The 67,382-nt window shown below is 53.6% G+C and overlaps 5 protein-coding genes across 5 annotated transcripts; 4 read left to right on the top strand and 1 right to left on the bottom strand.

Moving 5' to 3' along the window:
* The first annotated feature begins 17,241 nt into the window (after positions 1-17,241).
* SP6 (Sp6 transcription factor) lies at positions 17,242-20,897 on the top strand. The gene is made up of 2 exons (XM_016202235.2): positions 17,242-17,330; positions 19,709-20,897. The coding sequence occupies exon 2, from the start codon at positions 19,767-19,769 to the stop codon at positions 20,895-20,897; it is 1,131 nt and encodes a 376-aa protein (XP_016057721.1). The 5' UTR covers positions 17,242-17,330; positions 19,709-19,766.
* Positions 20,898-27,418: 6,521 nt separating this feature from the next.
* On the top strand, positions 27,419-30,962 carry SCRN2 (secernin 2). Its single transcript, XM_016202234.2, has 8 exons — positions 27,419-27,491; positions 27,854-28,027; positions 28,321-28,502; positions 29,081-29,280; positions 29,747-29,962; positions 30,103-30,268; positions 30,368-30,548; positions 30,804-30,962. Exons 1-8 carry the CDS (start codon positions 27,441-27,443, stop codon positions 30,960-30,962), a joined length of 1,329 nt encoding a protein of 442 aa, XP_016057720.2. The 5' UTR covers positions 27,419-27,440.
* A 332-nt stretch (positions 30,963-31,294) lies between these two features.
* Positions 31,295-35,203, bottom strand: LRRC46 (leucine rich repeat containing 46). Its single transcript, XM_016202233.2, has 8 exons — positions 35,037-35,203; positions 34,829-34,934; positions 33,936-34,044; positions 33,076-33,122; positions 32,669-32,778; positions 32,411-32,480; positions 31,958-32,097; positions 31,295-31,665 (listed from the first exon to the last, which is right to left on the bottom strand). The coding sequence occupies exons 1-8, from the start codon at positions 35,044-35,046 to the stop codon at positions 31,295-31,297; spliced, it is 963 nt and encodes a 320-aa protein (XP_016057719.1). The 5' UTR covers positions 35,047-35,203.
* A 268-nt stretch (positions 35,204-35,471) lies between these two features.
* Positions 35,472-40,755, top strand: MRPL10 (mitochondrial ribosomal protein L10). Its single transcript, XM_016202232.2, has 5 exons — positions 35,472-35,555; positions 37,296-37,465; positions 38,995-39,159; positions 39,412-39,556; positions 40,342-40,755. Exons 1-5 carry the CDS (start codon positions 35,504-35,506, stop codon positions 40,596-40,598), a joined length of 789 nt encoding a protein of 262 aa, XP_016057718.1. The 5' UTR covers positions 35,472-35,503; the 3' UTR covers positions 40,599-40,755.
* A 2,091-nt stretch (positions 40,756-42,846) lies between these two features.
* Positions 42,847-56,547, top strand: OSBPL7 (oxysterol binding protein like 7). Its single transcript, XM_016202312.2, has 23 exons — positions 42,847-42,985; positions 44,330-44,487; positions 44,581-44,706; positions 44,908-44,961; positions 45,550-45,663; positions 46,013-46,123; positions 46,237-46,354; positions 46,892-46,995; positions 47,354-47,446; positions 47,531-47,663; positions 47,739-47,833; positions 48,010-48,105; positions 48,803-48,940; positions 49,503-49,596; positions 50,214-50,461; positions 50,653-50,790; positions 53,277-53,340; positions 53,456-53,534; positions 54,472-54,616; positions 54,714-54,858; positions 54,942-55,068; positions 55,279-55,401; positions 55,555-56,547. Exons 2-23 carry the CDS (start codon positions 44,413-44,415, stop codon positions 55,661-55,663), a joined length of 2,529 nt encoding a protein of 842 aa, XP_016057798.1. The 5' UTR covers positions 42,847-42,985; positions 44,330-44,412; the 3' UTR covers positions 55,664-56,547.
* The last annotated feature ends 10,835 nt before the right edge of the window (positions 56,548-67,382 follow it).

Here is a 67,382-nt window from a genome sequence, read left to right as displayed (position 1 = left end):
TGAAAGGGACAGAGCTGACCCTGGGGGAGGGGGGAGAGCAGGTGGGACCTGACTGAGAAGGATTTCAGGTGCAGATAGAGGGGGTGGGGCAGAGGACAGCAGGGATTCTGGCCATCTCATTGGTTCCCTTGGCATCAAAGCATCCATTGGCTTCAGCAAAGTAGAACCGATTAGTGTGTTTGTGTTGAGTATTGTGGTGGTGGTGGTGGTGCTGGTGGTAAGGAACCTGGTGCAGGATCCTACACTAACCTGTTGACTCTGCACAGCTTCATGGTCCCCCTTCCTACCCACACACAAAGATAGTTAAGAAATTCTCCAGGATCTGACCTCACCAGATCTTCATTCTGGGGTGACCCCTGTGATCTTCCAGCTGAAGAAAGAGACAAATGTGAGAGCCCCTTAAAGGAATCATAAAGCAAAGTTTGGGCCTGACCTGTAAAAATATTTTAATGTCAATGTTTATTAACTATGACATGCATATAGAAAAGTGTATAAGCGTATGACATAAAAGTAAATATATGTAAAATATGGAATGTGTTTTCACCAAGTGAACACTCCTGAGTACCCAGTGGGCCGCTCAAGGAACAGAACATAACCCTACCCCAAAGCCCTCGTTGTGCCCCCTTCTGGTTACTAACACCCCCAAGGGTAACGGCATCCCTGTTCTGACTTCAAAGAGCATAGATGTTTTTTCACCTGTTTCATCTTCCATATAAATAGAGTCATATCCTGTGTATTATTGTATCTGGCCTCTTTCACCCCACATGTTTGTGACATTCATCCTTTGCTTGAGTTTCAACCCAGCTGTGAGAGTGGGATGGGATGTCAGAGGTTATCCCCTTTGGGTCTCAAACTCAGCTCCCCTTTCCGAGATTGGTGTCAGCACCCCCACTTTGCTGGTCCTCTAGACTCCCAGGTTCCAAGCAGGATGAACACTCTGCAAGAACCTTGTCCTCTCGGGGCTCCTATCCAAGTTGGGATCTGGGAACTACTGGTCCCAAACCACACCCCTCCAAAGGGACTCTAGAGGAAGTCCCCAGCCTGGGTGGGGTAAATTAGATGGCGCTTTGAGATCTCAGGATGAAAGGACTGCCTAGGGCCATTGTCCTTGGCCTCCTGTCCAGCTTGGCGGGGGAGGGGAGGGAGCACCCTGTCCCCTCAGGCTCTAGGGATGGGCATCAGCTTATTGGGATTGGCATTGCCAGGCTCTGGAGGGTTTTTGTTCTGAGAAGCTCCTGTCCAAAGAGGCAGAGAGCCCAGGCCTGAGATATTGGGGAATGGGGAGTCAAGGGCCCAGGCCCCTGGGTCTGCCCCCCACCTCCCGGGCAGCGCCCAGACAGCCCGGCTCTGGTGCCGTGTGTGGTTTCAGGATAAGCTGCCGATGCCACCCAGAGCGCCCTGCTGACAGACAAGGATCTCGCCCGCTTTCAAAGACGCCCTTTCATCTGCCAGGGCTAATTACACCTGCAGAGCCGAGGAGAGGGCACTGGAGCCAGCCCCCTCCCTCTTCTCCTGTCCCAGCTCCCAAGCCCCCTGCCTTGGGAACCCATCTCCTCCCTCCCTTCTGCCTGTTTTAAAGCTCTGGCGGCAGCCTTAGCACCTGACAATTATGGCTCCTCTAGTGACAAGTGGCCCTGTCTCCTGGGAGGGAGGGCATGCGAGACCAGAGGGCTGGAAGGTGGGCCTGTTTGTGTACATGAGGGTCAGAGGTTGGAGGGGCTGGGTAGCATTAGGAGGGTTGCTGAGAGGCACTAGGGAGTAGGTGAGGGCCTCACGGGGGTGAAAGTTCAAGTCTATGATGGAGGCAGTTTAATGGAGGCCAGGAGTACTTGGGCTATGATTCAGGCAGCTGTGTTGGAATCCATGTTTCATTATTTTATTAGCTGCATGACTTTGCTTCTCACTTATTTGAGCCTCAGTTTTCTCTCCTGTAAAATGGGGATACTAGTACCTACCTCACAGAATGATTGCGAAGAACACATGAGACAATGCACATAAAGCGCGTAGCCTTTAGCAGGGGCTTATTTGGGCCAGGGAGAGATGCCACTTTATGTGGGAAGTTTCTCTGGACCCCCCAGACTTGTTTAGTTTCCACAGTACACGATGTTTCCTCCTCTTCCAGCTTTGAATGCTCTGCTTTCCAACAATGTTTATTAGGCCAAGTCTCCTACCACCTTGCAAGCAAATTCCTTGAGGTGCAGTATTGTATCTGTCTTCAGCCCAGCGCCCAGAGGCCCAGAGCGTAGCAGGCGCTCCCACACCATATGCTGTTGGGGCAGAATGTGTGACGGGGGCACATGAATGAAGGGCTCCTCTGGAGTGTGTGTGTGACCGTTGTGTGCCACAGTGACACTTTGAGAGGGAGTATATGTGTGTGGGTGTACACGAGTGGTTACTGTGGGCGTATGAGGAGCCGGGTGACTCCACAGCGTCTGTCTGAGTCTGTCTGAGTTCAGGTCTGAATGAGCCTCTCAGTGAGTGATGACTATGAGGGCGTGTGGATGAGTGAAAGGGTGTGTGTGTGTGTGTGTGTGTGTGTGTGTGTGTGTGTGATGGCAGAGGATCTACATGTGTGATTGCATGTGAGACTCTGAGCAGGAGGAGCTGTATCCATCTGTCAGGGGTGATGGTGAAGGGCAGTGGGGGGGATATGCAAGCATGGCTGTGCCTCAGGGTGTTTCAGGCTTCCAGTGGTAGTGAGCTCTTTAGAAGAGCAGATAAGGTCCCCAACCAGGGGGCTTCTTCCTTCCACTGTCCCTGACCTGGGAGAGAAAAAGGGTGAGGGCCCGCTCCTTCCTCAAGATGGGCTAAGCTGGAGGTAGCTACCACCCTAATATCACTGTCCTCCACCCCCTCCTGGTTCAAGGGAACAGGTGAGGTGCTGGCAATGGGTTTCCTTGGGACTCGCAGGAAGCTCGGTGGGTCCAGGGGGCTGGGGATGGGAGGGTCAGAGCCCCTGACTTGCTGTGTAGGCAAGTGGCGATTTGCTCTTGAATGGAAGGCATGAGTCCACACTTCAGGGCTTCTGCATTCAGCACCTTCATGGTCCCACTACACCAAAGCAAGAAAGTTCTGCTTGGTGTCCAACCTAAATCTTCCATATTTCAGGCTAACGCAGGCTCTGCCCTCCCATTGTCACAATCCTTACATAGACATGGACCATTGATCATGGAAACCCTGGATCCTCAAGTCAGGAGGCGCTGACGTCATGGTTTCTCTGCTTTCCTTCTAAGCATTTCTCTTCATCTTCCCACGTCCCATCCTCTGACCATGTCCATCTCAGGAAAGATAATTGCCCAAGCTCACCCTGACAGCAGGACCTTCTAGAGTCTACCGACTTCCCTCACATTCTCAGGCCCTGCTCAGGGACTGGGTGCTGGGGGACCCCACTGGAGCGTTGCCGTGAGATGGGGTCTGACAGCCTGGCTGAGGTCAGCGGCCGCTGAAGTACGTCAGTGGTGGGGGGGTGTGTCCCAGTCGCCGCACAACCTCTCTTTCATTCTTTGTTCCTGCCAGCCCGGCCCATTCCCACTGTGAATTCTCTGATTCCCAGCGTGGCGTATCCGATGAGCCAGAGTCTTCGCCCGGACACGATCTTCTCCCGGCCCTGCCCTCTGCTCACCTCCTCCCTGCCTCTCTCCCAGCCACAGGGAAACCACTTTCAGGGGGGAGGCAGTTGCTTTCAGTCTTCCTCCTGCCCCCTCCTTGCCAAGCCACCACCTGCCACCAAGGAAACTGTGGTTGGACACAATGAAGAACTTTTAGGGCTGTTATCAAGTGGGGAATTTGGGCAGGTGGTAGGCCCCACTTTCTGTGCGAGCAAAACAGTGCTGGTCAGTGGGTTGGGAAGGAAAGGAACAAATGTGCCTGGGGGCAGAGAGGTGGGAAGGGTGACTTCTCCAGTCTCCCTCTCGCCCTTGGATGCTATCTCCAACCCTTTGTTCCCCACAGATGTCTTGCTGCTCCAGTTTGGCAGCCAATCCCCAAACAATTCTCCACTCACCCTGGCTTAGAACTGGGTTTCCATATCACTGGAAACGACTGCTCACCTTGGACCCTCCCAGCTGCCCGCGTGACCCCGTGTCTGGGCTCCCAACCCCTTCCCAGCCATCATAGTACCTGCCCATCTTAGGCTGATCTTCCTCCTTAGCTCCAAGAATTCTGTGGCTTGGATTTTCTACTCCAAACACCTCCTCACAACTTCCTTCCCCTCCTCCTCCAGAAAGCCCTCACCTGGCCTTGCTTTTGCCTTCCTGCCCCACCCTGTCTCCCCAGTCCTGATGTCCCCCCCCCATTCTTTCAGCCAGAGTCTGCCAGGGTCTCTCCTGGTGTGTGGGTTGGGAGTTGTCTGAGATGGGGCCTAGATCTCCCCTTACCCCAATTAGAAACACCCCAGAGACAGGAGCCTTGATATTCTCCCAGTTCTCAGGAAAGTCCTTGAGAGCAGAGCTTGAAAAAGGGAGGGAGGGGATGAGGGCAATTATCAGAGGAGGTGATGAGAAAGAACTGGCAAGAGTTGAAGAATAAATGAAACCTGTGTCTCTCCTGAGCTCTGGCCCAGGGAGCAGGGCAGAGAAGAGAAAGAAAGGATTGTGAATGTTAGGTGGGGAGGGGTGGGGCAGGAAGAGAAAAAGGTTTGATGGCTCCTCTGGTGGGTCTGCCCAGAGGATCCCCAGAAGGGTTTACCAAAGCAAAGGCTGGGAGAGGTGGCAGTCTTTCCTATACCAGCAGGCATGGCGGAGGCCCGCTTAGGTGGCCAGTTGCTGAGGACAGAGGGAACCTGTTCCATCCGTCTCCTGTTTCTCGAGCCCCACATGCCTAGCAGTAGTATTTGGATGCCCTGGGCTCACTGCAGCAATCCAGAGTCATAAACAGTGTTAACAAAAGCCCCCAGGCATCTCCAGTCTTGGCCTGGAAGAGAAGCCATTGGGTTCTAATTCTGGATCTGCCATTAATTAATTTGCTGAGTGATCTCTGGCAAGTTCCTCAACTTCTCTGGGCCTCCTTTTCCTGTTCCCACCCTCCACCCCATGAACAGGTGCCCAAGGGAGGAGGTGGAGACTCTTCCAGGCTGTCTCTGAGGCAAGAGGATGGATGAGAGATGAGCGCCAGTGGTTAGGTCCTGGACCCTTTCTCTGGGCAGTGGAGGAGGCCGATGAGGGGATATGGTGCTGTTTCACTCCTGAGGGGAACATCAATCTTCCACACCTTCTTCCCCGCCCCTCCTTAAGATGCCTCCCCACCCCACCTTCCTGCCCACCTGGGGCCCAGCACGGGAGCAGGAGCAAACCCTCCAGAGAGAGCCTAGCCCTGAGCCCAGCACTCCTGATGAGCAATAATTTGTTTTATGACAGAAAAGGAAATTGTCTTCAGTTTCACAAGAGTGAAACGAATTCGTTTGAAGTAGTTTGCCCTGCGGCAGGCAGGAGAAGGTTTCTCTCCTGAGCTTGCCTTCCCTCTCCTTCTCTCCCCCTCTCTCTCTCTTCCCTTCTAATTACTGCAGCTTCCAAGCTGTTGGCATGAGTTGATGCCAAGCTGTCAGATGCCAACTGCCCCAGGATCTCACCTCTTGGGTGTGGATGTGGGGATGGAGCCACAGGAACAAGGTGGGGTGGCTCTCGGTTCAACCTCTGCCATGCCCTAAGCCTTACCTGGCACCATCAGGGAGGGAGGAGGAGGGCTGGGGCAGAGGGCAGCTCCACAGGGCCCCGGAGAGCAGTCAGCTCTGGGGCCTTGGGAGGCACTGGCACTTTGAAGCCCAGGGAGAGACCTGTCATGACCTCTTGGGCTTTCCACATGGACTGCCCATGTTTCCTGATCAGCCCTTTTTCCTTATTCTCTCTTATCACATCCTAGAAGCTGACCTCTGTGGAAGTATCTGGGCAAGAAAATGAACCATTGGCCACCTATTGGTGTGAAGACTAAGATTCATTTGGGGTGGACAGGATGGGAGGACAGAACCGGTGGATCATCAGTGCTCTCATTAAGAAGTCCAGTGGACTGAAAAATCATGGGACCCTCCTATGCCCATTCTAAGGGCCCCCCTCCTTTTTCTTCCCACCCCCTATCCATCATTCCACTCATTCATTTCACAACCTTATAAAGCCTTTATAGAGTGTCAGGCACCATTCCAAGCACGGGGAGTTGAGCAATGCACAAACCTCCCTGGCTCCATGGAGCTTACGTTCTAGTGAGTGGTGTGTTAGCTACAGGGGAAAGTGGCTGTGCCTAGCACATGCCTGGAACACAGAAGGCACTTAAAAATATTTTCTGAATGACGACTCAATGCCCAGTCTGAATCAAAGATGACACTACAAAAGTTCAGCTGCTAAAGAAAAACAATCTCTGTTTAACCCCTTTTCTGCCATGCTCCACCTTCTCTCCCCTCCTCCCCCCGGGAGCCCTCCTGCCATGGTCCTAAGTGAGGTTGTGAAGGGGCAGCTGGCTGCATGGAGAGCAGGCAGCCTCCAGGCTCCAGGGCTGCCAACCTGGCACCGCTGCTTGGCGCTGGGTGCCCTCTAAAACAACAAACTTTATGTCTCTAATTGGGCACTTCCTGTTTGTCTTGATATTATCTCCAGTCCTTGAAGCCCACAGGCCCAATCAGGGCCAGGGCAAAGGGCAGGAGCTGTGGGGATTGAGTGGCCTTCCCTGTAGGTTCCTAGGCTGTGCTCAAGGGTGCTGGGCAGAGAGAGGTCTGAGGTCTAAAGCTCCAGGGCACTGAGTGAGGAGCCCAAGCCCCCTGTCCCATGCTACAGGCAGTTCTTAGATTCTGGATTCTAGTCATCTCAGGTTCTTGGATTCTTGGATCAATGACATGCCTTTCCCTTAATGACTTGGTTTTCTAACGCTGCAGGACAGGGGGAACTCAGGGTGGGAATCACCAGGCTTCATTGCTCTCTCCCTTTCTGATTCCTAACTTGGCTGGGAAGTCCTCCTTGATGTCTAACTTCAATACCTTTTACTAGCCTTTGGGGAATGGCTCCAGCTTTGGCACTTTAGCACCCAAGTCTTACCTGTCTTAGGTTCCTGAATCAGTATTGTAGGTGCTTTACACATGAAGCTCCTTCTAGATTTTGAAGTCCCCCTGGGACCAGCTCTCTCCCATAAAAGCAGCCCCCCACCTTGTATGTCCACCATGCTAGGCATCAAGATGGCTGCCCCTGTGGGTGGTAGAATCAGGGCAAATTCCAGACAGGCCCCCACCCCGGCCAGAGGGGCAGCCTCTGCCACCCCCAGAGATCCAGGTAATAACCTAGGGGCCACGCCAGGCTCGCCAGCACCTGAGCCACCGGCAGCAGATAATGACGGGGGAGCTGGGCAGGCAGAGCCAACCCCTCAATCAGGAAGCAAATTAAAAAGGGGAGGAATCTCCCAGACAGACCACAACAATGAGACCGGCCCCCTTTCCAGGGCACTGCCCGCCTTCCCCCCTACCCGCCCAATTTTGCCTGCCAGGTCCTGGTACCCAGCCCTCCCCTCTAATTCCCTTCTTGTAGGATCCAGCTGGAGGTTTCCTGGGTGACCCTGGCTGCGGGTTGGTGGCAGTGCCCAGCTGGCAGGACACAGGATGCTGGGCCTCTCATGGAGCCTCATCTGCCAGCCTGATCCTGGAGTCAGGCACTGGGCACAGTGGGGGGTGAAAGAGGAAGGCGAGGGCATGCTCCTAGTGCAGCATCTTGAGCCCATGAGCTGAACTCCGGATGGCTGTGACAAAGGGATTTATAGAGAACCAGCCTCTAGCCTGGCAGCCCCTTCTCCTCTGCAAAGGGTGCAATTCAATCCAGTGCAATATATATTTATTGCACACTCAGCCCTAGTGACCTTATGAGATGCTGGGGGGATACAGTGATGAACAGAGAAAATGCCAATCTTTTAAGGAGCTCATGATCTGAAACACACAACTAATCATATTACCCATCAGACAGTGTTAAGCCCTTTGTATTTTAGGACTATGGGAACACAGAAGAGGGTACCTTGGAGAACTGGAGAAGCTTAATAGAGGAGGGAGACATATGGGTTGGGCTTCAAAGGATCAATAGGAGCTCACAGGCAGAGAAATGGGAAGAGCATTTCAGACCAGGAACAGTATGGGGCATGACAATGTATGAGCAATAAGGATCGAGTAGAATCCCCCGTGGCTGGAAGCTGGGCAGTTTGAGGGACAAGGCTGGAAAGGTAGGCTGAGACCATGGGGATATGGGCCTTCAATTCCAGGCCAAGGAATATGGATTTTCTCCTGTAGGTAATGGGGAGTTATTGAATGCTTTTGAGCTGAGGCATATCATGATCAGGATGCTGCAACCCTGGTAAGAAGAATTTTAACTGCCCACAGAGGGATAGAGAGAATTCTGCCTTTTCTGCTTCTGCTTTTCTCCATGGCTGCTGTCTAGCCGGCCCTTCTCCCCGCCCCCACTCATTGCCTTTGCTCCTTTCGTCCCAGCCCTCCAACTCATTATGCCAAGCAGGCTAACAGGGCAGCTCTCACCCTCCTCAGCTCTCCCCCCCCACCCTGCATGTCCCTCTCCGTCCATCGCACAACCAGGGCCAGTGTGTGTGGGAGGGTGGATAAGGGATGGCAGGGAAGCTGGGCTCATTTCCTCCATGGGTCTTTGGATCCCAAGGTCTCTGTTGTGTCTTCCCACCTGACCCACGCTTCTGCCTTCACTGCTACCCGACTCAGCTGAGAGAGTCTGGAAGCTTTGATTTCACGGAAACATTTTTCTAATTTACTCAGCTGTAGCTTATCCACTCCCTTCTCAAAGAAAGGCACTGAGCTGAGGACTGTGTGGAATGAAAAAGACATGATCTCTGCCCTAGCCGGTTTGGCTCTGTGGTTAGAGCATCGGCCCTCAGGCTGAAGGGTTTGGGGTTCGATTCTGGCCAGGGGCACGAACCTACCTTGGCTGCAGGCTCATGCCCTGGTAGGGGAGGGTATGGGAGGCAACCATCAATATGTCTCTCTCACATCGATGTTTCTCTCTCCCTCCCTACCCCTTATACTAGCTCTGAAAAAGCAAGAGGGGGAGGGGAGGGAACTACCCTCGAGAGGGGATTTAAAAAAAAAGACAGATCCCTTCCCTGCCCTCCAGGAGCCTACCGACCCACTGGTAGGGAAATACGAAGACAATTCCATGGAAATTGTACTGGCAATTCCAGTGGCAATAGTACTAAGGAAGTTCAGAGGAGTAAGCTGCTGGGAGGACTTCACAGAGAAGCTTTGAGCTGGGAGTTTGAAGGATGAAAAGCCTTCCTGAGGCAGAGATGGGGCGGCAGGGTGGAAGCAGCTGGAGCAAAATGGGAAGGCTGGACATATTCGGTGGACACTGAGTCCAGTGGGCTGGCCTGGGCTGGAGGGTTTGAACAAGGACCAGGGAAATAAAGATTGCAAAGGCGACAGAGGCCAAGCAGGAGGGCCTTGAATGTCATGGTTAACACTGGGGGGGCCAATGGATGTGTTTGAGATGGAGGTTCCAAGATGGAGTGGCATTTCAGGGTGATTAATGTTTTTGGTCTGTAGGACAGCTTAGGTGTCTGGGCATAGAAGTAGCAGAAAGCTTATAGAAGATCTAAAAATAATCCAAATGAGAAGTAATTCCTGTTACCAAGTTGGCACTTCTCTAGGATTTTCATAGGCCGGTTGCCATTCCCAATTCATTCATTCACTCATTCAACAAATGTTTATTAAGCACTTGCTAAGTACCGGGAACCATTTTAGGCTCTTTTTCATCTCCCCCACCCCCTGCCTCTCTCTCCCTGACTTTTGGATTTGAAGACACAGGTAAATTCTCACCCACATGTACCCAGGGACCTTAGCCCAGTCACGCCCAACCCCTGCCCCATCCCAAACTAATCCAGTAGCTTCTGCCTTTGGAGCAGGTATATGGGGAAAAAAGTCTAAATTAGAGAACACATGCAGTAAGAATTTGAGGGGTAGCATGAAATAGGGACATTTGAGGGTGGGAGGGTGAGCTTGGGCTGCAGAGAGCTGTTGGTGGGAGGGAAAAAGAAAGCTGACAGCTGAGGGTAGGGGGAACCTGGGGTCTCTGGGGGAGGGAGGCTGGGAAAGAGGAGAGAGATGGAGAACAGAGTAGGAGACATCTGGTGAAGATGGGGGCTGGGTGGGAGGGACAAATTAGAGAGCTAGAGAAGGAAGTAGAGTCTTAGCAGCTAGAGGAGGTGGGGGACAGGGAGGCGAGGGCAGAGGAAATGGGCCCAGGCACTGGAGACAAAAGTCTGGGAGTCTGAGCCCCTGAGGAGCCACCTGGAAGGTGCAGGCAGCGGCAACTTCAAACCTGGGATCCCAGGGGGTTGGCTCTGGCGTGAACTGGAGCTGGGGGGGTGGCGGTGGATCCAGGGGGAGCTGAGAGCAAGAGAGAGGGGCTTGAATCTACCATTAACCCTGCTGGGTCTTCAGCCTCACCCAGCTCCAGAGTCCCACCCTCCGTGTGTAGCTCTAGGCCCCGTTGCACCGACCCCCCGCTTTCCTACCTCATCACTGGTGGTGGGAAAGCACGCGCTGTTCTGAGGTGCAAATGGAGGAGGGAAGGGGGTCTCCTGCCAAATGGGGTCCAGGTTGTGTTAATAGCTCCCCTCCCCGCAAACCAGTGAGGGTCTCTACATACCCTTTACTGACCTAAAGCTGGGGAAAGGGGTGTGGGCCGGCAGGGCCAGCCCCAGAGCTGTCTTTTTCCTACCCCCAACTCCCCTCACCCCAAGGTTCTCCCATCTTTTGGACTGGACCTGCTACCTAAGCATATGGAACCGATTGAAAGAATTTGTATGCTCACCTTATAATTTATGCAAATCAACTCTGTAATTAACTATAATTTGGAGGCATCCTTTGGTATTTGAGACATTTATCCATGAGGAAATGCCCTAGTGATAATGCTCCCGTATTAACATTATTTACTCCACCTGTGTGGTCTCCTCAGCTTGTTTCCCCCCTCACTCTGACTTTCTGGGCTGGAAGGTAGGGAGGAGCAGGGAAGCCCCTCCCTGGAGCCTGCCTCAGTCATGACGCCTGGGTGCCCCCAGGGAGTTGTGCTGGCCCTGTCCTCTTAATTGTGCTGAGGATTGAAGGAAGGGGTGCAGCTCTCTCTCCTAAGCCCCCCCACCACTCTACTCTCTTCTGCCCAATGGGTGGCTTTCTTGCTGGGCTTTTTAGCTCTCTTAAGGGCCTCAATGTTCTCATCTCTGAAATGGGTAGAGGAAGGACCTGTCGAGGCCTTTACGGGATAATTACTGAAAAGCTAATGAAGGGACTGGGAATCCCCAGTCTAGAGGTTCCTGAGGGTGGAGGGGGAGGAGCAGGACAAAGTTCAGGGCAAAGACGCCCTGACTCATCCTGTGGGGGCTTTGGGGGAGGTGGCAGGCAACCCTTGGGTTACTGGGTTCTGGGTGTGTGTAGGGGGGCTGCACAGCAGCTTCTCTCCTCAGTGTCAAGGGCATGGAGCTATGGCCGAGAAAGGGACATGAATACCTGAAAAGTCCCCAGGCCACTCTCCTATGTGGGTCAGAATTCCTAGCTTCAGAGAGCTTTGGGGAACTGGTCTGATTCTGTTTCCTCTCCTTTCTCCTTCCTGGTCTTTTGTCCCTCTCTGTTCCAGGACATGCTCCTGTTAGTCAACATGCCTGAACTTACAGCCACCCTAAAATTAAGTTCATGTAAATAGTTGGGGCTGTGGGGGCTCTACCTAAATTCACCTCCAGGCCCCTTCTCCCTTCCCAGGCCTTGTCCCCAGCCTCTTCACTCTCCTGGAGTCCCAGGATTCCTGAACTGTCTATAAATGTTCTTGGCTGGGCTCTGCCTCTAGTCTTAGGTAACCTCTTGCTTGTCCCAAGCTGCCTCACCCTGCCCTAGGTCAGGGATAGGGTCTTCCCTCCCCATTTGACAAGGAGAGATCCCAGATCCAAAAGGTGACTTACACTGGATCGTCCTGGGGATCTAAGTTGGGCTGGGGACAAAGAAAAGGGAGGAGGAATGAGGCCCCGGCAGAAGTAGGAGAGACCTGCTGGAGTAGCCAATGTTACTGACCTGGAGCTCTGCGGGGAGGGACCGACTCTGTGTGTGTGTGTGTGTGTGTGTGTGTGTCCCCTAGGTCATGATAGTGGTACTTCTTTTTCCCCCACCCAGTCCATGCAGGAAGCCTCCAAAGGAGGGGGTGGAATTTGGAGAGTTCCAGCCACCCCAGCTCTCTCCCTGGCGATGCTCTCATTCCCTCCATCCTGCAAGAACCACTTTGCCCCTCTCCCACTGCCCCTCCAACCTCTGGAGAGGGAAGGAAGTCCTCCGTGCCCACCCCCACCCCCACCCCAGCTGCCTCTTACAGCAGAAATCCTCCTTTCCTGGCACACCTCGGAGTCTCAGATCTCACCCCCATCTCTCCCCCAGGAGAGCCGGGGGCCACTGTTTCCTGGATTATCCTAAAAGCTTTGGAGGCCGTGAGGACTTGGCAGCACCCCTGCCCACATCTCTCACCTCCTCCTCTGCTCTGACTGTCGCCTCCTTTATAAAGCCTGGCTCTCCCATCACCCCCACTTGCCCCTCACTGCCGCTGCCAGCTCTGGGCTCCATGGACTGGTAAGAGGGGCTGTTCCCTGTCCAGTTCAGGAGATGGAGGGCCCCACTTAAGTGGGGATCATTGAGAAGGGTTTGGAAGGCTTGATTTTCTCTGAATTGGGAAGGGGAAGATAAGAGGGAGATCTTGGAGGTCTCTGTATGGAGAGCCAAGGGAATTCTTTGGAGGTCTTTGGACTGGGCTGGGTGGAGATCTGGGTAAGAAGTGGAGTGGATTCAGTTAATAGGTGACTGGGGGCTTCATTCTGATACAAAAAATGAGCAAATATTAACAGACAGGGCACACACTCACCTCACAGAAGTTCATGCTTGATAAACACCTGCAGAAGTAGTGGGGGATGTATCACTGTACATGTCCTGTGGGGAGCTCCTCTTTGTCATGAGGAAGTGGAAAGATGACCCACATTCAAGCTCCAAAGGCGCACGCAGGCACAATGCCCCCCCATCCCCCCACATGCAGTATCCTCAGCTAGATTTACCCTTCAGACTGAAAATGGATGTGGGTGCTAGCGTTATTTGGATTTGTGGTAGAATTCATGCCCAGCTTAGTGCTTGGACCCTAGGTAGATCCTCAGTGAATGTTTGCTGAATGAACACGGGTGAATGAAAGAAAAGGATTTGGCCCCAGCTCTGGACTCTGTCTAGTTTCCCAGGAACCTGGGACAGCAGGGTAGAAAGAAGAACGGAAAAGAGAAATGTGTTGGTGTGCAAGGTCGCCAGTTTGCCATCTTCCTAGTGCAGCTTGGAGGTTGGCGTGAGGAGTAGAGAAGAGTGAGCAGCTAGGAAACCAGGAATCAGGAGAACAGCGTTCTGGTCTCTGCTCTGCTTCTAACTTGCTGTGTGACTTTGGGCTACTTGCCTCTCTGTTCTGGGGTTGTTTCCCTACTAGTGAAATGAGGATTTGCACTAGCCAATTTCTATGGGTGGCTCAGCTTAGATAGTCTCATAGTGCAATCTCCACACAAAGGTAATTGAGGTTTGGAAGGGACCACAGATGCAGCTGTGACATCCCAGCAATTCAAGAGGACTTTGATCTAGGTAGGGATCAGCTTAAGAATGCTGTCCCCTCCACCTTCAGGATCTAGAGGAGCCAGACTCCCAGGGCCATCACTGATACCATGGTAAGGCCGGGTGGACAAGCAGGCAGAACACAGGCTTTGGAGCCTGACAGACCTGCACTTGGTTTCCTTCTCTGTCTCTAAACAGCTGTGTAATCTTGGCCAGGTCATTTAACTTCTTTGATCCTTGGCAGAATTCCTCATCTGTACAATGGGAATAATAATAACTACTTAGCTGCATGCTCATGACAATTAAAGATATTTGGGTAAAGCACTTGGAATATAGTAGATGCTCAATAAATAAATGTGGGTTATGATAAACATGGGGACTAATGAGGCTGCTCCCTGTACAAAATGGATTGCCAACTACCAATGAGGTGTGAGAATAAGAGTAGCAGAGATGGGAGAAGGACACTTGTGGCAAAATCTGACTGCCCCGTGAGGCAATAAGGGAGAGGAGCAGAAATAGCCCAGGTCCTGGGCAGATCTCCGTTTGTGTAGGAGACATGGTGGGCAGCATTGTTCAGTTTGAGATGAGATAATGCTGGGCAGTTAAGTCAACATCAGGCCATGGGCACTGCTCAGTAGGAAAACATCTGGAATGCAGGAAATGGAAAGGGCTGGAATCAGAGGAACGCCAGCAGAAGGTCATCTAGAAGGAAGATAGTGAATGCCCTGAGTCAGAAGCCTAAGCCTCGGCAGGGCAGGAAATCAGAATGGCTGAGTTTCCAAGACAACTGCATTACTGTTCATTTTTATGCTGATGAGCCATAGGCAGATGGAAGGTCTTTGCTTCTGGGAACTCAGTTGCCTTCGGATCAGGGTGGGGTGGGGTTAAAAGGAGCCTGGGGTGAAAGTGGGATGTCTACCATCTGGGGGCTGGATCTCCTTCCCTGTTGCTTTTCAGGGAAACAGCAGAAGCCAGAAAGACAATCTAGTGCCTATAAATAAACGGGAGGGGGGAACTCTGTCCCCCACTCAGAGTCAGATCTCTGAGCAAGTGTTAGCTCCTTAAGAGCAGTAGCTTTGGGAACAGCTACTAGAAGGCTAGAAGACTGTAGGGAGGGGGAGGCAAAGAATGCCTAGGGGTCAAGTCTGACTTAACCGGCTCTGTGACATGAGCCCCTGACTCTGTTCCAGACATGGCTGTGAACTGGGATGCAAACCCAAACAGCCAACATTTACAGGCTGAGTGAACGGGGGTAAAAACATGAGGACAGAGAGGGCTGTCAGTGTAGCTGTGGCACAAAGACCCAGCAGTTCTGGACAATCTGTACCTCAGGGGGCTGAGTGTCAGGAGGAAGGAAACTGGCTGATCGGAAAGTACAACCCTGACGTGATGGGTGGTGGTGGGGAAGCTCCTTTTCTTTGACTGCCCAGGGAAGCCGGTCTAACTGAATTTCACAGAGAAGGGAACTGAGGTTCAGAGCAACCTGATCAGCCAGATCAGCTTAGCAAGTACAGGGCTGGGGCTAGAATTTAGACCTTTGTGAATATACCTTAATCCAACAAACATTTGCTGGGAGCCAACTTTTTTAAAAAAAATATATCTTTATTGATTTCAGAGAAAGGAAAGGGGAGGGAGAGAGAGAGATAGAAACATCAATGACGAGAGAGTCACTGATCGAGCCCGCAACCCGGGCATGTGCCCTGACCGGGAATCGAACCCCGATCACCTGGATCCTAGGTCGAAGCTCAACAGCTGAGCCACGCCCAGCCGGGGAAGCCAACTTTTTAAATACTTATCAACAACAACAACGATATCTTTACTGTGAGTTCACCAGACGCCCATGGGGCTAAGTATTTTAAGTACATCAATTCCTTTAAGCCCCAGGAAACCCACCCCCCAAACTTGTACTCAGGTTGTCCAGGTGAGGAAACTGAGTCATAGAAAAGAGGTAGATGCACAGATAAATCAGACATTGACTCTGGATGTGAGAACGTGCGTGTTTCTTGGGAAACCACAGACACAAAGATCGAGTTTTCAAGTGGCTCGTGGATTCAGGCCAGCCGTTTCATAGTGGCGCTTGGAGCGTGTCCCAAACGGGAACGTAGAACCCCTAAGTCATGGGTGGTGGAAGCAGGGCTGCAGAAGCGGAGTGAATCAGTCAGAATTCCGGTCCAGCTGTGCGAAAAGGGCTGTAAAAACAACAGACAGACAGACAAACAAACAAACACGAAAACTTAAAAAGCCGATGGCAGCGCGCTTAGGGAAAGCCAGTTGGCACAACGAAAAAAATACGAAAATGGATCAGAATTTCCCTACAAGACAAGGGTCGCTTCGGGAGGTAACCCGCAGGTAGAGGAGACACCAATCCGGAAAGGAGCGTCGTGTGACCGGGGTGCAGAGGCCACCAGGCGGGCGGTGGAGGAAGGGAAGAGGGGCGCCGCTACCCACGGGCGCTCGCTCCGGATCTCGATCCACGCGGATCGGATCTGGGCAGAAGGTGGGAGCTGCGAACGCCCTGAGAGTTTGCCAGAATGCTGCATCGAGTGCGTGCATTCGTTTTTCTCGAAGGAATCCCACGCCCTTCCCCAAAGTGAAGAACCTTAGGTTTAGACTTCTAGTTGGGAATCAGGAAGGAGTGGCGGCGAGGGGTCGGTCGCGCAATACTTTCCAGCGCTGACCACTCCCAAGGCCATTCAGGCGCCTGCCCCAGGTTCCGCGAACCGGTGCGCGGGGGCGAGGGCGGTGGGGCTGTTTGAGGGGTGCATTTAGTAGGCGCCGGGGTTGCCGCCTAAGGGGAGATGGAGAGTGAGAGCTGAGGGGTCCTGGAAGACAAGTGGGGGCAGGCAAAGACGGACGAGTGCGGGAGTTGATGGGGAGGGGAGAGAAAACCAGGAGGTCACCCAGAAAGGACGAGCGGCAGGAGAGGGAGAACTGGAGCGCGAGCGAGAGCAAATGCCGGGGGCGGGAGGGGGTGGTGGAGAGAAGAGGCGGGGGGAGAGGGAAGGAGGGCAGCAGCCAAGATAAATTTCTCACGGCCTAGGGCGGGGAGTGGACCGGACGCATAGTTGGCGCTCAGTCACATTTCCTTCTGGCCTCCCAGTTCCAGGGCAGCTCTGGTGGGCCGAGAGCGGTCGAGGCAAACGGCGCCTTAGGGTGGCTCAGTGTCACCCCAGGACCCGCCCCCTCCTCTGTTCCCCACCCCCAGGGTCTGAGTCCTGCGTCCCCTGCCAGACCAAACCAGCTTGAGGGCAGCTGTCCTCCCCGTGGGGCGGGTCTTGGAACCTGGGAAACTCTCCGCCGGGCCCCTCGCGGGAGAAGTGGAGGGACCGGGGAGGAGCGAGGGAGGTGGCAGGAGTCGACCTAGTTAGCGATCCCTCCCCCATTCCCTTCCCGCCCCCTCCTCGCGGGTCGGGCCCGGCCTCCAGTCCAGCCGAGCCCGCAAGGGTTAAAGGCGGCCGCAGGTGAGGTGGGCGGGGCCGCGATTTCGGGGAAAAAGGAGCGCAGGGCCGGGGATGAAGGCAGAGCGCGCGGGTGAGTCACGGGCGGAGCTGGCCTTACTCGCTCGCTCGCTAGCTGGCTCCCGCCCGCCCTCCGCCCCTCCTCCGCCGGGTTGGGTCGCGGCCCCCGCTCGCCCTTGGCCCCTGCCCCTCGCCGCTGGAGAGTCGGGCAGCGCGCAGGGCCCTGGAGTGCCCGCCCGTAGCGCGCCAGCCAGCCGTGCCCGGAGTCCAAGCGCAGCCTCGAGGTAGGAGCCCGGGTTGGGGCGGCGAGGGGTGAGCGCTACCGGGATCGTCTCCGAAAGACACTCCAGGAACGCGCTCCAGCCTCCTATGGCCTTGGGGGAGGTGAATCCGAGGGGCTCCGAGCCCCGGCGGAGAGAAAACTGGGCGGACGGGAGAGACTGGAGGGACCGAGGAGACTGGAAACTGGGGAAACTGGAGCGACTGGGACAACCGGAGGACTTGAACCTTAAGGACTGGGAGTACGAAAGCCCTACCACCTGAGCGCCGGTGATCTGGAGAGGCAGCCGGCGGAAGAGGGGAGGAGGGCGTCTGTAGCCGCGTTCCCCAACGAGCCGGGAGTGTGCGTCCTGCTGTCTCCCTCCCCGAAACCTTGCTGGCAAGCCATGCGTCCCAGGACTGGGCTCCCTGCCCTGGGTCGGGAGGGGCCCCTCTGGGGAGCCTGGGTCCTGAGCCTCTCCACCCCCTAGCCTTTGGGGCCGTTCCCAGGCGCCAAAAGCTATTAGGGTCCCAGGCCTCACTGCTCCCGCCCAGCCCCTTCTGGGCTGCCCCGCCTGGGCCCGAGGCTCCATTCCTGCTGCTTCATCCTGTTCCTTTCTTGTGGTGAGGCTGCAGGAGCCTGAGTAGGCGCCCCAGTCCCTCTCTCTCTCCCTCTCCCAGACTCCCCGGGCCACCTCCCCGGTCCCAGAGGCAGAAAGGAGTAGGGTCAGCTGAGCCCTGCCCTAAACCATAGAGGAGGCCCAGGGATATAAACCCCCCACCCGGGGCACCAGTACTCCCAGGCCTTAGGGACAGGTGGTGAGAAGAGGGGGACCTTCAAGTCACAGACAGATGGTCAGGAAAGGGGTGGAGGTCTTTAGGTTCCCAATGGTTTAGGGAAAGTGGAGAGACACGATTCCAGAGGTACATGCAGTACCTATTCGCTGATTGAATGAATAAATGAATGTCTTTGTTCAAGTCACTTCTCCAAATACTACCTCAGTTTCCTCTTTTTTAAAATAAGAGGATTAGTCTGACCAGTGGTTCTCCACACTTGGCTGCGTATCAGAATGATCTGTGGGACTCCTAAAAATGATCCATGCCTAGCCCTGGCCAGTGTGGCTCAGTTGGTTGGAATGTCGTCCCATACACCAGAAAGTGGAGGTTCGATTCCCAGTCAGGGGCCCGGGTTCGATCCCCAGTTGGGGCCCGTGCAGAAGGCAGCCAAGCAATATTTCTCACATCAATGTTTCTCTCTCTTCCCCTGAAGTCAATTTTTAAAAAAAGATTAAGTTAGCCCCTTAGTTATTTGAAGTAAAGAACTTACTAGCTATATTCTTAAAAAAATAAATAAAATAAAAATGATTCATGCCTAGAATATACCCCTTTATAATATCTCTTTGGGCAATTCTTCCTCTTAATTTCTGTGATTCTGGCTTTTGCTGTTGCTCTCTGCTTTCCCCACTCACCCTCCATCCCTTAAGGAGTGTCAACTGTACTTTCCTGAGCTTGCTGGTACACTCAGAACTTGGTGACCCCCTTCTCTGGGGAAGCCAGCCCCTCCCCGCTTCACATCTGGGTCTCCCCTCCATTGGAGGAGGGCATGGAAGCAGCCAGAGAGAGCTGGCTGGCCCCGGTGCAGGTCAGGGCCGGAGGGAGGGCTTAACTTCCTCTGATGGCCACAAATCCCCCAGAAACTGGCACTGCAGCTGAACCCTCAGGGTGGTGAAGTCCCTGCCACAGGGAGATGGGTAGGAGCCAGGCGTGGGAGTGGGTTTGTTGGGGCAGGAAGGGGGGGTGAGGTTGAGTAGCGAAATGCTTGCCTTCGTGGAACATGCCTCAGTGATGGAATGAGGGCTCTTTCTCCAAAATCTCAGAATCTGCTTGGACTTTGGGCTTTGGGAAGTCAGATAGCCTCATCTTTGAGTTTCAGAAACAAACCACCTCCCCCTCCCCATCTGGTGCTGAGTTAAACTGGGAAAGCTGAGAGGGGTCTGGAGCATCCACTTGGGCTGGCATCAGGTCTGCGGGGGGAAATGCCACTGCCCCTTGCGCTGGCCTGGGCAGCTGGGCTGGTAGGATGGTTGGAGCACTGTACTGCAGGAGTATCCCGCCTACCCGCCTGGGACCAGCGCAACTCCCAGGATAAGCTGGGTCCCATAGGAGAGGTAACCTAGGGGAAGGTAGGCTCCACCATCCTCTGCCCTTGGCCAGAACTTCACATCCTCAAGTCTTTGCAGGGCTCTCAAATTCTCTTAACTGATCTTTAGCCCCCAACCAGAGGTGCGTTTCTCTTTTTCACCTGGGGGCTTGGAGAGGGGCACTTTGCAGGGAGGGCATCTAGGTTGGGATGGAAGGTGAGCTGGTGATTTTGCTCACTTCCTCTCTTCTTTGCCTCCTTTAGGTATCACCTGAGGTGCCCCTGACCGTCCCTGTCCCCCACCCCACCCCGCATCCCGGCAATGCTAACCGCTGTCTGCGGCTCTCTGGGCAGCCAGCACACGGACGCGCCTCACGCCTCCCCTCCGCGCCTCGACCTGCAGCCTCTCCAAACATACCAGGGCCACACGAGCCCGGAGGCGGGGGACTACCCCTCCCCGCTGCAGCCTGGAGAGCTGCAGAGCCTCCCGCTGGGCCCTGAGGTGGACTTCTCGCAGGGCTATGAGCTCCCAGGGGCCTCCTCTCGCGTAACTTGCGAGGACCTGGAAAGCGACAATCCCTTGGTCCCGGGACCCTTTTCCAAGCTCCTGCAGCCAGACATGTCACACCATTACGAATCATGGTTCCGGCCAACTCACCCTGGCACTGAGGATGGCTCCTGGTGGGACCTTCATCCGGGCACCAGCTGGATGGACCTCCCCCACACTCAGGGCGCGCTGACCTCACCTGGCCACCCGGGGGCGCTTCAGGCTGGCTTGGGGGGCTATGTTGGAGACCACCAGCTTTGTGCCCCGCCACCACACCCACACCCACACCACCTCCTCCCAGCCGCCGGAGGGCAGCACCTCCTGGGGCCTCCCGACGGGTCAAAGGCCTTGGAAGCTGCCGCCCCGGAGTCCCAGGGGCTGGATTCCAGTCTGGATGGGGCGACCCGGCCCAAAGGCTCCCGGCGGTCAGTGCCCCGCAGCTCAGGTCAGACCGTGTGCCGCTGCCCCAACTGCCTGGAGGCGGAGCGACTGGGGGCTCCGTGCGGGCCCGATGGGGGCAAGAAGAAGCACTTGCACAATTGCCACATCCCGGGCTGCGGGAAAGCCTACGCCAAGACGTCGCACCTAAAAGCGCACCTGCGCTGGCACAGCGGCGACCGTCCCTTCGTGTGCAACTGGCTCTTCTGCGGCAAGCGCTTCACGCGCTCCGACGAGCTGCAGCGCCACCTCCAGACCCACACCGGCACCAAGAAGTTCCCCTGCGCGGTCTGTAGCCGCGTCTTCATGCGCAGTGACCACCTGGCCAAACACATGAAAACCCACGAGGGCGCCAAAGAGGAGGCTGCGGGAGCGGCCACGGGCGAGGGCAAGGCTGGCGGAGCGGCGGAGTCCCCCGGGGGCAAAGGCAAGCGGGAGGCCGAGGGCGGCGCAGCTCCCTCCAACTGAGCTCCTCCAACAGCCTCCCGCTGGTCTCCCCCGGGAGCATCAAAGGAGAGCCCCCAGGCCTGATGTCCTGGGAGGAGGGGGGCTTGAGTAAGAGGAGAAGGTGGATATTTATTGAGAGGGAGGAAAAGTGGTGTGGGGTCAGGGAGAGGGGACCCTAGGGGTGTTTTAGTCTCTGTGGCTGGACGGGACGCGTTTGACTGTTTGGCTGGCCCGGGTGAGTGCGGGAGCTGCGTATGCCCCTCTGTTCTCGGTTTCCTCACTGTTTCACTCACACCCCCCAGCTGGGGGGATAGGGTGGGGTATCCCTACCGGGGCTGGAGGGCGGAGGGGACCCGCTGGAGAAGGCTAGTGTCCCAGGAACAGAGAGGAGTGGGGCGGCCCGGGGCGCTGGGGGTAGCTGTCTGGACGCGTCTTTAGTGCCTGGGAACCGGGACATAAAAGCGCCTCCGGAACCGCCCTGTGGCCCCCGGTCCCTTTCATCCCCCTCATAGTGCTTCTTCCCCTAGGGTTTCCGGAGGGAGAGCTGAGATGGGGTAGGGAAGGCTGGGGTCCCCTTTAGGGAGGGGTCTCTAGCAGGCTAGGAGGGCTGTTTCTGTAGAAAGAACTCCTTTGATGCCCCTCCTTATTAACCCTTCCAGACCCAGTCTGATGGAGCTATGAAGGAAGAGGGGAAGAGGGCCAGAATCCGAGACAGCTTCCCAGCCATAACGGGTGGAAAAGAGAGCTAGATGTGGGGCATGGGCAAGGAAGTTCCCTTCTAAAATGAGAGAAAGCAATTAAATCGGGGAATGGAAGGAACTAACCTCTTCCATCTCAAACTTGGATTCAGTCCTTAACTCTTTGTCTTCATAAAAAATAAGTTCAGTAGTGCCTGTTCCCCACCTGTTACCCCCCACCCCCATCCCGTGTAAGCTTTCAAGTCAGCCAGAAGACCCTGCTCTAGAATTAATGTAGTTCCTCATCCTAAGTTCCCCATCATTTGCCTTCCCCATGGGGATGGAAGGAACAGGGTTACCTTGGCTTCTGGGGGGTAGGTGGGGGTGCCCCAGCAGAGGGATGTCCAGGGGTTCCTACTCAGAGTGGAGGACTCTGTCTCTGCCTGGCCAGCTCCTGCTCACCCTCCCCTTTCCCTGCCCCTGCAAGCCTTGCCCCTCCTGTAGAATGTGCTAGGAGGCTCCCCATCCCCTTCCACATGAAGGAGTGGTTCTCCCACCGGAGGGGGTCTGCCTTCTGAGGTGATGTCCAGGGAGCTGTCCCTGTTTTCTTCTTTAGATGCTAGAAATACATCCTGGTTGTAATCCTGGAGTGGGGAAGAGGAGAGGGGAGAAGTCCAGCAGAGGCTGAGCCTGATAAAGGGAAAGGAGCTGATGAGGGAAGGGTTTGGAGCTAGTGGACTTTCCCAGGCTTGAGCTAGAGGCCATAAGGTTTCCCCTGACCTCCCCTTCTTTCCACCCAGAGCCTTATTTGAGGATTAGTTGTGTATTGATTTTTAAGTTATAAGCAAAGGGTATTTTATTTAATATTAGGGCACGTGTCTGTGCATGTTGTGTGTACATGTGTGTGTATGTTTGTGTGTGTGTTTCTCTACTGAGCCTGGGGTCTCCAGCCAGGGAGACCCTATCTTGTTCACCCCACCCAAGGTCCTGGGGTCTAGGCCTACAGTGTCTCTTTCTCCCTTGGGGATGCTGGAGCCCAGTCCAAGGACTGGGAGCTCAATGGGAAATGGGGCTGGGATCTGGGTGAGAATATGTGTTTGTGTAGAAGGGAGTCCTTAAAAGGGACAGGGTGACTCCCTGAGGAACTCTTGGGCCTGGGATAGTTTAAGAAGTAATGTTCTTTCTTTATGCTCCGTCTTATCCCTACCTCCTGCTAACCCAACCAGAGGTCCCTTTCCTTCCTTAGAGGGTTGGGGGCAGGAGAAAGTTGGCAGTGCCTGCAGGTTGCCTGGCCAGGTAGAGAGACTGGGAGAAAGGAAGGGCACCGTGGGTGTGAGATGCCTTTCTCCTCCACCCATCGAAACCAGCCACCACCTCCTCGTGCCACCAGGACAGCTTTTCCCAGTGACCATTCTAAGGGGAACTCTTGAATGGGTGTTGGTAGTGGGGGAACATGGGTGTTCCCCCTATGGAGGCCCCCAGCTCTAAGGTGTCAGGTGAGGGCTTTGGTTAGGTTTTCTTGGCTGTTGGCCCCCTTCTAGGCAGCCCCCTAGAGGAGAAATGTAGGAATTTTTTTCTTTAACTGCTGTGAACCCACTTTGTTGGGGGGGAAGAGGAGGGAGAAACAGCCTGTGTTTTTTATGCCATAATAAAGTCATCAATCACATCGTTGCTTCATTTGTCTTCCAGCTCGGGTTTCCTTTTTGACTCAGTGTCCCTCGGCAGTGGAGACCAGGCTGCTGCAGGGTGGGGTGGACACTTCCCTTTGATCTTGCAGCCCTGGGCACCTCACCCCTCTCCCTTTGTTTGGGGCAGAGCTGAGCTGATGGAAGGGTCCGATCCTGCCCTGGAGGTGGCTGGTTCAGAAGGAGGGAGGAGCTCCCTCTGGGTGGATAGCTCTGCTGACTGTCCCACTCTGGTCTTAACCCGTGCAGATGAGGAAGTTCTAGATATTTCCTTCCTCCTCCACATACAAGCCCCCTCTTTCCCCTCCCCTGTCAAGAACGCTGGTTCCCTGCCTTCCCAGAGATAGCCAGCCTCTTGGCACCCTCACCCCACCCCCATGGGATGTGTGTGTGTCAATCGGTCCCTCTGGCTGTGAGTGAAGTGGGGGTGACTGACAGCGATTTCTTCACCCAGGATGATCCCTATCAGGAGCAAGGCGATGAAAGGCTGCCAAGATATCTGATGGGCTCTCGCCCAGCTGGAAAGTATGAGGGAAAGGCTCCTACTGCAACTCCCAGATAGAGACCTGCCACAGTTACACAACCACACTGTGCACAAATGCGCCCTCACTGGACCCACGGGGCACCCTCAGATATGCAGAAATGCCCATCTGTGCACTTTCCCAGGCTGCCCAATGCCTGGCATGCAGATGGTGCCTAATTAATGTCAAATGAGTAAAAACTTCAACTCCAGAGCCCCATAGCCAGAAAGATGGACAGAGGATCAGTTTTGGATTTCAAGAGAGCAGGATAGATTATTGTGTTCTTTCACCTTCCCATCTACTTTTTTTTTTTTTTTTGCCAAAATTATTCTTTCCTCTAGTGGGACTTCTATTTCCCCCACTTTAACCCCAACCCAATTAATTTCTCAGAGCCAAATCAGTACTCAGGTTGGTCCACCCCATCACAGGTTTGGGTCTGGGCTCACAAAGTCCACATTGGGATGGGGCATCAGAATGATTTGCGGGATCACAGGGAAAACCAGGCTGATCTGGGGGTGCAAATGTTTGTTTCCATCTGCTCCTGCTTTAGAAGTCTGGGAGGATAAGGGACAGGTGCATTTTCCCATGACCATGATCATGCCCACCCCACTCCTTGGGGCGCCTCTTTTGTTCTCCTCATTCTGGGGGAGTTAGACCCCAGGAACCTAGTGAGTCCTCTCCTCTTTTTCCTTCCATGGCTGCCCCCAGAGACAGGAGGCTAGCCGTGGTGCTGGCTGGGCCTGTCTGGGCAGGGCTGGGGCTGCCCCTCCTCCCCTTGCAACTCCTCCCGCTGACCTGCATTCTTAGCGGGGGCCTTTGGTGGGGCTCTGACGCTCACTAGGCTCGTTCGCTTTGACAGCAATGCTGCCTGGCTGGCCTGGCCCCTCTGATGGAGCCCAAGGCCGGCCACCTCTGACCCCTCAGATCTGAAGCCCCTGGCAGGACGATCCCAGAGGGGCTGGGAGGGAGGGAGGGAAGTTAGAACATCTGGACTGACCTTTTGGGCGACCTCTCTGAGCCGCCATCTCCTCTCTTGGGAAGTGGGAGTAGAATTCTAAGGTGGGTGAGTGAAATGAGGAATGGGAAAGTGACAGAAGATCAGGCTGCCTGGGAACTGCCGCCTGGGGCTGTGCTGCATGCAGCTGACCCATCCTCCTCCTCCTGCCTGTTCCTGACCCCTAGCGGGCATCTGGGGAAGTTCAGGAGGTGAACCAGCTTTCTTGCTAGCCGTTTTGGTGCTCGTGTTAGTGCACAGCTTTGATATTTGTTTCTGGAACGCCATGCAATGGCAACCTTACCATCCCTCCCTGACGTTGCATCCAAAGCAGGCTTTACCTCCACATTAGCCCCAGTGAGCCTGACTGTTCAGCATCCTAACAGTGTAGGTTTGAAAAGAATCTCAGGAACCACACAGTCCTGTTGTTCCTACCCAGTAGACAGCATATTAGAATCACCCATGGAGTTTTTCAAGATACCCCGATTCCCTCCCTCAAGCCCCACCCAGTTATGCCCCTTGGGGCTATATTAGAACAGCGCTTCTCAAAATTCACACTTGAGGTCTTGTTAACATGCAACTTCTGATTCAGTAAGTCTGAGGTGGGGCCCAAGATTCTGCAATTTTTACAAGCTTTCAGATGATGCTGATGCTGGGAGTCTGCTGACACTTTGATAGCAGAGTATTAAAGTATTGTGCTGTGCAGTGAGACTTGTGTGGTTGAAAAATAACCACCCTGACTGGGTAGCTTAGTTGGTTGGAGTATCAGCCTGATACACCAAGGATGAGAGTTCAATCCCCAGTTAGGCCACATACAATAGTCAACCAATGAGTGCATAAATAAGTGGAACAACAAATTGATGTCTCTCTCTCCCTCTCTCTTTAATATCAATCAATAAATAAAAAATAAATTAAAAAACCCTTTCTCACCCCACCCATGGTTGAGAACCACCACTGATCTAGCTAAATACCTTCATTTTGCCACTGGGAAAACTGAGGCCCTTGCAGAGAAAGTGACTTGCCCAAAGGGACCCCACAGAAGCAAGATGAGATGCCAATCTGCAAAGTTCCAGGTAATGCTCCTCCCTACTTCCAACCCAGTTTGTAGGTCATTCTTCTCTTCAAGTGGCAGTTCCCTTTCTGAAAGTGAAGCTCATCTCCCTGGAGACAGCATCCTCATGGGACTCGGCCTTGCATACCTGGAGGCATTTAGGAAATATCTCAGATTGCAGGCCCCAACAGCCTTATCTGGCAGGTCTCCTCCAGCCATCACCAAGCACACCTGCCTACAGCCTGCATCAGTCTCTGCCTTGATTCCCATCCTAGGAGGGACTGACCACAAGCTTGAATGCCGTGGCCAGGGCTCTGAGCAGAGGCCCTGATGGATGTGGGAGAAATAGATAATCTCAGTGTCTCACCCATTCCTGGAGGACTCCACAGAGCAAAAAGGTGTAAGATGCATTGGCTTAAATGCTGGTTGTGGAGGTGGCTTATAGAGAAAAATGACCCAGGAAGCAGAACATTTGAGACCAGAGTCCACCTCTGCACTGATGTGTGCCCCCTGCCCCTCTTGGCCAAGACTTTTGTACGGTTTCAGCTTCACTGTGCAAAGGCACTATATATTTGGAGTAGAAACTCCCAACTTTTCTTTCAAAGCTATCTTCCTATGAGTTTGAGCACTGTGGGGCAGAATCAGCCTTTTGGAGGTTAAATGTGCCCTTCAAAATGGCATTAATTATGTGTCCCCTACACCTCCTAGCCTGATTATTCTTTTCTTTTTAAAAAAATATATTTTCTTTCTTGCCAGCTGGGTGTGGCTCAGTGGTTGAGCATCGACCTAGGATCCAGGAGCTCGTGGTTGGATTCCCAGTCAGGGCACATGCCCAGGTTGTGGGCTTGATCCCCAGTCAGGGGCATATAGGAGGCAGCCAATCAAAGAGGACTCTTTCATTGATGTTTCTCTCTCTCTCTCTCCCCCTCTCCCTGAAACCAATAAAGATATATTTTTAAAATAATATAAAAAAATAAAAATTTTTCTTTCTTAAAAAATATTTTTATTGATTTCAGAGAGAGAAGGGAATGGGGGAGAGAAAGACATCGATTGGCAACATGCCTCCCACCAGGAATTGAGCCAAAACGTGTGCATTTGCCCTGACCAGGAATCGAATCAGTGACTTCTTGGTGCATGGGACCACGCTCAGCCAACTGAGCGACACCGGTCAGGACCTGGCCATTCTTATACATCTTACTGGGGAGGTTGGTGGTGCACCAGCCTTGAACCGTGCCTTAGGAATTCAAACCAGGGCACAAGTAGCTGAGGTTCTTTCTTAATCTCCAGATGCCCCAGCAGTCCCAGCTCTCTAATAAATCATTCCAGCTTTTCTTTCCTCTCTTTTCACATGGCTCCTGCTCGCAGCTCCTGCTCCGCACAGTGTCCCTATAGGAGTCACGCGCTGATTCGCAGCCTTTTCTGGCCTGAGAGCTGCGCCCGCCCGGGAAAGGCAAGCAGCCAGGCAAGCAGCCAGGCAAGACTAGGAAGGCTTCTCTTCTCCAAGAAGTGGTGCTGGCGCGCACCCTGGTGGACGATAGCGGAACTGCAGGCGCTCTGTTCCAGCTCCGCCCCGCCGGGGGCAAGGCCTTCCAGGTCACCTGGGAACCTTGGTCCAACGGGACAAATCTGACCCTGAATGGAGGCACTGGCTCCCGGAACTAAGCTGGGGATCTTGCAGGGAGAGAGGGTGAGGAGCATATATTCCTGGGAAGCCAGGAGGGGTGGATAGAAGAGGGGTGTGGGACTCTTGGAGAGGCGGGGTAACTAGGGGGATGGGCCAGGACTCTCAGTAGGGCAGGGCCCGGGGAGCCTGATGGTCTGCCCTGGCCTACTGATTCCTAAGCCTGGAGCTTAGGGAGAGAGTGGGTGCCTCAGTGTCACATTGCACATCGAGTGTGCGTGGGGTGCTGGGGCACCAGAACCCGACTGCAGTGCCTTCCCTGAGTGTCTGTTTTCACCTGTTGGGAAAGGGGCTCCCTAAGACTGATTCCTGGCCAGGATGGTGGAGAGGTGGCATGAGGGACACACTCATCTCCACCTCTCCCCCAGATGACATCGTGGAGCCCTGACACCCCATGTTCCTGTGACTGCTTTGTCTCCATGCCCCCGGCCTCTGCCATCCCAGCTGTGATCTTTGCCAAGAACTCAGACCGACCCCGGGATGAGGTGCAGGAGGTGGTGTTTGTACCAGCAGGCACTCATACCCCTGGCAGCAGGCTCCAGGTGGGTTAGGCCTTATGGGGTGCCAGGAGGTGGCAGGTGTAGGCATTCTTCTAAGACCTTTCCCCTCTCTGCTTCCCACACCTGGGAAGCCTCCAGATGTGGAAAGAGCATGAGCTTCACGTCTACCGACCTGGACTTAGCCTATTACTTAACCTCTGTCATCCTCTGTTTTCTCATCTGTAAAATGGAAATAAGACCTTCCTCTAAGGGCTGTGTAAGGTGACTGGCACAGTGCCAGCACTTTGTAGGTACCTCGCCTTTCTGAGTGGACTCCTCTTCTCCCCTACCTGCAGTGCACCTACATTGAGGTGGAACAGGTGTTGAAAACCCATGCTGTGATCCTAAGCCGCCCTTCTTGGCTGTGGGGGGCCGAGATGGGCGCCAACGAGCATGGTGTCTGCATTGGCAACGAGGCTGTTTGGACCAAGGAGCCAGTTGGGGAGGGGGAAGCCCTGCTGGGCATGGATCTACTCAGGTGCGGCCCCTGCTCTCTTATCCCCTCACCACACTAGAAGTCTTGGGGGCTGAGTACTGGCCCAGCCATCCTCCCCTCCTCCAAGCCTGGTTCACAAGGGCCTCCTCCTTTATGCCCATCTTGTCTTGGTATCATCACCGGGAGGCTGCCCCTGCCCTCCTCCCTCCTATCTCCACAATCTGGTAAGAAGCTCTCCAATGTGGCCACCTCTGGCCTCTCCTGGCCCAGAAATAGGACAGTGGTTTTAGTTTCTTTTCAATAGAGGTAAAATGTTTTTCAAATGACAGCTCATGTAGAGTCCCAATTTATAAAACCAGTAAAAGTGGAGCACGTCTGATTGAAGAGAGGTCTTGGGGCTCAGGGCACTTCTCTCTCTGAGACTATGTTTTGGCCCTTTCCATGGAACCCTTAGAGGCAGCTTGAAAATCACTGGTGTAATTGTGCAATGTTGGCAGATTTTCTATGGGACTTGGGCCTGACACCTAACCTCCCTGGGCTTCTTCTGTCCACTGGAACTTCGGCCACCAGCCACTGAGACCCTATCACCCTTCTGTCCCCTGGACCTCTTTTTGTGCCAGGCTGGCTTTAGAGCGGAGCAGCTCAGCCCAGGAGGCCTTGCACGTGATCACAGGCTTGCTGGAGCGCTATGGGCAGGGGGGCAGCTGCCGGGAGGATGCCACATCATTCCACTACCACAACACCTTCCTGCTGGCTGACCGAACTGAGGCATGGGTGCTGGAGACGGCAGGGAGGCTGTGGGCTGCGCAGAGGATCCCGGGTGAGGAGCCTGGTGCTGGGACCTGCCTCCCAGAGGTGGCCCCTTTTGCTAGCTTTTGAAGGGGGTGGAAAAATGGTGGTAGCAGGGAAGGGCCAACCCAGGTGCAAACCTCTTAGGTGGTGGGGCCATCTAGAGAGATGGAAAATGAGCCCTCTGGGGAACTTATCTCCCCTCTCACTTGGTTAAGTGCTCTTGTGCTCCAGCCCGCCGCTTCCTCTGAGAGCCTTCCTGAACTCCTTGGTGGTCAAGCTCCCCCCTTATATGCAAACAGGTGCTTCTTCATCACACTCACCACAGATGGCAAGCTCACATTTATTTCTGATTGTTTCTGTGATTGTTTTGTCTGTCTCCCTCTCCATGAGGGTAGGTCTGTTCTCTTCACCACTGTGTTCTCAGCACCTAGCCGGGCACCTGGCACAGAATAGGTGCTTAATAATGAACGAACTACCCCTCTTCTCCCTCACAGAGGGGGCCCGCAACATCTCCAACCAGCTGAGCATTGGCACAGACATCTCAGCTGAACACCCGGAGCTTCGGACCCACGCCCAGGCCCAGGGCTGGTGGGGCGGCCGGGGCACCTTTGACTTCGCTCAGGTCTTCTCCCTGACGCAGCAGCCGGTGCGCATGGAGGCTGCCAAGGCCCGCTTCAGGGCTGGGCGGGAGCTGCTGCAGGAACGGCAAGGTCAGGGAGTGGGCAGGGGTGAAGGCCGGGAGGGCCACAACACTGCCAGCCCCTCCTCCCTCCCATAACTTTGGGGGCTTGGTCTGAAGCCAGAGGTTCCCCTTCTGCCCTGGGGGCCCTTACCCTGTCCTACTTGGCAGGGGGCATCACCGCAGAGGCGATGATGGACATCCTCAGGAACAAGGAAAGTGGCATCTGTATGGACTCTGGAGGCTTCCGCACCACGGCCAGCATGGTGTCCGTCCTGCCCCGGGATCCCACGCAGCCCTGTGTCCACTTCCTCACTGCCACACCTGACCCATCTAGGTGAGAGGAGGGAGGCTGGGGCAGGAGGGGGAGGGTGTGCTGGGCAGGGGAAATCGAGGGATGTGACAGTCCTCCATCCTTCCATCTGCATCCCATTAGGTCAGTGTTCAAACCTTTCATCTTCGGGGTGGGGGCAGCTCAGGCCCCCCAGGTGCTGTCCCCCACTTTTGGAGCACAGGACCCTGTCCGGACCATGCCCCGATTCCAGACTCAGGTGGATCGCCGGCACTCTCTCTACCGTAGACACCAGGAGGCCCTGGGGCTAATGGAGAGTGAGCAGGTAACCCCCAGGGAATAGGGGTACCCTGGGGGGGCAGCTCATCTCCCCCACACCCAACTGAGTTCTGGAAACATGAGAGGACTTGGGAGTGGAGAGACTTCTGGGCTGGGGAGAGGGGTCTCTCCCTTCAGAGCCAGCTGCCCAGGAGAACGTCAGGTCGTCTGTCCTTTCTCCTACTGTGTGAGACCGCAGACATGTCCCCCTTAATTGGGAGGGAAGCCTGCCCTGGGACTCATCTCTGCCTTTCCCTGGCAGGATCAGGGGCAGCAGCTGCGGCAGAAGCAGCGGGATCTGGAGCTGGAAGGCCTGGAGGCAGTGAGGGGGCTGCTGGCTGGGGAGTGGGCCCCACCCCCCCAGGAACTGGGTGGCCTCTTCCAGGCCTTTGTGGAGAAGGAGAGCCAAGCATATGCCTGAGCTCCACAGCGCCCCCTGGCCCGCATGGGGTGAGGGGCTGGGTGTGGGCGCTGGACCCCTGGGGTAGTGGGATCAGAGCAGTTCCTTCGTGCCTCTTGTTCTGAGTAGCCGGCTCGGCCTTGTCTTAATAAATGTTTTATTTCTTATGTGTTTTACTGATTGCTTCCCTTGAGATGCCCCAGTGACATGAACGACAAATTCAGGGCCTGGAGACACTTTATTGGGAGAGGCTCCTGCCACAGGGGAGGGCTCTGAGGAGGAGGGGAGGCCCATTCTACTCTTTTTGCCCAGTTCTTGTTCCTGTGGCTTTGCTGACAGGGTAGGGTAGCAATTCATTTCTTGATTCTCCTGGTCATAGTTTTGGTTGTGCTGGGTGCCCCAGCCACAGAGACCTTGGGGGCTACAGCTGCTCTCACCCCCTTCCTTGCCTGGACAAGGTTTTGGGGGCCCTTGGAAACCAGAGGCCACAGTTTCTTGGTGGCAAAGGAGGCTTGAGGCAAGGGGGCAGGCTCATGGGGTGTCTTCTTCCCTTGCCCGGCAGTGACAGAAGGGCTGCTATCCCCAGCCATGGACCTCCCGGGCAGCTGGGGGAGCTCAGTGAGCACGGGCTGTGTCTCCATCCTCAGAAGGTGCTCCATCTGGGCTGCCTGCTGTCTGCGCTCCTTGTGCCTGCTCATGTCCTGTTCCAGCTCCTTGAGGAAGCCTGTGAGGGCCAGGATGGTGGGTGTCTGATGGAGCCTGGGCTCAGCACAAGGGCCCCTGGGCTGAGGGAGAAAGTCTCTGGCTGAGCTGAGCAAATTGCCATCCCTAATAGGGAGGAGCCTGAGGCTGGGGTGGTGAGGGCGAGTCGCCTGTGTGCCCAGGCTGACCTCTGGCCCTAGCTGTATTGTCCTCCTCTGGCCCAGATGCTGATCTGGGCTTGGGGCTATTTCCCCAGACCCCACGGGGCAGGGGTGAGCTCTGGGGAGGCTGCAAGCATTGGAAAGCAGGGTCACCTCGCTCTGAGCAGAACGGGCCACTCAGCTCTGGGAACTCTTCATCTGAGGCTTTGCCCTCCTCATCTGAGTCCCAGCGCTCCGACACAGGCTGCCTGTCCAGGTCCATGAGCAGTGGCAGGGCTCCGATCACCAGCTCCCTGCAGGGCAGAAAGCAGACGCTCTGTTGGAGGGCACCTGTGGGTGTGGAGCCTGGGAGGTTGCACACACAGCAACAGCACCCACACCGGGTAGGATGCTGGCTCCTGAGTGGGAAGTCCCCAAAGAGCTAAGGGCTGGTTCCATGAGGAGTTATGGGCGGGAAAGGGAAAAAGGGCTGATGAGCTGGGGTGGGGGCGGAGAAGGTACTACGGACTGAGACTCCAGGTTTGCAGGCTGAGAGGGAGCCCACGTGGAGTTAGTAGGAGGAGACCAGCCATCGCCCCTTCCTTGCTACCTTCAGTTCCTGCTCACCTGTAGCCATCCTGGTTGGTGCAGCTGTTTCCAGTCAGGTTGAGGATGAGAAGGCTCTGGGGGAATTCATCTGCTTGCACCAAAGTGAGCGAATGAGGTTCTCACACCCACCTTCTATCCCAAAGCCACTGCCTCTCTGCACAGCCCCTGACCCCCTGGAGGATGTGCTGCTAAGGCAGGCACAGGGAGATGGGGGCAGAAAGGAGGGAGGGCCCCGCACGGGACTTATTCTATGAGCCAGAGTGAGGGCGTTCCTACCCAGCTTCAGTTTTTCTATCAGGTTCTCAGAAAGGTCCAGAAACTGGAGGTGTGGGAGGTCACGAAGGTTTTCCACCTGCCTGATTCGGTTTCCTGCCAGAGACAGGAAGCTGTAGGGGAGGGGAGGGGTACAGAGAAAGAGCTGAGTCATAGAACAGCTGCCGGAAAGGGAGAGGGCTTCAGGCACTCCGGCCCCTGGCTAAGCAGTTGGATGACAAGTGGGAACACCTGGCCTTCTGGGATGAGGGAAACAGAGCTAGGCTGGCTGGATCCTCAGCTGACAAGGAGCGAGGCTTGGAGAGATCTGAACCAGTTCTTTTTGGGTGTTACCAGGTTTCCTCCCCTTCGCCTCCCCCTTCTTCTACACTCCCCACCCCACCCCCTGCCTGAGCCCTGGCACCACTTACCGCAAGGAGGGGATGCAGGCCAGGTTCTCAATTCGCTGTATCTTATTCTGCAGGAAGAAACCAAAGTGGGAAACCAACCTGAGGTCAGTTGGGTGGGGGACCCTTTAAAGGGACAACATCCCAAGACCATATCTACTATTGCAACTGGAGATCTGGCACTTGGGAATGATGACCCAGCCACTGAACTGTTTGTCACAACCTTGGGATGATTTGCTTTCTCCAGGGTGTAAATTTGGGGCTGGCTAAAATTGATTAATGTATATCCTGCTCACCCCACAGCCAAAGAGTCACCCAGAAATCAGAGAAGGAAACCAAGGAGCCACAGGGAACTGGAAAAGACCTTGGTGGGGGCTTGCATACTCAAAGGGAACAATGAACATATATTATTTTGATTTGTAAACTTTCTACGGGGAAAGAAAGGTTCAGGGAGCTGGGTATATTCAATCTGGGGGAGGCTGAAGGTCAACCAACCAACCACCAACCCCCACCCCCACCCCCACCCCCACTGACAGCCTTCAAGTTTCTGAAGGACACAAAGGAATCTTCTTGGTTCCCTCTTCCTCTTCTTCAGAACAGGAAAAGAGCTTGAGCTATATAACATGAGAAATTTAGGGTAGACACCAAGAAGAACTAGACCAAGAGAAGTGTCTGACAAAAAACAGTGATTCAAGAACATGCTCAAGATCTCTTTTGGAAGAATTGGTCTTTCAGTTCTGGTTCATCTGAGAATGGTTTCAGCGAAGGTCTGTCTGCCTGAATGCCAAGGAGTAGGCAAGATGACCTGCTTGGCTCCTTTCAGATTAAACAGACTTGGTCCAAAGGGAGCAAGTGGGGCGGAAGTAGAAGGGGCAAGAAGTTACCGCTTGCAGATAGAGGCTGTGAAGATTCTGGAGGCCTTCCAGATTCATAATAGTGGTGATCCCCTCCCGGTCCAAGCGGACAGTCTGTAGTTCAGCAATAGTGTGAAACCTGGGAGAACAGTCCGTAGGGTGGGCTCTTAGCAGGGAAGAGGGAAGGGGGAAGGAAAGGTTTTGAGGGGGAGTGGATGGCTAAGTAACATATGAGCAGGAGTTAGCCAGGAAGGTGAGAAGGGGCTGAGGAGAAAGTATTTCAAACAGAAGGAATAGTATGTGCTTATTCAGCCTTTCTCAAACTTTGATGTGCCCATAAATCCCGTGGGGGTCTTGTTAAAATGTAGTTTCTCATTCAGTGGGCCTGAGGTGGGGCTGAGAGTCTTCATTTCTAGCAAGCTCCCAGGTGGTGTTGACTCGGCTGCCCCCGCTCTCCTTCCCAGCACCAACCACTCTAAGTAGTAAGGCACTAAGGTGTGAGAACCCGGGGTCTTAGAGGAATTGCACACTTGTGGAGAGTGGCAAGAAATAAGGCTGAATGGGCAGCAGAGGTCAACTCATGCTAAGGTGTGTAGATTTTATCTTGGAAGGTTATATCAGGGAGTGACTGGTCAGATTTGTCATTTAAAGGGATCACTTTGGCAACAGTAGGGGGAGCCTGGATTGGGGTCATGGAGACTAACTAGGAGCTTGTTGAGAGGTGGTGACAGCTTTATCGAAGGCAGTTGAGTGGGCATGGTGGAAAAGTAGTGGAATGATTTTTAAGGAGGGAAAATCAATTAGGCATTACTGCGGATTGAATATGTGGAGTAAAAGAGGGGCAAAGATTAGGGGACTGCTCCGGGGACTGCTCATCCCGGGTGATCCAATACCCCAGCACTCTTATCTCTCCCTGCACTCACATCTTCTCTGACAGATCCTCATCCTCAGGGAAGGTCAAGTTCCGCTTAGTAATAAGGGCTTCAGTAATGCACACGTCCCCTTCCTCTGGACTCTGGGCAAGCTGAGCTGTGAAAAAAGATAGGTTCGGTTATTACAGGTCTTTATTCTTGGAGGCCTGACCCTACTGTTTTCCACCTGTTCTACCCACCGTCCCATCTCCCTACTCACCTCCAGGCATGACCTAAAGGCCGCTGTCCTGGGGCGAGACTGGAAGGAAGAGCAGAGCTCTTTGGAGAGCCCCTGGGGATGGCGGGACCCTGGATGGTATAAGGAGAGAGAAGCTCAGAGTCTTGGGGGACAGAGGAAAGGGGTTGATTCAGAGCAAATATTGAAGTGGGGTAGAAGACATAAGCAAATCGAAGCGGGGGATCAGGAGTTTGGGGGTTGTAGAGGCGCTCCGCTGCCGGAAAACTCGGGGAGGTTGGTTAATGCACGCGGACGCAGAAGAGCGGTTCAGCGGTTTGGCATCGTTGCTAGGAGACCGACGCCAGGTGGGGCGCTGGAGAGGGCGGGCTCGCGGCGCATGCGGAGTACTGCTCCAGTTGGCCGATCCTCCGTCTGCTTCCGGCCCCAGGTCTCCCACAATCCTTAGCTCTTTCCGTTTCGCGAGGCTCCCGTCGGTGCTTTCGGTGGCAATGGCTGCGGCCGTGGCTGGGATTCTGCGAGGCGGCCTCCTGCCCCAGGCGGGTAAGGAGAGGCCCAGGTCCTCACGGAGTGTTACGGCCGGTGCTCTCTAATCCTCGTCTCCCCTCCTCTGCTATAGGTTCCCTCCCGCAATCTCTGATTCAGATAGCTCCCGATGACCCCAGACTCTATTAATAACCGCAAACAGCAACAGCGCCAACCGTAAACAGTATTTATTGGCTATGCCCCAGGCCCCCTGCATTCTATGGGTTTCTGTAAATCATCGCCTAGGTTTTGCTCGCCTCCAGTTTACTTTGCTTAGACCACTCCCCGCCCCGACCTTGGCACTGTCTCCTTACAGTCTCAGCCTAATTGTCACTTCCTTAGACCTGCCCTTGCCACCCTCTGCAAAGCAGGGTTCCCCTGTTAAATCTGTAACTTGCACTGTGTTTATCGACCCATCACAATCTGTAATTTTGCATTTATTTATTTGTCTCTCTCTTAGACTTTAAACTCCATAAAGGCAGAACCATGTTCGTTCAGCATAAACAACAGGTGCCATAATGCTTGACATTATTAGGCATCCAGTAGGTATTTGTTTAATGAATGATTTAGTGCACACAATACACGCCAGGTACAGTAATGAATGCTTTACAGGTATTATCTCATTTAAATCTGAGAGCACCCTATGAAAAGGCGTTCTCATCCCCTCTTTACAGATGAAGAAACTCAAATTTAGACCTGTCAAGTGACTGGTCAAGGTCACAGCTGGTAACCGGGAGAAGAAAGATTAAAATTTGGTTCTTCCACCCCAAGAACTCTCCATACTCTCTGACTGTTAGAGCCACCTTCTGGCTGAACCTTTCCCTGAGATCTCATCCCGGTCTTGGGAAGGGCTGAAAGTGGGAAGCTCTAGCTTGCATTCTTTTGTCAAGAATGAAGGGGTCACTTTGGCTCAGTACTTTCAAGTGGCTCCCTTGTCTTCTGAGGGTTGTTCTGCAGCAATGCTTGCAAAGAAGAGAAGAGGGAAGGGAGACTTGTTTGGGGGAGCTCCTCCCATTTCTTCAAATCATGGGAGAAAGCTTCAGAGCAGTGCTTAGAGCAGTGTTTTTCAAACTTCAGCAGGCATCAGCATCACCTGGAGGGCTTATTCAAACATTGCTGGGCTCCATTCCAGACCTTTTGACTCAGTAGGACTAGGATGGGCCTGAGAACTGGTATTTCTAAGAAGTTCCATGGTGCTGCTGATACTGGTTTGGGGATGGGGGCACACTTTAAGCACCACTTGTTTAGACCAGGGATTGGCAAATTATGGCAGGGCTGGTCACCTGTTTTATAAATAAAATTTTATTGAAACTTAGCCACATCTATTTGTTTACATATTATCTATGATTGCTTTCATGGTACGTTGACAGAATTGAGTAGTAGTGACAGAGACTGTTTGGCTCTTAAACTTAAAATATTTACTATTTGGCCATTTAAGAAAAAGTTTATTCTCCCTCTTTTTAATGTGTTCAAAATACTTTCTCTGTGATTCTCATCTTTCCCCCCCATCCCTCTGCATAAAGAAGCGCTGGAGAAATGGGAGCCTCAAAGGGTCAAGCAACTGAACTAAGATTAGCTATTAGAAAAGGTTTGAGGATTCTGGATTTCTAGCAGGAGATTCTTCATCCCACTCTTGCACTGAGTCTAGCTTTGTGAGCCATGGTTGTCTGTGCCCAGAGGGTGGGCTTTTTCTCCATCTGGGGCAGACTAAGGCCTCCAAGAGGCTGCATCTCACTGCATTGCTATTTCCTCTCCCAGGCCGGCTGCCCACCCTCCAGACTGTCCGCCATGGTTCCAAGGCTGTTACCCGCCACCGCCGTGTGATGCACTTTGAACGGCAGAAACTAATGGCTGTGACTGAGTATATTCCCCCCAAACCTGCTGTCAATCCTAGATGCCTGACACCTCCTTCCAAGCCTTCCCAGGAGGTAAGGAGAAGACTGGGCATGTTACTTGGTGGTGGTATGGTGATTAAAATGATCTTATATCCATGGCCCTAGTGAAGAAGGATTCTAGCACATGGTCATCCACATCATTACTTCCTCACTTTGACCCCATGGCCCAGATACTTCAAAATGAAATCTGCGCTTGATTTGGCATTGGCCTTTTGGGCTCTGTGGATTGGATGGGTCTCCTGAATTTCCTTCATTTCTAACTTGTCTCCAAAAATATGTGTGTGGAAGCTATCCAAGTGTGTGTGTGTGTGTGGGGGGGGGAGCTGGGGAGGGAAGTTGGGGAGAATATATCTGTCCTGACTTGAAGGACTTGAAGCTTCCACATTTTCCTAGAAGAATGATAGCGGTTTTCTGTTTTTAAAAAGAACAGAAAGACCAGTGGAAAATTTGTGACTCCCTCGTGGTTCCTGTTATTGTAGTATCTAATAACTTCTAGTTTCTAGTTGGCTAGTGCTGCTTAAGGACTAGTTAGCTTTCTTCTGCTAGAGTCTGGGATGTGGGGAGGTGAGCAGCAATTGTAGGGTGTAGGATTTAAGGCCAGATGTTAAACCGATGCAAAAGGCGATATGAGTCATTTGGCAGAGATCCCTTAAGGACTAATGGCCGGATAGAACCCACCCATCTGGGTTTTCTCCCTGTGAAAGCAAAGAGCTATCTGAAATGAGCCGTGAAGGGTCAGCCTGTAGACTGCTTGGCAAATCATGTTTCCTTGTCTGGAACTCTTTCAGCGGGATTTAGCTTTTTCCCACCCAAAATTGATTGGTAGAAAAATTGATTGATAGCCCCCAATTCAGACAACAATAAAATCATGGAATAGACTTTTCCAACTTAAGTTTTTCCCTCATAATTTTTTCTTAAGCCAATGGTGCTTGCTACCTCATAACTATAGAAGAATCTAGAACAGCACCATGCTCCAGAACTTTCTGGAGTGATGGCAGTGTTCTATATCTGACTGTCCAATATGGTAACTACTAACCATGTATGACTATCGAGCACTTGAAATGAGGCTAGTGTGACTGAGGATCTGAATTTTTAATTGTATTTAATTTTAATTAATTTAAATAGAAATAGACACATGCAACTAGTGGCTACTGTATTGGACAGGGCAGATCTAGAATCTAGACTAGAATCTGGCACAGTAGTGAATCTTCCATTATTTTACCTTGCATGTATTAATATGTTCATGGAATTCTGCAAATAGCACCATGACTTCTAGGTCAAATAATATTGACTGGGTCAGACAGCTGACCAGTTCGGGGGGACTCAGTGTTCTCAGGTTTCAAAAACACTACCTTAATGACTGCAATTATCTAATGACAATGATAGGATAGAATGGGAGATGGAACATGTCTCTGGGAGTCAGGGCCCAACTAACCTCCCTGTACCCTGATCTTCCCGCACATTTGGGCATCATTGGAGGCCCAGCACTCATCCCTGTGGTAATAGAGGGGGAAGGAGAAGAAGCAGCTTATGTCCCCTTGGTCATCCTTTCCTGACTTCAGGAGACAGGCCTCACCCGCCTCCTCCGTCGGGAGATAGCAGCAGTTTTCCGAGACAACCGAATGATAGCTGTCTGCCAGAATGTGGCTATGAGTGCTGAGGACAAGCTTCTTATGCGACACCGGCTGCGGAAACACAATATCTTGATGAAGGTCTTCCCTAACCAGGTAGGGAGCCGCCCTATACATCGGCTCTGCCCATGTTCCCCCTCTCCTGCCAACGCAGACCCCAGCATCTCTCCTCAGATAGGGCACTTACGACTCCTCCTCTCCACTAGCAGCCCTCTCGTCTGGTGCCCAAACTGCGATTAGGGGCTGAGGAAACCCTCTGGTTGCACCCTTAGCCTAATGTGGCCTGTGACCAAGGTGGGCAGTTCTTCCTCCTGCTTGCCAATAAACCCTTCTTTCCTGCTGTGCCAGGTCCTGAAGCCCTTCCTGGAGGATTCCAAGTACCAAAATCTGCTGCCCCTTTTTGTGGGCCACAACCTGCTCCTAGTCAGTGAAGAGCCCAAAGTCAAGGAGATGGTGCGAATCTTGAAGGGTGTGCCTTTCCTGCCGCTGTTAGGTGAGCAAGCTCCCCTGCCTCTTGGGGGTGGGGTGAAGGGGATCGGGTGCTACTGCAGCCTAGTGCCATCTGCTAGGCATGAGTGGGTGAAACCGTGGACATCCTTGGAGAGGACATCCTCTCACAGATGGGGCCAGAGTCAACAGCACCTTTTGTTGAGGGCTGCCTGTCTTCTAACACCTGTGTTGGCTCACTGCCCTACATCACTTCTGCATTGGAGGGAAGATTAGGGAAGGCAGAGAACTCCACTGGGGGAGGAAGTTCAGACACCTTGAATCTAGCAGTGGAGTAGGTAGTAGGTACTAAAACCCACATAGACAAAGATACTTAAAACAAATAGCCCAAGTAAAGGGTGCTGAGGAACAGGGAGCAATGCTTCTAAGACTCCCCTGATGCTAAGAATTCCTGGAGGTACTATTTCTATATAGAAAACTGATTTCATATGTCTCTGTGGGAAGGGGCAGGAGTCTGTATTTATAACCCCCCCCCCCCACACACACACACAAACACATACTCCATGGTTCTTCAAGAAAGTTTAGGAAACAGTGCTTTAGTGGGGGTCCGGCCAGGTGAATGATTTATGTAAGGATGTTTTAGAGATTTAGGAAGGGGGGGAGGGGATCAGTCCCAAACATGGTGGGAGTGGGTGGGGCACAAGTGGGAACCAGATAGAGGAAGGCTGGGAGGTGGAGAAGGGTAATGGAGAGCAATTCCTAGGGTTGGAATGTTGTTTTCAGAGAAGAAAGGCATTTGTGGGGAGTTCACCTGACCCTGTGCTTTTCCAGGTGGCTGCATTGATGACACCATCCTCAGCAGGCAAGGCTTCATCAACTACTCCAAACTTCCCAGCCTGGCCCTGATGCAGGGGGAGCTGGTAGGAGGGCTCACCCTCCTCATGGCCCAGACCCACTCCCTGCTTCAGCACCAGCCCCTCCATCTGACCGCCCTGTTGGATCAGCATGTCAGACAGCAACATGAGGGGGACTCAGTTGTGCCAGCCAGTGGGCAGCCTGATCCTCCTGAGCCTGTTACGGACTCATAGCCAGCCTGTTGTACCCAGCCTGCCCAAAATACACCCTACCCCAGTGGCTGTGCTGTCCTTCTGGAGATGTGGAAGAACTTGGGGTGGGAGTAGCATGTGTTCCCTGGCTTCTACTGAGAATGACCTCCAATGAAGAAAGATTTCATTTCAGAATGGAGGCTTTTAACCACTGTCTTTGCCCTTTGTTTTTCTAACTTGGGACCTGACAAGAGCAAAGTCTCAGCTCTCCAGGTTCGAAGCAGAGAAGCTGAACAGATGAGGATATTATCCTCTGCCTCGTGTTCACTGTCCCTCGCACATGTCTCCCCAGCCTATGCCCTCGTTGTCAGAAAGCTCAACTAAGTAATCATGCTAAGAATGGCTTCTCTTGAGAGCCTGCTGTGCCAGACTGTATGCTAACCACTTCCTAGGTATTCTTTTATTTCTTGGGCAGAGAAGTTAAAGAGCCTGCCCAAGGTCATGCAGTTGGTAAGTGGCAGAACAGGGACTTGAAGCAGCTCTCTCTGCTCTGAAGACCATGCTCTGGATTTCTACACTAGAGCTTCCTCATTAAGGTCCCAGGTGGGCTTGGATGTTAATTCACCCTTGGGGTGTGACATGTTGTGGAAAGGTTGGAAACACTGCTTTATGATGAAAAGAAATGCATTTTACTTAGTCTGTCTTGCTGTATACAAGCTTATCTTCCCTATAGACTTATCCTCAGGGACACCTCTGACTCTCACTTCTCTTTCTAGAAAATCCTCCCTCTTCCCATTTCCAAGCCTGTTACCTCCCTGTCCCTACTCCCACAAATGACATTTCTTACATGTGTATCTTTTGGAAGGAAGCTTCCAGCTTTGCCCAGTAGCTAACATGTCTTAGGTGGTTCTGAGCAAAGGAGCTGGGGGAAAGCCAGGATTCTGTGCCAATGAGAGGTTTTGGGGGCTCTTAAGTAGAAGGCATTTAAGGCTTGGGGAGCAAAAGTTCCTAATGAAGGGGAGAGGATATTTAACTACAGGATGTTTAACAAGCATGCTCTGGGTGGACGCAAGGGTGCTGTGGGGAGAGTGGCTGTTGAGCATTCCTCCTGGACTTGGAACAATGCCACAGTCTCCCAAGTCCTAGACAGGAACCACTCTGGCAGTGGTGATCTGCAGTAGCTTTTCTGTGGCCTGGTCTAGGACCAGCTGCCCACAGTGCCCAGCTCTGTGCCGGACACCCAGAGATAATCAATGCGAAATGAATTAAAAGGCCCTTGAGGCTCCTAGATGCCAGAGCCGTTTGGCCAGCAATGCCCTGTGCTGTTGGTGACTCCCAGAACCACCAGGTGCAACAGCACCCTCCTTGGGTGGCTGGAGCTGTGCTGAGGTTCTGAATGACGCAGAGCCCAGGCATCTCCTGAGAGATGTATAAGACCATGAAGAGTCAGCTAAGGCCATGTGGGCACGAGATGGATGTGGAAGTGGCCTAAAGTATTTCTGGATCAAAGAAGAACCCCACATTGCATCTTTTACTGGCTATTAAAAATCCACTTTCCAGAAAAAGGCTTCACTGCACTTAAAGCTGTCAGTCTGTTTCACATTCGTTTCAATGAATTTTAAACCTTTCTCAAGAGCTGATTTTTAATTAGAATTGAGCAGCTGAACATAGTACTCCAGCAAAAGGGCAGAGGTGCTCAGAAAGCGAGGGTACCCAAGTTGGCTCCAGCTAGTCCTTAACAGCCAGCTGGTTCCTGCCCCAGACCTGTTCCCAATGCAGAGACTCAGCAGGCTGGGGCGGGGTTTGTCTGGCTGCATAGGTGCTTTCAGTCCTCCACCCCATGGGACCGGTGACAGCCTCTATGGGGGCCACCTACTGGCCTTTTAGGCCTTGACTGCCCTTGCTGACTGCTCTAGGCACTGTCTAAAAGGGGCATCCACCCCTTCCCATCAACCTGATAACCTTTGCTGGCTCCAAATTTTGCAGTCTATTTTCAGATGTAAAATGAGAGGCAGGAGTTAATAAGAAAATGAACTTGGGTACTAACGGGTCAAGGCCGCACTCGTCTGAGTAAAACCCTTTACCACCACTGGCTTTAGGCCAGCAGCTCCCCAGTCCTTGGTTCCTTTGGAACTGTGCCCCTACTCCCAGGCCACGGTCAGCTCTGGGGAGTCGCTCAGCCCTGAGTCCTCCGGGGAGCAGGGGGGCAGAGCTGAGCAGCTGCCCAGAGCTTGGCGGGAGGAAGAGCGGGGGAGGGGAAGGTGGGGAGATCCGGCTAGAGGGGAGGCTCCGCTGCCTCCTTCCTTCCTGGTTCCTGCCGCAGCTGCTGCCACTTAGCTCCATGAGGAGGGAGCGGGCAACTCGGGGACGGTGACTCAGAGGCAGAGCTGTGTGCGGGCCAAGGAGCACTGGCGTCCATGGACCCTGGGGTAAGGGGGCCACGCTGGCATCCGCTGACATTTACCAAGAGGGCTTCCTCCCACCTGAAGCTGGCGGGTCTGTTCCTCCGGAGAAGGGGACAGGAATGGAGGTGGAGACAGGGCACTCAGCCTCGACCCCACACCCTCTAGTGACAGAGCCTCCCCCTCCAGCTGCTGGCAGTGAGGGACCAGGATCCCACGGGCCAGGAAAAGAGCACAGGGATAGCAAACACTGGGAGAATTTGGGAACTTTCAATGGCCGAATGCAGGAGCTTTCCCCCTGGTTCAGCCTCTGGCAGCATAGGCCCTCTGCCCCGACCTCCCGGCCACCCCCGCCCCACAGTGTCCCTGTTCCCTCTGGCCTCAACTCCTCAGGTGCTTACAGGCTCCAACAGAAGATCTGAGCTGGTGTCCCAGCCTCGGGCCAACCTTGCCCCTCCAGTCCCCTCCCCCGTCTCACACACACACAGCCTCATGCATTATTGATCTCCTGGTGGAGCCAGGATGGCCAGGGCTGGAGCCAAGGGCGCCTGTGGGCACTGCTGCGGGACCTGTGCGGACCTTGGCATGTTCTCGGCCAGCTCTTCTCTGCACCCCCTTTCCCCATTGTCTATCGGCTCAGTCCCCTGCCCTCTCTGGGTGGGTGGGTGGGCGGTACTTCTCAGGAACCCCAAGCACTGGGATGATGGGAAGGGGATGGTGAGGCTTTGGGGGACACTGAGGGTCTGAGGTGAACATCCTAGGGGGGTTTGATGGGAGGAGGCACAGGGAACAATGGGGGCTGTCTCAGGCCTCAGTTTCCCAATGCAGAAAATGGGACCCCAAGCACTAGAGGATATAAGGACCAGTTGGTGGGGAGTTGGGATGAAGGGGTTGGGGGACTCTGTGGGAGTGTGATGGCAGAGGAGTCTTCCAAGCCATGGTGGCGGAGGTGCCGGGGTCTTGAAGGAAGAGGAGCTGGATTGAGATCTTGCGTGTCTAGTCTCTGAATTCCTCTGGCCTATTTTGGAGCCCCTTTCTTTACTCCTCTGCCTCACCTCTGATCACCCCCAGGCAATCCTCCAGAGAAAGCACTGAGTGTTTCCTCAGGCCCGAGAATGTGTGCTCAGGGTGGGGCTGGGTGAACTTTCCATGCTTTTCTCTGGGCACTGGCCTGCCTCTCTGAACTAGCACATCGTGGCTGCAGGAAGGTGTAGGCAGGGAGACCCAAGGAAGGTGGGGTAGGGACAGACTCAGGAGAGGCAGGACAGGTGAGCGAGAAGATGTGCTGTGTCTTAGAGGGTGCGGGAGGGGTTGGAGGTGGAGAAGGTGATAGCAGGGTCTGTGCTAATGAGATCTCTCTCTTGCTTCAAGGGCCCCCTCAGGACAAGGCGACATCCTTCCCCTTTCACCTTGCTCTGAGTCCTCAGCAGGGAGTGGTGGCCACTCCCTTCTCCATGGACTTCCAAGAGAGGGGCCCTCCCTCGCTGTCAGAGAGCACTCAATCTGCAAAGTCCAGCAGTGCCCAGCAGGTCTGAGGGCGGGAAGCAGGCAGTGGGTGGGCTTTATTTAGCCCAAAAGGGCATCACCATCCACCCCCTCCCCAACTCTGTCCTGGACTGCAGGCCTCTGAGCTGTGGGAGGTGGTGGAGGAGCCTCGGGGCTGGCAAGGTGCAGGGGATATCATGCCCGAGAGGCAGGAAGGCCACCTACTCAAGAAGAGGAAGTGGCCTCTGAAGGGCTGGCACAAGGTAGGTTGGGCAGGGCAAAGGGCAGGGCCAGATTCAGGGCAGGATGGGGATATGCTGGAGGCTGCTGGGTGGTAGTGTGTGTGTGTGTATATGTACGTTTGTGTCGAGAAGGAGAAGAAAAGTCCATGGGTATGGTTGCTCTCTCCCCACACCCTTTTCTCTTGGTCACCTGGGTCCTGTTCCTCCTGGACAACTTCACAGAGATACTTTGTGCTTGAGGACGGGATCCTTCGCTATGCAACTACACGGCAAGATGTGAGTAGGGGCCTGGCCAGGGGTAGTGGGAGGAGTCTGATCCCAAAATGCCCTGGGCAGGTGAGAGGCTTCTGGAACCCCCCAGAGCAGGGCCTGAGTCCCAGGTACGCCATTCCTGGGTGTGGGGTCTTGAGCAGGTGTCTTCCCTGGGCCTCAGCTCCCTCATTTCTAAGATGGCAGGAGTGTGACCACCCATTTGTAAGGTCACTGTCACCTTGCTAAGGGCCCTCAGGACAGTACCTGATACAAAAGTGCCCAAGAAAGGGACTTCTCCTCCTCGTCCCGTTCCTGTGCTAGGAATAAGGAATGGAAGGCCTATCAGCCCGGGTGCTCTCTTCCTCAGTCTTGTGGACCTCCGAGGATGGGGATAGTTTTCCCTGCTCTGTGACTCCCTTGTGCTCAGAATGTGACTTCTGAGTTCTGTGCACAGGAGGACAACAGAGAGGCCCCTGCTGATACTGTGACTTGGTCATGAGAGTGACCCTGCTGCCTGGCCTTTGAGCCTAGAGTGGCCTCAGGGATGTGATGGCTCTGTGGCCCAGGGGTCTGAAACCAGCCCCTTTTCCCCCCACCATACCTCCACCCCAGATCACCAAGGGGAAGCTCCATGGCTCCATTGATGTCCGATTGTCTGTCATGTCCATCAACAAAAAGGCCCAGCGCATTGACCTTGACACTGAAGACAACATCTACCACCTCAAGGTGACATCCCTGAGAGCCAGTTGGTATCTTGGCCCCCCAGCCTGGAAGAAGCAATGGGGCACACAGGAGGGGGGAGAGGGGCTGAGGGTCTGTCCCTGAGTGACAAGAAGGGAGCTCCCATCGTGTCCAATAGCCAATGGCAAACCACCTTTGTTGGTTGTTATATGAACAAACAGAATGAAGAGCCCAGACATGGGGAAGCTGTGCTCCACCCCCCTGCCGGGGCCTTTGCATAAGCTGGACACTAAAGGGAGAGCCTGCTTGCCTGGAGGCCAGAGCCCCGACTTCTTGCCCCTGGAAAGCAGTCCTCCTTTCATGTGTCCCTCCCCCCTCACCATCACTTCTGTAGATCAAATCCCAGGACCTATTCCAGAGGTGGGTAGCCCAGCTGCGTGCCCACCGCCTGGCCCAGCACCTTGACATGCCCCGTGGTCCCCTGCTCAGCAACACTCACCGCAAGGTAAGATGGGCCCTGGGGCAGGAGATGTGGGGATTCGGGTGTGGACGCTTCAGGGAACAGTGAGATCCAGGGAGATGGGTACCATTCTTCCTGACCCTTGACTCGCCCCACAGGTTCCTGGTGCCCAGCTTCCCACAGCAGTTAGTGCCTCAGCTCTACCTGGGGTTGGACCTCGGGAGAAGGTGTCTTCTTGGTTGAGGGGCAGTGATGGCCTAGACCGCTGCTCTCATGGTGAGGGGCCCCTGGCACCACCCTCTGTGGGTAGGTTTAGATGGCATAGCAGTCACAAGAAGGAGAAAATGTCAAAATGCCATCTTCATCCCTGCCTCAGGGAGCCCCAGTCTGATGGAGAGACAGCCCCTGCCTCCAAGCTGATTGGATCTACTCAGGCCCTGTCCTGGGAGTCCCTGTCTTACAGAGGGTGGCGGGAAGGAGCGCAGGGAGGGGGGTTCTAGAATTGGGCTCCTGGAGTACGGGTTGTGATGTTGCCCGGGGAGAGGGGGGTGCAAACCAAGTGAGGCAGCAGAGTGAAGGTGGGGTGTGGGGACAGTGGTGACTGGGCTGCTGGCTTTCCCGGGAAACCAGTGTGAGGCCAGACTAAGGGTGGGAACTGGGAACTGCTGTGGGCCCATGATCAGGGGTGGGGGGGACAGTGTCAGGATTTCCCTGGCTGCCAGGGCACGTTGTGGAGGAGGAAGGAAAGCTGGGGCCCAGGCTTTGGGGTGCTCATCCAGTGTTGGAGGACTTCCTCATTCATTCTCCCTGCAGAGCTCTCTGAGTGTCAGGGGAAGCTCCAGGAACTGCACAGACTCCTCCAGAGCCTGGAGTCCCTGCACCGAATCCCCTCAGCCCCTGTTATCCCCACGCACCAGGTGAGGTTCAGGGAAGGATGCAGGTTCCTGCCCAGGGGCCTCTCTCCTGCTTGCTGCCTTCATCCCATCACTTCCTGGGACAGGTCCCCAGTCCCCCTTATGTCACTGCTGTTTTCAGGAGAGGCACGCATCTGCCTAGTTGCCTTTCCTCCTATCTCCACAATGCTTCGGGGTTGTCTTTCTGTCCCTTTGGAGCGGCCCCTCCCTCCTGTCTGCCAGGGTGTTGGTCTTCTTTCTCTGGGATATCACTTATCTCTTTGCCCTCCTCTGTGGCCATCTGCCTCTCCTCCAGGCTTTGATGGTTGCTGCCTGTTTTCCCCACCCCGAGAGTGAAACTTCCCTCCCCTTGACTTGCCAGGCCTCAGTGACGACTGAGAGACCCAAGAAGGGGAAACGGACCAGCCGCATGTGGTGCACGCAGAGCTTTGCCAAGGACGACACCATTGGACGGGTGAGGTGGGGTGTGCACCCCAGTCACTGGGGTGGGATGCTCTGAAGGACACTGTCCCCTTCAACCCCTCTTCTTCCCCCACAGGTTGGTCGTCTTCATGGCTCTGTTCCCAACCTGTCTCGATACCTAGAGTCCCGGGACCACTCAGGACCTCGTGGGCTGCCACCCCCAGACTATGCCCACCTGCAGCGCAGTTTCTGGGCCCTGGCTCAAAAGGGTGAGTGTGCTGGAGGGTGGTGAGGAGCAGGGGGGAGAGGAAGAGGCATCTGATGCCCTGCCCCTGCCCTCACAGTGCACAGCTCCCTCAGCAGTGTCCTGGCTGCCCTCACCGCTGAACGGGACCAACTGAGGGATCTGCACCAGGGTTCCGAGCTGTCCAGAATGGGGGTGAGGCTTGGGGACAGGGTGGCCGGTGGGAGGGGGGACTTGAGACTAAGGACTGCAGGCCTGGAGGTGATGACAAGTCTGGGCCGGGAGAGGGTGTGGCAGGGGCAGTCTCCGCATGGCAAGGCAGGGCAGGCTTCATCCTTCTGGCACCCTTTCCCCTCACCCTCTCCCTGCAGGTCTCCGAGGCCTCGGCTGGCCCAAGGCGCCTCCATTCACTGTCCATCTCCTCGGACACGACAGCCGACTCCTTTAGCTCCCTCAACCCTGAGGAGGTAGGAGCCAGGGTGGGCTGTGGGGACCATTTCTCCTGGGCCTTCTGTCCTAGCAGGAGTGAAGGCATGTTTGGTTTTCAGACCCGAAACAGCCCAGAAATTCTAGCTCTAGGCCCTTTCATGTAACATTGGCAGCAGCCACCTCTTGGTCATTACTTTACAGTGTACAGAATGCTTTCACTTAATTCAGAGGCCTGTGAGGCAGTGATTCCTACCCTCAAGTTCATAGATGAGGAAACTGAGACTCAAAGATTCCCATTGGTGGGCCCAGGCTCTCACACTTGTGGACCAGCTGAGCTGGGAGTTAGGAGTTCTGAGAAAAGACTCCAGGGCCCTCCATGGGTTTGAATTTGGCTCCACTACATGCCAGCTTTGTGACCCTGAGCCTCAGTGTTGTAATCTGCAAAGGGGGGGCAATAAGTACACCTACCTCCTAGGGTAAGCTTCAGGACTGATTGAGTTAATACACGCAGAGGGCGTGGAGCTGGGCTTAGAGTCGGTGCCCAGGAAGTGTAAGCAGTTATTGTGGAACTTCCCCGCTGGTGTTCATTCCACTGCGCTCGCCCCCGTGTGCTTCTTCTGCTCGGCAGGTTTCACACTCAGTCCTGGTTGTGCTTCCCTCTCAAGGGAGCTGCCAGGCTAGGGGAGCCCTGCCTGACTCTTCCAGCTTGGCTTGACATCCGTCCTGCTCCCACAGCAAGAAGCTCTGTACATGAAGGGGCGAGAGCTGACCCCGCAGCTGTCTCAGAGCAGCGTGCTGTCCCTCGCGGACTCCCACACAGAGTTCTTCGATGCCTGTGAGGTTCTTCTCTCCGCCAGCTCTTCTGAGAATGAGGTGAGGGAGGCGGGAAGCTGGCAGTAAAAGGAGGGGATCCTGTGAATATAGGGGTGGGATCCAGAGACTAGAACCTACAGATTCCCAAATCCTTTCTAACCTCCTCAGCTGCTATCTTTAGGAATACATAGAACCCTGCTGGATTTGAGGGGTCCTGGTCATAAACTTCAGCTTGGGACCCTTCTCCAGTTTGATGTGCTTTATCCCCATTGGGTTCTCCTGAAATTGCTGTCTCAGCTCCACCCCAGCCATTTTCCTGTGACCCCATTTCACACCTAGTGCTTCCTTGCTCCCTGCCCCCCTCAATCTTAGTAATCCCAACTTCCCTTTGTGTCTTGCCAAGTCCCTAACCCCAGTCATAGGGCCAGGCCCTCCCTCTCCCAAGGTGGCAGGTGATGCCAGGCCTTCCAGGGCAGTGTCTTAGGGCTCAGACCTCCCCAAATATATTCTCTTCCCCTTCCCACCAAAGGGCTAGCTGGGCAGAGTCTTGCCAGGCCCTGGGCATTGCCCAGCTGCCCGGGGGAGGCCCAGTCTGCCCGGCCTGTCATCTGTCCCGGCCCAGGGCTCAGAGGAGGAGGAGTCATGCACCAGTGAAATCACCACCAGCCTGTCTGAAGAGGTGCTGGACCTCAGGGGAGCTGAGCGCTATCAGAAAGGTGCCAGCCAGGTGCTGGGGCAGGGAGGGGCTGGAGGTGGTGGAGAAATGGTGGTGTCCATAGCCCTGGCCCCTTGGAGAGGCAGTTCTTTGTGGTGACTGGTGGCTGTGGGTGCTGACTCTAGAGGTGACCCCAGGAGGTGAGGAAGGCTAAACTGTGAGCTCTGGAATGTTCCAGGAGTGGCTCCAGAGGTGAGACAGGCTCTGGCCTGGGGCAGACCTCCATTCTAGTTTTCTGAAAAGGGTCAGGTAGGGCCTGTAGAGAGGAAAAAGATGCCACTTTGCCACTTTTTAGCAGTGTGGCTTTGGACATGTAATTTTATTTGTTGGAAACAGTTTCCTCATCTATGAAATGGACTGAGTAATCTATATCCTGACATCAGTTTGTGTTTATGAAAGAAACAGAAGGCAAGGGTGGGGACTCAGAAAGGGCTTCTGGGATACAGGGTTTCCCTGCTGCCCACCTAAATCCCCTGGGAGCCTGTCAAGAATTAGATCCCCAGCCACCCTCCCCCACAGTGAGTTGAAACTGGGACTTGGGGTGGGAGGCAGCCGGGCCTTGGGCCAGGCCTGCTGTATCTGGACCCCAGAGAGTGACATGGCTGGGGTGGGCTCCAGGGGTGTGTGTTCCAGGGAGAGCCCCAGGGCCACCCCGTCGTCGCTGCCTGCCGGCGGCTAGTGGGCCTGGGGCTGACGTGAGCCTGTGGAACATACTGCGTAACAACATCGGCAAGGACCTGTCAAAGGTGTCGATGCCTGTGCAGCTCAATGAGCCACTCAACACTCTGCAGCGGCTCTGTGAGGAGCTTGAGTACAGCAGCCTCCTGGACCAGGCCAGCCACATCGCCGACCCCTGCGAGCGCATGGTACTGGCCCCCACCCACCCTTGGCCCAGTCAGGCTGCCTCTTCCTCCCGCGGGCCCCTGCCTCCCAGAAAATCCTGGCTGGGCTTTTCCCTGGCTGCCCAAGTCCTCCAGTCCTTGCTTGCAATGGGGTGGTGTCTCCTTCTCTGATCCCCGCCACTCCCGGTGGCATTCTCCCGCCCTTCCTCCTGCAGGTGTACATCGCAGCCTTCGCCGTCTCCGCCTACTCCTCCACGTACCACCGAGCAGGCTGCAAGCCCTTCAACCCTGTCCTGGGGGAGACCTATGAGTGTGAGCGGCCTGACCGAGGCTTCCGCTTCATCAGTGAGCAGGTGCGGGCCCCAGAAGAAGGGGGCTGGCCTCGTGGGTGGCGGGGGCAGGGAAGCACCTAAGCGTCAGAGGTGCCAGGTGCCAGGGCTTGGGAGAGAGCATGGAGCCCTTAGCTTGGTGCCAGGTGCTGGGCCACATGATGGAGGTACAGAGGGCTCTACTCGAAGGAGCTCTGCACTTAGTGTGGGAGATGGACTTGAAACAAGGAGTTACTGTGCCACATTCTAGAGCTGGGATCATGGGAGAGCACAGGAGGTTATTCAGCTCCCCTTGGGAAGGCACGCTCTAGGGGGTGATCTTGAGCTAAGTCTTGAAGGATGAATTGGAGTTTGCCAAGAGTACAAGGGGGTGGTTAGAATGGGATGTTCAGACAGTGTAAAGGAACAGGGAGAGCATGATCGGAAGGAGTTACAGACAGGGCTGGAAGACAAAGCAGGGCCAGCCCCCAGGGAGCCCTGTAGGTGGTGAAGGTAAGGAGGGGTTTGTTGTTTTTAAATCCTGAAGGCTATGGGGAGTCATTGGAGGCTTTTAAGCAGTAGAGTGACATACTCAGAATTACGCTTTATAAAGAACACTCAGGCAGTGGCATGTGGTCACAGAAGGCCATTAGGGGGCCATTTCAGTCATTTCTCTAAGAGCTGATGAGGACCTGCGCTTAGGCTATGGCAGCTGATTGGGTGGATGGGGGATTCAAGAGTTATTTATGTATTGCCTTCGACAGGACTCAGTGGTCAACAGAATGTTCTTACAAGAAAGGAATAGGGGGGCGACTGATGAGAGGGAGAAGTCTGTGGTGGCCTGGAATTCCGAATTTGGGGATTTGGTGGGTGTGTAGTGTTGCCAGTTAGCAAGATGGAATGTATGTGAGGAAGGTAACTGAAGTAGAGAGACTCCTGGTCCATGGGGGCTTGACTTCCAAGAGGAGACGTCCAGCAGGCGCTGGGCATGTGGGCTTGGAACTCCTCGGAAAGCACTGGGTGGGGGTGGCTAACAGATCAGGAAGTCACCACTTAGATGGCAAGTGAAGTCACTCCTCCCAGAAAGGGCCTGGGGAGGAGTGTGGGCTCGGGAGGTGGAAGAGCTCTGAGGTAAAGGGGAAGGGGGGGGCGGGCCACTGGACTTGGAGGGTTGTCATTAGCATCCTGATAAGGGAGATTTCAGACAAAGGCTGGGGGCCGAGGCTGGATTACAGTGAGTGTAAAGTGGAAGTAAAAAAGATCTCTGGCCGGTTTTGCTCAGTGGTTAGGGTATTGGCCCACAGACTGAAGGGTCCCAGGTTCGATTCTGGGCACGTACCTCAGTTGTGGGCTCAATGCCCGGCCCTGGTCAGGGCGCGGGTAGGAGGGAGCCAATCAATGTGTCTCTCTCGCCAATGTCTCTCTCTCCTCCCCCTTCCACTCTCTCTGAAAAACAATGGAAAAAATATCCTCAAATGAGGATTTTAAAAAATAGAGAGAGAGAAATGCAGAGTATTTCCAAAAAATTTTATTATGGGAGAAAAGAGGAGGAAAAGAGGGTAGCAGCCAGAGGGGGAGATAAAGGGTTGAGGCAATTTTTTTGTTGTTGTTTAGATTTTAAATGTTTTTGAAAACCTGGTGATGAGTTCACACAGTCCAGTAGTGTACACAGTAGAAAGTGACCCCCACCGGCACCTCCGAGGGGCAGCAGCTGCCAGTGTTGTTTTCTGCATGTGTGAGCAGGGATGTGCCCTACTAGAAAGGAAAGGTTTATTCTTTCTTCAAGGTAGAAGAAATAGGAGATATTTCTATTTGGAGAGAAAGAGATATATAGAGGGAAAGACTGTGGTGCAGCAAGAGGGGCCTTGGGAGGAGTGAGGGGCCTGCAGGAAAGAGTGGGAGGCAGCTTGGAGGAGGAGAGGGGCCCTGGCCTGGCAGTGGGTCAGGGTGGGAGCCCATAAATTGGTGGAAGGAGTTGCTGGCTTCATTCTTCCTCTGATTATGGGGGTGAGTGTGGTTTGAAGGGGATGGCTTGGGTGTAGGCAGGCTCTCCGGGGATTGTGGGTGATGCTGAGGTCCCAGGAACTACAGGAGTTCAAGGTTCCAGATGTGGAGCCGTTCCCAGGAGCACAAGGTCAGGGTTTTCCAAGGGTGTTATGTGGAGGCTGCAGGGTGATAGAAGCCTTGGAGAGAAGAAGGTGAGGGAAGGGGTTCCTCATGGGAGGGTTGGCTGTCAGGCAGGGCACAGTGGAGTCCCCACCTGTCACTAGAGAACTTTATAGGCTTTCGCAGGGGTTCTGAATGGCACCATAGACAGGGGTGGCAAGGATGGCTCTGGAGGGGAGTGAGTGAGAACTTAGGGGCCTCATGGACAAAGAGAAAATGATGGAATTTGGGTGGTAGCCAAGGATTACAGGGACAGGAGACCTGGAACTAACTGATCTTCTGGTTCATAGGGGAATTGGGGGTGGGGGTAAGGGACTTTCGGGGGCCTCAAGGGCAGCCTCAAGAGAACCTCCTTGCTCACCAAGGTCTCCCACCACCCCCCCATCTCGGCGTGCCATGCAGAGTCTGAGAACTTCATTTTCTGGCAAGGTGAGGAACGGGGGGCATGGTGGGGTGGACCTGGGGGTGAAGGGCAGATGGGCGAGGGGCTGGGACACTCTGGTCTTATCACTGCTGTCCCTCTCCCTCCCCAACCCAACTCCAGACATGAAGTGGAAGAACAAGTTCTGGGGAAAATCCCTGGAGATTGTGCCCGTGGGGACAGTTAATGTCAGCCTGCCTAGGTGAGTGTTCTTACGAGCTCAGCAGCCAGGCCCAGTCCATAGGCCACCCTCCTCCAGGCTGGGAAGGGGAGGTGGGAGGGACAGGATAGAAAGGTCTGGCCTGAAGCTGCTTAGGATTGGGATGGTGTCTGTACATGTCCCCCTCTATTTGCAGCAGTTTACAATAGAGAAAGATGATACATCTAAGCTTGGTAGAGCTGGGAGGGCTCATTGAGGTCATCTGAAGCAGTGGCTTTCACACTTTTTTGACTGTGACTCACAGCAAGAAATGCATTTGAGATTTCAGGCCAACATGCACTCCCCCCGCCAACACACCCTTGAACTGATCTCAGAACTGGTCACCAACCACATTTGAAACATCCTTAGACAGCTCACTTTACAGGTGGGGACCACAGCCAGGGCAGAGGGGCTTACCCAACATGGTCCAGGAGTTACCCAGAGGCCAGTGTCAGGGGTGGGGGGAGCATGGGCTTCAGGGCCAGAAGTCCTGGCTGGGAGTCCTGGTTCTGCCACTTACTAGTTCAGCAAATGGCAAAAAAAAAACACAACTTGGTGCCTCAGAAGCTCAAGTTCACTCTTCTATAACATAAGAGTACTGTAATGAGTAACACTGATGGAAGGAGGGCAAACAGGGTAGTAGAACAGAGCCACCACCGTCCCTGCATCCAAGGGCACAGCCCCTGTCCGTGTTCTCATCTCCATGACTTAGGCACTCAGGAGCTTTATTAATGAATGCAGATGTGTTAGTTGAATACTTTCTGGGAAGGCTGCTGTGCTTTGTAAAGAAGTCACCCTTCACAGCAGAGCCAGAGCCTGGACCCCAGGGTTTCCTCCACAGACCCACATGACCTGCTACAAAGCAACAGGGGCTCGCGGCTCAGGGTGGGCTTGTTCTCCAGGGCCAGCCAGCTGCCCTCCCATGCTCTGTCTCCCTCAGGTTTGGGGACCACTTTGAGTGGAACAAGGTGACGTCCTGCATTCACAACATTCTGAGTGGCCAGCGCTGGATTGAGCACTATGGGGAGGTCCTCATCCGGAACACAAAGGACAGCTCCTGTCACTGCAAGATCACCTTCTGCAAGGTGGGCACATGCCCCTGACCCTGCCCGGCCACCCCCAGCAGCTCATGCTAAGGGAAGGGGAGGGGACGTCTCCCTAAGCCACCTGCCCCCACCCCAGGCCAAGTACTGGAGCTCCAACATCCATGAGGTGCAGGGTGCCGTGTTCAGTCGGAGCGGCCGTGTCCTCCACCGACTCTTCGGGAAGTGGAACGAGGGATTGTACCGAGGATCCCTGCCTGGTGGTCAGTGCATCTGGAAACCCAGTAAGTGGGGTGATCGGGGAGGGCTAGGCAGGGTGAGGGAAGATATGGAAGTCCACCTGCCCCAGCCCTTGCCTTCTCCCCAGACTCAATGCCCCCAGACCATGAGCGAAACTTCGGCTTCACTCAGTTTGCCTTGGAGCTGAATGAGCTAACGGCAGAGCTGAAGCGGTCACTGCCTTCCACAGACACTCGGCTCCGGCCAGACCAGAGGTCAGTGCCGGGCAGGCTTTGCCCTAGAACCACCAGCCTCCTCCCTCCCCCACATGGGCTTCCAAATAGAGCTGCGACTGTGTCCTTCCTTCCCTCAGTTGCCTCAGGGAGATGGGGCCTGTTTGGGGGCTGAGCCAGGCAGGAGACAGAGGCCTCGGATTTGGGGGCCCCTGAGGGGACAGTTCCGCTGATGGCTGTCTGAATTCTCAGGTACCTGGAGGAAGGGAACATACAGGCTGCCGAGGCCCAGAAGAGAAGGATCGAGCAGCTTCAGCGAGACCGGCGCAAAGTGATGGAGGAGAACAACATTGTCCACCAGGCTCGCTTCTTCAGGTCCTGCGCCCTCGCCCTGGTCTCTGCCTCTGAGGCTTCCCTGTGCTCCGGCCCCTTCCTGCTTTGAAAGGGGCTGGCATTGGGAGGCAGCATCTCCAACTGGCCTTCATTCTGGATGTTCACTCTTCTCATTTCATGGCTCTCTTCCCCCAGGCGGCAGACAGATGGCAGCGGAAAGGAGTGGTGGGTGACTAACAACACGTACTGGCGGCTGCGGGCCGAGCCAGGCTACGGGAACCTGGACGGGGCTGTGCTCTGGTAGCCCTGGCTCCAGGGGCAGGAGGCTCCGGCTCCTCCCTCCTGCCTCCACTCCCACCACGGACCCACGGACGAGGCCAGGCTCCCCCACTCACTGCCCTGGAGACCAGAGAGACAGCCCTGGCTCTGGCCCTCTCCCCTCTGCTGGCCAGAGGGGCTACATCTCAGCCCATCGCCCACCCCATGTTTGGGGTAAAAACAGGATTTGTGCTTCCCTAGTCTCATTGCCCCCGTAACCGGCATGTAAGACCCTTCTTGCTCTGTCACCCCCTTTCTTCCCTGTTGGGGTACTTGGGGGAGGCTCCAGGCTCTCCAGGATCTGCTCCCCATTTTAGTGCCTTCATAGGACACAGGGGACCCCTGGATGCTCCCCAGGCTTTCTGAGCCCAGGGCTCTGGCCCCAGCTGTGTGGTTGGGGTGAGTGAAGGAGAGGAGACGACCTTTTCTTCCACCCCATCCCACCCCTCTCCAGCATCTCTTGGTGCCCTGGTCCAGCGGGGCTCCCTTTGCTTGGTCCCTGGCAATCTCTCATCCTCCTGGATCCCTGTCCCCCGAACTGCAAAACACCTGTGGCTTTCAGCTCCTTCAGCCCTGGTCCCAAGTGGTTTCCTTCAGGATCCTCCCAGAGCAGCCAAGGCCTCTCCAAGAAGCAGGAGTAGACTGAGCAGGCAGGACGCCTGGCCTCAGAGCCACCGGGAGTGAGTGTGTGTGAGAGTGTGAGTGTGTGTGTGTGTGTGTGCGCCTGTGTACTGCTTGCAGGCGAGCAGGGTTCCTCATGCGGCCTTGACCTGGGTGTCTGCCGCTGCTGCTGCTCATTTTCACAGTCTGCCTCTGACTAAGGAGAATTGCTAACATTCCAAGCTCCAATAAAGACTGTCCCAAACTTTGGCCTGTGACCATTCACTTAAACACATGTGTTCAAACTCAGCAAAGGCCCATAGCTACCCTCTTTTCTGGGCTAAAAAACTGATGTCATCTCCCTCCCTTAATCCTCACATCCTGTCAATACTACCTCACGTGTCCCTCAGCTCTGGCCCTTCTAGAAACTGTACCCAGCCTAGGCTGGGCCCAGCCTCAGTCTGCTCCCTTTCCTGCTCTATTGCAGTAGCTTTGGAGCCCCCAGGCACTTCCATTGTAATGCTGGCTTTCAGGGTGAGATTTTAAGAGAAAAACTGCACCTTGTACCTGCTTCAAATATCTCCATTGCTTCTGAGTGCCTAGAGGAAAAATCCAAACTCAGGCAGAAAACAGTGTGGTCCCTGTCGCCCTCTGGCAGAGTGTTGACCCCCACACCCAGCATCCTCGGTCAGGGCTGTGCCTCCACCTCCACCGCCAGATTAGTGAGTGTTCAAGGACAGGTAGGAGGGAGGGAAGAGACTAGAAGGGACTGGAGAACAGGCCAAGCTGCAGTTCCTCTCACTCCCCTACCACCTAGGCTGAGCCCAGCTGTTATTTCAAAACTGTGTGATCTTGCTTAAGTGCCTTATCTCTCTGTTCAGACACTTTGTTCCTTCATTTGACTTTTTTGTATCTTAGAGGAGGCCATATGGAGTGGCCCAAGCTCTTGAATTCTTTAGTTGTCTCAGCCTAAGCCCACCCCACTGCAGCAGGCCCCAGGCCTGCCCTAGTTTAATGGATGTCTCAAGAGCAAGTTGTGCTTCCTCTGGGGTTTGGCAAGAACAGAGGGGACCCATGAGCTAAGGTAGCCCTTCCAAGCCTAGCCCTTTTCTTCCCCCTCCCCCAACCCTGGGGGGGGGGGGCATTTCCACAGTTTCCGGAGAGTGTGAAGTTAAAACAAACACACTTGCCCTGACACCACATACCAGAAAACCTGAACCCATCGCAGCAAAGCCAGAGCCTGCACACATTCAGGACTTTTTTTTAAAAAAACCAAGGTGTACTACCCTCCCCCCACCCTTTCCACTCAGAGCAACACAACCTGACCCACCAGCCTGTGTTCAACTTCCACATAGTTTAAGAATTAGTTTCAAATAGAACAAATTGCACAGTTATTTTTCAGAGACGGAAAACTAGCAACACCTCTGCCCACAAGAACCAAGCCCTCTGTGGCTTGTGCCATCGAGACAGACAATCTCCTCCCAGCCTGGGCACCAACTCAACAGGAAGGGAAATGGTCAGATTGCTTTGCTCTTGCTGGGGCGCAGCAGTTGAGGGCTTTCCTGCTGGAGGACCGTTGTCTTCTTAGAAACCCCCCCATTTGGTCAGGGTGGGTCATTGCTGACGTGCTCAGGCCAAACTGTGCTCTGTGGACAGAGTGAGAAGGGCCCAAAGCAGCTGTGGTTGGGTGGTAGCCACCTCCCAGCCACTGGGAGACCAGCTGTGGGTGTGGTGCTCAAGTCTAGTCTGAGGCAGGAATGGTGGGCCCTATTCTTGAGCCTATCTCAGTCCAGTCCAATGGCACACAGGAGGACTCCTCGCCAGTGGGCCTTGGGGCAGCCCAGCGCAGACCTGGACCCTCAGTTTTGGGTGGAGAATACGACAGGCCTAGGGCAAAGGGGAGGAATGTGGGCTGAATGGCCTCACATCTTGGGAAAGGTAGGAGATGGGACAGATCAGTTTGTAAAGCTGGGGACGTACTTCCCCAGATGAGCAAAGAAGGTCAGACCTTGAAGAGCAGGGGAGCCTGGTCAGCGTGGCTCAGCGGTTGAGCATCTACCTAGGAACCAGGAGATTGAGGTTCAATACCCAGTCAGGGCACATGCCCGGGTTGCGGGCTCCATCCCCAGTCAGGGGCGTGCAGGAGGCAGCCAATCAATGACTCTCATCACTGATGTATCTCCCTCCCTCTCCCTCTCCCTCTCCCTCTCCCTCTCCCTCTCCCTCTCCCTCTCCCTCTCCCTCTCCCTCTCCCTCTCCCTCTCCCTCTCCCTCTCCCTCTCCCTCTCCCTCTCCCCTCCCCCTCCCCTTCCCTCCCCCCTCCCCCTCTCCCTTCCTTTCTCTGAAGTCAATAAAGATATAAAAAAAAAAAAAAAAAAGAGCAGGGGAAACCCCTGGGCCCAACAGTGGTGGCAGAGGGAGTGGGAGGCAGGCAAGAGGGGGCAGTTCTCACCTCACCTACTATGGGCCCTCCAACCCCAACCGCTCCATCCAGAAAGAGAAAATGTGTGTGTGTATTTTAAAATTTAGCTAGTGAACAGCTGGTGGAGGTGCCTAGGTTGCAAGGGGCAAAAAGGCTGGAAATACTTATTACCCCCAATCCCCTGAGTCTTCTGGAGAGTGGTTTTGGAGGTGTGTGTATTTGTAATAAACCGGAGAGGGGAAGAGTGCTGAACCAGGCAGGGAGCTGGGTGTCAAAGATCAGTACAGTGGGACATCAGTTGAACGTTGAAAGTGGGTTTTATTCAGCGACTACTGATGGAGGGGGAGGCTGGCATTTAAAGGGAAGAGGGAGTGGGGAGGGGTCGAGCACCGTTCCAGCAGACTCAGAGGTGAAAATGGTCAGTGTGAATGCCATTAGGCGGGGAACCTGCTGGCTGGCTTCATGATGTCGGGATTCTGTCTTCCCATGGAGATGGGAAACAGGCCCTAGCCTTCCTGGTTTGTAGGAGATACCTGTGTACCTCAAAGGGACAGAGGAAGGAGTCACAACTGTAGGCCCCCCCTTTTTTTAATCCTTACCTGAGGATATTTTTTCCATTACTTTTCAGAGAGGGTGGAAGGGAGGGAGGGAGAGAGAGAGAAAGAGAGACATCGATGTGAGAGAGACACATCGATTGGTTGCCTCCCACATATGCTCTGACCAGGGCTGAGCCTCGAATCTAATTGGGGACCTTTCAGTCCACAGGCCAATGTTCTAACCACTGAGCCAAACTGGCAAGGGCTTGTAGGCCTTTTTTAGTAAATACCTTAAGAAAGGAAAGTCAGGGGCCTACCATCAGCATTTGGCTAGAACAGACAGTAAACTCTTCTGGCAGCATCAGGCTTTCTGAGGCAGGCATGGTAACGGAGACTGGGGTCACCCTAGGGACTCAGCCTCAGGCTGCAGGAGGCCATGCTGGAGTTTGGTGCAGGGGGTGGGTGGAGTCATTATGTACTGGGTTCTGCAGTTCTCACAGGGCATTTCATGTCCCCTCCCTGAGGTCAGGGTAGGGACCTGGCCCTGTGAAGCTGGAGAGGGTGTTCAGGGCAAAAGGAGGCTGACAGGCCAGCACCTGCCTCCCTATCCCGCTCGGGCATGTGGCTGAGGTGGAAGGGCGTGGGGTTCCCACCAGCACTGCTTTCGGAGGAGAGCAGTGGGGCAGTGGCGGAGGCAGGCAGGGGTTCCTGTGTTTCCAACTGATGCCTGCTAAGGATGCAAAGGTCTTAACATGTGACCTCAGGTCCACTGGCTTTGGTCAGTCCCTGGACTGTCTTACTCTACTCCCAGTTCTCTCGAGGCACCTTAAAGGTCCTGGGGTATGTCACCTGGTCTGTCCCGACTCTTCAGGGAATACTCAGGGGCCCTGTGGCTGGATCATTAGCTTAATGATGCCTCCTTCCTGGAAAGGACCCATTGAACAGGTGACTTCCCCCCTTAGACACCCTCTGGTTCCAGCATTGGCAGAAAAGGAGGTGGGCTTAGCAACCTCCCCCTACCACCCATTTCTGCACCCCTTAGGTGGTTATGGAGGGCAGAATTCGATGTCAGCAAGCCCCTTGCAGGCTGCTCTGGGCCAAGTCTTGCTCAGCTAATCACCTATTCCTGGTGCAGACACTTAACCAGACCACCTGGCCTAACAGGTTCAGGAACTGGTCCACCCTTTTTATTTTTTTAAGTTTGTTGTAGTTTTTTAAAGATTTTTTAAATTGATTTTTCGAGAGAGAGGAAGGGAGAGGAAGAGAGAGAGAAACATGGATGTGAGAGCAGGACATGACCAGCTGCTTCCTGCATGCCTATGGGGGATGGAGCCTGCCACCTGGGCAAGTGCCCTGACCAGGAATCAAACCAAGCAAACGTTCAGGGCCCAGGGCGAGGCTCAACCAACTGAACCACACTGGCCAGGGCTCCGCCCTTATTCTTGCCACACTCTCATCCTCTCCTCACCTGTCCCCTAAGGGCCAATGCAGAGAGGGGTCACTGAGAGCTCTTGAGGTCCCCAACAGACCAGAGTCAGCTCATCGTGGGGTTCTGGGGCAGGGCGTCCCCAGGAAGTGGGGGAGCTTGGCGCTGGGAGCAGGGGTTCTAGAGTGCTACCCGTGTCTCATTAACAACGTCATTACAAAATCCCCAGGGTACTGACAGATGTTTCCAGGCCCTAATGTATATGGAGGGGGTGGTTTCATATGAATTAGGCCAACAGCTGGGGACTCAGGCATTGGTCAAGGGGGGGCAGCACCCTTCATCTTTCCGGTCCCCCTCGCCATCAATCCCTGAGACAGAACACAGCGTCCCCAAGCCAGTTAGCCGGCTGGTTCTCTGCCCCAGTTACGGAGCCTGGGGCTACAGGAAGTTCCTGCCCCACCCACCTCGGACGCCCGGAGGAACCTGGCTAAAGGGGCCAGAAAGTTCTGGAAGCGCAGGAATCCAGACTGGCAGAGAGAAAGGCAGAGGGCGCAGAAATGGGCACCTGCCGGAGGCGTCCCCTTCAGCGCGGGCTCTGGCGCCCATACCCGCGGCCCCGGCCGCGAGGTGCGGGCTTCGCGGGCGCCTCCGGGGCAGAGCCGCCGCCGGCTGCGCGGCTCGGGTGCAGCGGGCGGCGCGGCCGCGGGGCGGAGCCCGAGGACCAGGGACGGCGGCGCGCGGGCCTCGGCGGCGGGAGGTTCAGCTCGCGGGCTCCCGACCGCCTCCCCGGGCCGCGCGGGACGGTCAGCAGCCGGCGGGAAACGGCGCTGCGATGCGAGAGGGAGGCTCCGGGACCCAGGTGCCCCGGGCGGGCCAAGGGGGTTGCCGGGGTCCCCGCGCACGCGAATGCGGGTCCCTCCTCCAACATGGGCACCGACGGTCCTCCACCTGCAGAGGGGGAGCCCCAACCCTGGGCCGCCACTCACGACGGCCTCGCCCCCTCCATCTCAGGGGGTGTGGGGGGTGTCCCGGGATGAACGCCTGGGAAAGGATGTCCCAACCGAAGGGATGCGGCAGCATAGTCCCGAAGTGCGACAAGGGGTGGGCACAAGAGGTGAGGAGGCAGGGTGCCCAAAGGCGGGCTAATTTGGTGACCCAGCTCCCTTTCTCGGTTGTCAGTTTCTCCTTGCAGGTCTTTAAAACGACAACATAACACAAGGTTTTGTTTTTTTATCTGACACTCCTTCACCCCTGTTAAAAACAAGGCATTGTTGATTTTGGAAAATTAGAAAATAACAGACAAACACGAGTTTTAAAGTATGCATAATATCCCACTGGAGGAGGTTGAGATTTATAACCTTTTAAATACACCATAACACAGCAATAAAAACCCTTGAAGCAGTGTCTACATCTGATTTCCTTAGGCTAAATGACTAAACATGAAATTATTAGATGTAATGCCGTGGGTGTCAAGCCTGGCTGCACAGCTATTGCTCTGAGAAGTTTTACAAAGCGCGTGGCCCCAGAGGTCCAGTCATTACCAACCGCACCGCTCACTTCCACCCTTCCAGCCCAGCGCGCTCACTCAGACATCGCCTCTGCCATACTTGATAACCACTGTTATTTCTTCAATATTAATCAAATAATCATTTTCTTTCTTTTTTTCTTCTCTAGTGGATTTTTGCCATTTATATTCTGAGAAAATGGCCCATTTAATCTTCATTTCCAAGTATATCAGTATGTAGTTATATGTGTTCACTTATAATTATTTTCATTAACCCAGTAACATATCCCCTTCTTAATTCTCAAAATTTATTTTTGTCTGAAGGCTGAAATTAAAAAGACTGATAACATAAAGTGTTGGAAAGGGTATACATCAGTAGGTCTCTCACACGTGGCCGGTGGGAGTGTAAATTGGTACAACCACTTGGGAAAGTGTCAACATCTACTAAAGCTAAAATTAATATACCCTCCGGCCAGCAATTCACTCCTAGCCCTACTCCCAACAGAAATGAATGCGTGTGGTCCCCAAGGGACATATACAAGAGTATTTTCACATTCATTATCCATCACCACCAAACATACTAGATACCTCCCAAAAGTTCATCAAGAGGAGAATGGGTAAATAAATTGTATGTTTATACAATGGATACCAAAACAATAGAGCAATGGAAAGAGAAAATACTGCTACTTACAACATGAATGGATATCACAGACATGAGACTGAGCAAAAGAAGACCTACCACATAACGAATGGCATCATTTACAGAAAGTTCTATGGTGATGGAAAACCAATTGGTGGTGACCTTTATGGAGAGGGTATTGGCTGAGAGAAGTTCCAATGGAGTCTTTTGGGGTGCTGGCTATGTTCTAAATTCACAAAACTATACATCTAAGACTTGGGCATTGACTGTGTATAATTATATTTCAATATAAATGAAAAAGAAAAACAGTACTTCTGTGATGTAGTATTTTCCCCAAATGTAAATTTCCTCTCTTGTGAGGGCATTTCCTTCTTTTTGTTTCATATTTATTAATAGCTAGCATTTGGTTATTTTTTAAAGTTCCTTATTTCTCACCCCGGCCCCGTAGCTCAGTTGGTTAGAACATTACTCCAGTATGCCTCGGTTTCAGGTTCGGTCCCTGGTCAGGCACATACAAGAATCAACCTATGAATGTACGAATGAGTGGAACAGCAAATCAGTGTCTCTCTCTCCCCCTCTCTCCCTTCCTCTCTCTCTCAAATCAATAAAAAAAATATTAATAATTTGTTATTTCTACAGTAAGCATAATTAAATAACATATGTGCTGTTTGCCCAGAAAGGCTGGCTTTTCCTAGGGCTTTCTCAGTCATTACTTGAGGATTGTTATGAACCTTCTCTATAATTAAGTTTTTAACATGCAAATAATAATTTTATTATATTATTTTTAATTGTGGTAAAATACATATAACATCAAATTTACCATTTTAACCATTTTTTGTTAACCATTTTAAGTGTACAGTTGTATATTTCTGCAAGCATCAGCACCATCCATCTCCAGAACTCTTTTTGTCTTCCCAAACTAATATTCTGTACCCACTGAACAATAAGTCCCCATCCCTTGGCAACTACCATTCTTTCTGTCTCTATGAATTTGACTACTCTACGTCCCTTATATAAAAGGAATCAAACATACTTGACAAAATTTTGAAGAGTTCAGTTGTTCCCTAAAATATGATGTGAATGTTACATGGGGGAGAAATTATGTTTCCAGACTAGAAAATCATATTGTCAACAGTGAAAGAAATAAAAATATTTTCTTATATATTTTTATAAAGCTGCAGAACACTTGAGATGACCCTGATCTGTCCAGGGTGCTGACAACTCACAAACCATCCTGCCAAACAGGTTGGAAATATTTTATGCCAATTATGAAATTACCTATGATGGCTTTATGATTTCCAGTCTCAAGGAGAAGTGTGGGTCCAGATTCTCCCCCTCCCCCATCTTGGAGAAGATTAAATCAGAGACACCCAATAGACTAGAATCCCAAGGAGCCTTGAAAAGAGTTACAAAGCCTAGAAGGAAGCACAACTAAATAATACCTTGGCTAAGAGTATATGAACATTGGATTGAAATTTTTTAAACAAAGAATTACAGCTATAAACTCACAACTCAAGATAATGGTAAACTCTGGGGGAAGACCAAGGGAGCTGAGTAGGGAAAGAGAACACAGATAAATGCAAAATTATTGGTATTATTTTGGGTCTTAATTTGTGTTTGATTTGTTTATTTTTAACATTACACTTTAAATCCTAGGTATATGCCACATATATTTTTATATGCACCAAAGATGCATTATAAAAGATAATAAAGATTAATAATGTTTCTTAAAGGAATCTTGAAAAGAGTTAAGCCTAGGGATATGTTTACCTGGTGCTGGAAGAACTGGGCCACCCAAAGAAATGTAAGGTTGAACATCTCCCACATTTTTGTTACTCTTGAAAACATGTAAATTGTTAAATGTACTACACTTTTATTTTGAAAACAACACTATATAAAATAATATAGACTAGTTTAGAAATGCTGCTTTGTCACTCTCCCATTTTATGAAACTATTAGATCCAAAATGCTCCTTTGGTATCTTATCCTTGTTTTCATTACTGGAGCTAAGCACTTCCATCTGAGCTCCTGGAGAAGAAGTGATTTCTATGTCATGTGTGATTATGCCCCTGGAAATTTTATCCCAAGATACCCGTTTGCTATTCATGACCATAATGTAACCACCTATTGTATAAACTTTTCATTTTTATTGTGAAAATATAAAACAGATGATGTAGAGAGGACATACAATGAATGAACAATTATTAAAGTTCTTGTGAATGTATGCTTTCGTTTGTCTGAGACGAGTCCCAGGAGTGTAACTGCTGAGTTCCTATGTTGGTTGCAACGTCCAGATGATTTTGCATGTGCAGATTACATATGAATATATATTTTAAAACACGTATTCTATAAACATCTTTCTGCAACTTCCTTTTTTTTCTTTTGTGGTTGGTTTTCTTTTTTTGAACCTAATAGTATACCAAGATATACTACATATCCATGTAGTCATTTACATATGACTACATCATTCATCTTAACAGATTCATAATCTGTTCCATTGCATTGATTTCCAGAAACTGTGGTCTGCACTGAACAAGGCCCTCAGGAGTTGCCATTGTCATCCCTCCCAAGGGCATGACCATTGCCTACTCCCACACTGAGATACCCTGAGGTGTGCTCTCCAGCTTGTTACTTTTCCCCCTTGTTACTTATCAGCGATTAGACACAACTATAGGGACACTAAGTTCTTGGCCCTCTACTTTTTAGTTACCCCATGTCTTTCTCTTTTTTCAATTCATTATTCTTTCTTCCTGAGCACGTCTTCAAATTATTGAAGGGAGAGTCTATGGGTGTTGAAGTCTCTTAGGGTTTACACATCCAAAAACCTCTTTCCTTTGCCCCCATACTTGAATGTTAGTTTGGATACATTTAGGATTTCAAGTCTCAAATTCTGGGCCGTGTTGGGCTCTGCAGCTCACTCCACCGTGGCTCAGGTTCCAGTTCTTTCTGGTGGTCTGGCAGGGATCTCTAGGTGGCTCCAGCACCAGTACTCCTTGGACAAAACACAGTATCATTACAATACCATTATGTCTGATCCCCTTTCCCAATTAAGGATCCTGGAGCCCCACCTCAGACACACAGACAAACCTGGCTAAACGGGACCAGAAAGTTGTGAAGGGCAGGAAGTCCCAGGCTGACAAAGATCAAGGCTGAGGAGGTGCACATGGGACCGGCCCAGGCGTCACCTTCAGCGCGCTCTGGCACCAGCGCGGCGGGAGGGCCGGGCGCGTGGGGGCAGCCAGCCCGCAGGCCCTTCCAGGGCAGGGCCGCGCTGCCCCGCCCGGTGGCCGAGGGCGGAGCCGGGGGACCAGAGACACCGGAGCGCAGGCCTGGGTGCAGCAGGAGGGCCCGGCGCCCCCCCTCCTCGGTTGCCTCTACCCTCGGCTGAGCGGAGGCCCTGAGCTCGCGGACCGGGTCACCCACCGGGGAGGAAACCCAGCTGGGACGCAGGAGGGAGGCACGGGGTCTTGGTGTTGGGGAGGGGCTCAGGTATCTCACCAGACTTCTGGTTTCTAATCCTTGTAACAGCCGACGTCTGAACCCTACTGCCTCCTTTTACAGAAGACAGTAGAAATCAAGATGCCTGATCCCACATCAGTGTTCTTCCGGCGCCCAGAACTGCTTCGTTTTTCTCTATTGTTAGCTCCCTTGCTTTCTCACCAGAATACAAGTCCTGGTGGCAGGGCTTTGCCACCCCCAAGGCCACAGACGATGATGTCCCAGTTGTGACTCCAAGTGACAGAAGGCTTATTGAGCCTGCAGCCTGAGCCAGGCCTGGGCAGGGACGTGGTGGATAATGTGATTCAACCCAGGCTTCCAAAAGGATTTCTGGCCTGAAGAACAGGTTAGGGCATGGTCAAAGCTGGGCTGAGGGCTGAGAGGGCTTCATAGGGCACTGCCCCGATACTGGCACAGAGAGTGAGGCCCCAGCAGGCAGCAAAGCTCATGCCCTGAAGCGTATCAGAAGCCCAGACTTGCCTGTCGGAAGGGTGCCTACCTGAGCTGACACCCGAAGCTCAGAGGGGTGGTCCCAGGCTGACCTGCCGGACATCGGTTTCTGCCCTCAGTCCCTTGACACAGCTCCTTGAGGACTGTTCTGAGTTTGATAGCCTGGGGGTCCTCTTCACTGGTGGCCTGGTGGTGCAGCCTCCCCAGGACCCTGTTACCTGATCTCATTCAAACCGTTGAGTCATCTTAAGTGACCTGTCACCTTTCTTTGCCCACACCTGCTAAGCCCTGTGGTTTTTCTCAGCTTGCTGGTTGGTGGCTGGAATTTCCTCAGTTCGGGAGGTTGGCACTAAAGAGTGTCTCTCTGCCTAAGGAAGCTGGAGGCAGCCTCTGGGCCCTCAGGCTGTTATGGGAGGGTGTGAGGAAAGCAGTTCCTTCCCAGCTTCACAGAGGACAACAATTCAGTCCAACAGAGCCACTCGGGTGAGAAGTAGCCATGTCCGGGCAGGAGAGACCCTTCAGTTTGCCTGGCTTGGAAGGCCAGACCTCCAGGCAGGCTGAGGGCCTGCAAGTCTTTGTTCCAGGTCCCACCAAAGAGGCCAGACCTTCCCCAGGCCCTTGGGAGCTGA

This window comes from Miniopterus natalensis, chromosome 17 (assembly GCF_054644295.1).
Source record: "Miniopterus natalensis isolate mMinNat1 chromosome 17, mMinNat1.hap1, whole genome shotgun sequence".
In the NCBI taxonomy this organism is placed as follows: domain Eukaryota; kingdom Metazoa; phylum Chordata; class Mammalia; order Chiroptera; family Miniopteridae; genus Miniopterus; species Miniopterus natalensis.
The sequence above is the reverse complement of the archived record's forward strand: the minus strand, read 5'-3'. Positions and strand labels throughout refer to the sequence as shown.

Bases quoted from the DNA above. Each gene is read 5' to 3' on its own strand.
- OSBPL7 (XM_016202312.2), top strand. From the start codon at position 44,413: ATGGACTTCCAAGAGAGGGGCCCTCCCTCGCTGTCAGAGAGCACTCAA. The intron at 50,462-50,652 runs GTACTGGCCCCC...TTCCTCCTGCAG, and splicing joins CCGACCCCTGCGAGCGCATG to GTGTACATCGCAGCCTTCGC. The intron at 53,535-54,471 runs GTGAGTGTTCTT...TGTCTCCCTCAG, and splicing joins GTTAATGTCAGCCTGCCTAG to GTTTGGGGACCACTTTGAGT.
- LRRC46 (XM_016202233.2), bottom strand. The intron at 34,045-34,828 runs GTGAGTGCAGGG...CTGTTCTCCCAG, and splicing joins GAGGATCTGTCAGAGAAGAT to GTTTCACACTATTGCTGAAC. The intron at 32,098-32,410 runs GTGAGCAGGAAC...TCTGCCCTGCAG, and splicing joins ACCAACCAGGATGGCTACAG to GGAGCTGGTGATCGGAGCCC.
- MRPL10 (XM_016202232.2), top strand. From the start codon at position 35,504: ATGGCTGCGGCCGTGGCTGGGATTCTGCGAGGCGGCCTCCTGCCCCAG. The intron at 35,556-37,295 runs GTAAGGAGAGGC...TTCCTCTCCCAG, and splicing joins CGGCCTCCTGCCCCAGGCGG to GCCGGCTGCCCACCCTCCAG. The intron at 37,466-38,994 runs GTAAGGAGAAGA...TCCTGACTTCAG, and splicing joins CTTCCAAGCCTTCCCAGGAG to GAGACAGGCCTCACCCGCCT.
- SP6 (XM_016202235.2), top strand. From the start codon at position 19,767: ATGCTAACCGCTGTCTGCGGCTCTCTGGGCAGCCAGCACACGGACGCG.
- SCRN2 (XM_016202234.2), top strand. From the start codon at position 27,441: ATGGAGGCACTGGCTCCCGGAACTAAGCTGGGGATCTTGCAGGGAGAG. The intron at 28,503-29,080 runs GTGCGGCCCCTG...TTTTTGTGCCAG, and splicing joins CTGGGCATGGATCTACTCAG to GCTGGCTTTAGAGCGGAGCA. The intron at 30,549-30,803 runs GTAACCCCCAGG...TTTCCCTGGCAG, and splicing joins GGCTAATGGAGAGTGAGCAG to GATCAGGGGCAGCAGCTGCG.